This window comes from Apium graveolens, chromosome 8, assembly GCF_009905375.1.
Source record: "Apium graveolens cultivar Ventura chromosome 8, ASM990537v1, whole genome shotgun sequence".
Taxonomy (NCBI): Eukaryota; Viridiplantae; Streptophyta; class Magnoliopsida; order Apiales; family Apiaceae; genus Apium; species Apium graveolens.
In genome coordinates, this window is record NC_133654.1 from 30258054 (window position 1) to 30330142 (window position 72089).

General features: G+C 36.0%; 1 protein-coding gene across 1 annotated transcript; it reads left to right on the forward strand.

Moving 5' to 3' along the window:
- Positions 1–40709: 40709 nt before the first annotated feature.
- Positions 40710–42843, forward strand: LOC141676826 (uncharacterized). Its single transcript, XM_074482549.1, has 7 exons — positions 40710–41113; positions 41202–41261; positions 41344–41409; positions 41501–41569; positions 41755–41916; positions 42046–42403; positions 42613–42843. The coding sequence occupies exons 1-7, from the start codon at positions 41063–41065 to the stop codon at positions 42627–42629; spliced, it is 783 nt and encodes a 260-aa protein (XP_074338650.1). The 5' UTR covers positions 40710–41062; the 3' UTR covers positions 42630–42843.
- The last annotated feature ends 29246 nt before the right edge of the window (positions 42844–72089 follow it).

Genomic DNA, 72089 nt, shown 5'->3' on the forward strand with positions numbered 1-72089 from the left:
AGGAATGGCTGTTACATGCCACTCCTGCTGCCAGTCGGCACAACTGAGCTCCATTGTGAAGGTTTGTGTGTTCAAAAACATGTTGTATTGAACCATTGTGTTTTTGACAGAAGAAGGAGGATAAATGTGTGAGAAGAATGTGATGGAAAGACTGATGTGAAGTGGTTGTTTATATAGGCAAAAGAATGCCAAGAGACGCAAAGATATTTAATGCTGACAGGTAGAATTAATTCTACCTCGTCTCCCTAGACTTTGAAAAAGAATAACAGTCATTGGAAAGAGGAATCATGGTCTAGACCGCACAAGACACAAGAACCAGTGGACTGTTCAAGTACAAAACCATTAATCCTAATCATAGTGACTATTAATCTTCCACTTCAACATATGCGAGTACAAACTGAGACTGTTATTAAATTTCATTCAAAGATAAGCCAAGTAAAGGATTAGACTGAGAAATCAGAACTTAGACCTATACCAGAACTTAACAGTCATCAGAACATAATTTCTTAACTCGAAAAAGGAATGCTCATCTTAGTAAATCCTCATACAAGTTCTTAGTTATGAACGTCAGAACTTAACCATCAGAACGTGTAACTAGAACTTGTCCTCAGAATTTGTGCAAAAATGACACAATGACTGTTTATCTAAAATAACATAGACCGCCACAGAAATTTTCATCATTCAGATGGAGTGATTAGTGTGTGCATTAAGCTAAAAATAGACAAAGAGTAAAGTCTGATTCACTTCAGTATATCTTAGAAATAAGGCAAAACTAAAATTTTGCTAAAGATCTGTCATTGTCCTGAAACCTACTGATGAATGAGTTCATGCTTGAGTCCACCTCAACTGTTTTGTGCTCATTTTATGCATCTTTTGAAATTCTATTTTACAGTGGCTTCTCAGGGTAAGTGAGTCACGACTGTTTATTAGAATTTATGCTATTATCAGAGTATTTTTCCAGTAATCATAGAGTGTGAAAAGTCACCAAGAAAATATTTTGCTTTTCAAATGCATATTTACTTAATACCAGCAATGCACTTGGGTCGTCCCTTTCACATTTTTACTCTAGATCTCAAAGGAGTACCTGATTTTATTCTTTAATCTTTTTGCTTTTTCTTTTGATAAGGGAGGTTTATCAGCACTTAGTACATTCAGCAGTTTAACTAGTATCAGAACTTAACAGATGAGTAGCATTATTCTAATTTGTGACTTAGTAATAAGATATACAAAGTGAACTTAACTAAGCTCAGTTATCAGAATTTGCTAGTGTCATAAGATTTCCATTGAAATAATTACTTCTTCCATGGAGTCATTTGTTTATTGAAGATTACTAGGTCAGTATCTAGCACAGTTATCCTCATAGGATTGAATAGGTACTAGAACAAACATATCACTTATCAGAGTTTAGAAACATATATCAGACAACAGTCAGTACTTAAAGACATTTATCAATTAAGCACAGAATACACAATGATATTAATTCTGTAAATACTGAGCATAAAGTCTGATAACACAGAACAAGTCTAAGCAGATTTAAAGAAAGAACCTGAAACCATTCCAAGTTCATTTACCAATCTTGTAAAAGTAGCTTCACATAATGGTTTTGTGAAGATATCTGCCAACTGTTGATCTGTGGGAACAAAATGCAATTCCACTGTACCTTCATCCACATGTTCCCTGATGAAGTGATACCTGATGCTGATGTGCTTTGTCATTGAGTGTTGAACTGGATTACCTGTCATAGCAATAGCACTTTGATTATCACAGTAAATAGGGATTTTGAAATATGTTAACCCATAATCCAGTAATTGATTCTTCATCCAAAGAATCTGTGCACAACAGCTTCCTGCAGCAATATACTCTGCTTCTGCAGTTGATGTGGAAATTGACTTTTGTTTCTTGCTGTACCAAGAAACCAATCTGCCTCCAAGAAATTGGCAGCTTCCACTTGTGCTTTTCCTGTCAATTTTGCAACCTGCAAAATCTGCATCTGAGTAACCTATTAGTTTAAAATCTAATTCTCTAGGATACCATAATCCCAGAGCAGCTATTCCTTTAAGATACTTAAAGATTCTTTTTACAGCTGTTAAGTGAGGTTCTCTTGGATCTGCTTGAAATCTTGCACAAAGACAGGTAGCATACATGATATCAGGTCTACTAGCAGTTAGATAGAGTAGAGAGCCAATCATACCTCTGTAGTCAGTAATATCTACTGATTTACCGGTATCCTTATCCAGTTTTGTTGCAGTGGCCATTGGAGTGGATGCACTTGAACAATCTTGCATTCCAAATTTCTTTAGCAAGTTTCTGGTGTACTTGGTTTGACAAATAAAAGTGCCTTCCTCATTCTGCTTGACTTGAAGGCCCAGAAAATAGCTAAGTTCCCCCATCATACTCATCTGATATCTTGACTGCATTAGTTTGGCAAACTTCTTGCAAAGTTTATTATTTGTAGATCCAAAAATGATATCATTAACATAAATCTGGACCAGAAGTAAGTCCTTTCCATGATTGAGGTAGAACAGTGTTTTGTCTATTGTCCCTCTGTTGAATCCACTTTCCAGAAGAAACTGAGCTAAAGTCTCATACCATGCTCTAGGAGCTTGCTTAAGTCCATAAAGTGCTTTATCAAGCCTGTAGACATAATCTGAATGTTTGGTATCTACAAAACCTGGAGGTTGTTCAACATATACCTCTTCCTCCAATTCTCCATTGAGAAAAGCACTTTTCACATCCATTTGAAAGACAGTAAACTTTTTGTGAGCAGCATAAGCCAAAAATATCCTTATGGCTTCTAACCTAGCAACTGGTGCAAATGTTTCATCATAATCAATTCCCTCCTGTTGAGAATATCCTTTTGCAACCAGCCTTGCCTTATTTCTTGTAATTATGCCATCACTATCAGTTTTGTTTCTGAATACCCACTTTGTACCAACAACAGATCTATTCTTTGGTCTTGGCACTAGGGTCCAGACTTTGTTTCTTTCAAATTCATTCAACTCTTCCTGCATTGCTTGCACCCAATCAACATCTTGAAGAGCTTCTTCTACTTTCTTGGGCTCAGTCTGAGAGAGAAAAGAATTATATAGACACTCATTTGAAGTACCTGTTCTAGTTCTGACACCTGCATCAGGATTTCCAATTATCAAATCAGGTGTATTTGATTTTGTCCACTTCCTTACAGATGGAATGTTTTCTCTAGAACTGGATGCTCCCCCATGATCCATGCTATCTTCATTTTCATTTTCTGATGCTCCCCCTGAAATTATGCTCTCTGAGTTGGATTCTTCAGTATTTAGATTTTCAGCACTATCAGAACTTGGCTTATCAGAACTTGACGAATCAGAACTTGAAGAGCCAGATGCATGTTCTGATGTTTCTTGAGATGTGGTAGAATCTTGAGTATGCTCCCCCTGCATAGGTGCATCTTCCTTTAACGTAGTCACCACAGTTTCAATAACATCAGAGTTTAATCCGTCAGAGTTTGTAGTATCAGGACTTAGACTGTCAGGTTTTTCAGTATCGGAATATGAGTCTTCATTTTCAAATCTCAGCTGATCATGATCAACGAAATATTTAAGACCAGTGATCTTCTTGTCATCAAAAGAGACATTGATAGATTCCATGACCACTTTTGTTCTCAAATTATAGACTCTGAAGGCTTTTGTGGAAAGTGGATATCCAACAAAGATTCCTTCATCAGCTTTTAGATCAAACTTTGATAGCTGTTCAAGATGAGTCTTGAGAACAAAACACTTGCATCCAAATACATGAAAATATTTCAGATTTGGCTTCTTTTTCTTCACCATCTCATATGGTGTTTTTCCATGCTTGTTAATGAGTGTTGCATTTTGAGTAAAACAAGCAGTCTGCACAGCTTCAGCCCAGAAATAGGTTGGAAGCTTTGCTTCTTCAAGCATTGTACGTGCAGCTTCAATGAGAGTTCTATTCTTCCTTTCAACAACTCCATTTTGCTGTGGAGTTCCAGGAGCAAAAAATTCCTGCTTTATTCCATGGCTTTTGCAGAACTCTTCCATTATCAGATTCTTGAACTCAGTGCCATTATCACTCCTTAGAATTTTCACAGAATCTTTGACCATTTTATCCAGCTGTTTGACATGATCAATCAAGATAGATGCAGTTTCACTTTTTGTGTGCAAGAAATACACCCATGTGTATCTGGTGAACTCATCCACTATGACCAATGCATACTTCTTCTTTGCAATAGACATGACATTTACTGGACCAATTAGATCAACATGTATAAGATGATAAGGCTCAAGAATTGATGATTCAGTCTTGCTCTTGAATGAAGATTTTCTTTGTTTGGCTTTCTGACATGAATCACAAAGACCATCAGGAGCAAATACTGTGTTTGGCAATCCTCTCACAAGATCTTTCTTGACCAGTTCATTTATATTGTTAAAATTTAAATGAGAGAGTTTCTTATGCCAATTCCAGCTTTCTTCAATTGATGCTCTACTTAACAGACAGATTGCAGAGCCATCAGCACTTGTTGAAAGCTTAGCTTCATAAATGTTACCACGTCTATATCCTTTCAGAACAACTTTGCTTTTAGATTTACTCACAATTTCACAGTGTTCTTCAAAGAAATCAACATGATAACCTCTGTCACAGATTTGACTTATACTCAGAAGGTTGTGTTTAAGTCCTGAGACCAGAGCTACTTCTTTAATGATGACATTCCCAAGATTGATATTGCCATATCCCAATGTTTTTCCAATGTTGCCATCTCTATAAGAAACACTTGAGCCAGCTTTCTCCACAAAGTCTGATAGCAGGGCCTTATTTCACGTCATATGACCTGAATATCCACTGTCCAGAACTAGAATATTCTTCCTGTTGCCCTGCAATCATAAGGACCACTAATTATTACTTTTAAGGACCCAGACATGCTTGGATCCTTTGGTCTTATTAAGTTTGTTAACATTTACAGCGGATTTAGCATCAGAGTTTATGTTAACATTTTTCTTATCAGAATTTACATTATCAGACTTTGAATCAAAATTTATACTAGAAGGAACAATGGAAACATTCTTCAAAGAAGGTTTTATTTGATAATAATCATAGTACAGACTATGATATTCCTTACAAGTATAAATGGAATGCCATAAACTACCACAATGAAAACAAGGATTTTGTGGTTTGTATCTAACTGACTGACTCTTAACTCCTGATTTCGAAGGTAAGGAGTTAATATTCTTATTTTTCCTGCAAAAAGAAGCCAGATGGTTAGAACTTCCACAGTTATGACATGTTTTCCTAGGTGCATCAGGAACAGGTTTATAATCATTGCTTTTATTCTCACCTTCCTTTCCATTCCTATTTTTCCTAGGTGATTTTACCTTGTTTGCATTCTTGACATCTTTCAGCTTATGCTTAAGCTGCTTCTTTGTCATTAAGCCTATGTTTACTTCAGCTGTCTTTTCCTGTTTTAGTTTGTCAGAAGTTAATTCCTCTTTAACTTCTGATTTCTCATTATCAGACTTTACAGTTACAAACTTAACAGGTTTTAACTTTGGCTTTTGCTTAACAACAGGCTTAATTTTTTCAGTTCCTTTATCATTCTTATTTTCTCCATAACCTAAGCCCTCTTTCCAATTTTCACTACTTAGCAAATTTTGAGTTGTTCTGCCAGAGTTAGTCCAAGTCCTGATTATTTCTCTTTCCTTTTCTAACTCAGTTTTTAGAGATTTATTCATTTTTAGCACTTCATCCCTAACATAAAAAGCATCATCTCTATCCTTCTGAGTTTGATGGAATATGACTAACTCTTTTTCTAAGAAATCATTTCTTTTCTTATATGCAAGATTTTCAGAAGTTAATCTTTCACATGTTAAAGTTTGATCTCTATAGCTAACAAACATGGTTTTAAGATATCTTCTCAACTCATTAATATCATCAGTATGAAAAGCATAAGTAGTCTGAGGTACCTTTGTTTCAGCAGCTTCAGAACTGCTCTCAGCACTTTCTTTATCAGCATTTGCCATTAATGCATAGTTCTCCTCACTTTCAGAGTCTGAGGTGTCTGTCCAGCTTTTCTGCTTTGTGACAAGAGCCTTGCCTTTGTCACCCTTTACCTTCTTGCAGTCAGGAGATATGTGGCCTTTCTCACCACAGTTATAGCATTTAACATTGGTGTAATCTCCTCTGTCAGATTTTCCTCCTCTCCCTTCAGATCTTCTGAAATTCTTCTTATCAGAACTTATGCTTTTCCTGGGAAACTTCTTTCCCTTCCTGAACTTCCTGTATGCAATCTTTGTGATTCCTTTCACCATAAGAGCACACAGTTTCATCATCTCCTCATCAGCATCAGTCTCAGGCAAGCTTTCAGAATCTGAGTCATCATCACTCTCAGAACTTGATGACTCAGTATCAGACTTTATGAAAAGAGCTTTACCCTTGTCTTTCTTTGAGGAAGCTGCTTTGGGGAATGTTAGATATATTTGATAATGTCATGGCTAATATGTTTTATGTTTAGATTTCAGATCTTATTTGAACAGAACAAATCAGTACTTAACTGATCAGTACTTATACTGGAAGTCGGAACTTAAGGGATATCAGTACTTATGTTATCAGGAGATAGATATCAGAACTTAAGTGCTGAAGGACGATCAGATAAGGACAGTAGCTGATTAAAGTTAAGAAGATCAAGATAAACATAAGAAGAGATATGCATGAAGAAGGAATTCTGTGAAGAATGGAATACTTGGAATAGAAGATATCTGATTGATATATTTTAGGAAGCAGAATTATATTCCATATCAATTAGCGATTATCTTGTAACTGTTTAGTATATAAACACAGACATAGGGTTTACACTATAAGCGTTATCATTATCGAGAATATTATTTATTATAACTCTAGCAGCTCTCGTGATATTTTGTTCATCACTGAGAGATAACAGTTCCAGATTGTAACAGAGTTTATTGTTTAAATAAAGTTTGTTTTCTGTTACATAAGTTCTTGAAGTTTGATTTGATTGTAATAAACACTGTATTCACCCCCTCTACAGTGAAAGTGTGACCTAACAAGTGGTATCAGAGCTATCTGTTAACACACATACAGTTAAAGATCCAAACACAATCATGTCTGACACAGAAACTCCAACTAAGCCTACCAAAACTGAGGAATCATCAAAGACATCAACTCAGAGTCGATATGAGACTATCAGAGTTCCCATATTGAGACCATCTGAATATCCCATATGGAAGGTAAGGATGACCATGTTTCTGGAAGCAACAGATCCAGAATACCTTGATAGAATCAAGGAAGGGCCTCACAAACCTACCAAGCTCGCTGTTGTAGTTGCAGGTGAAGCAGCAATGACCGTACCAAAGGAAAAGAATGATTACACTGCTGAAGATATAGCATCTATTGCTAAGGATGCAAAGGTACGTCACTTATTGCATAGTGCCATTGATAATGTAATGTCAAACAGGGTAATCAACTGCAAGACTGCTAAGGAGATATGGGATGCACTGGAGACAAGGTGTCAAGGAACTGAAACAGTTAAGAAGAACAGGAAGACAATACTCACTCAAGAGTATGAACACTTTGACTCTAGGACTAATGAGTCATTGACTGATGTATATGATAGATTTGTCAAACTCTTGAATGACTTGTCATTAGTAAATAAGGAGTATGATCTTGAAGATACAAACCTCAAATTCCTGTTAGCTCTTCCTGAATGTTGGGATTTGAAGGCAACAACAATAAGAGACAACTACAATCTTGATGAAACAACTCTTGATGAAATCTATGGAATGCTCAAGACTCATGAACTTGAGATGGAACAAAGAAGCAAGAGGAAAGGAGGAAAGTCAAGGACAGTTGCTCTCAAGGTTGAAGAGGAATCTCCCAAACCACCTTCCTCAAAGAAAGATAAGGGTAAAGCTCTTATCATAAAATCTGATACTGAGTCATCAAGTTCTGAGAGTGATGATGACTCAGATTCTGAAAGCTTGCCTGAAACTGATGCTGATGAGGAGATGATGAAGCTGTGTGCTCTTATGGTGAAAGGAATCACAAAGATTGCATACAGGAAGTTCAGGAAGGGAAAGAAGTTTTCCAGGAAAGGCATAAGTTCTGATAAGAAGAATTTCAGAAGATCTGAAGGAAGAGGAGGAAAGTCTGACAGAGGAGATTACGCTAATGTTAAATGTTATAATTGTGGTGAGAAAGGCCACATATCTCCTGATTGCAAGAAGACCAAGAATGACAAAGGCAAAGCTCTTGTCACAAAGCAGAAAAGCTGGATAGACACCTCAGACTCTGAAAGTGAGGAGAACTATGCATTGATGGAAAATGCTGATAAATCAAGTTCTGAGAGCAGTTCTGAAGCTGCTAAAACAAAGGTACCTCAGACTACTTATGCTTTTCATACTGATGATATTAATGAGTTGAGAAGATATCTTAAAACCATGTTTGTTAGTTATAGAGATCAAACTTTAACATGTGAAAGATTAACTTCTGAAAATCTTGCTTTTAGGAAAAGAAATGATTTCTTAGAAAAAGAGTTAGTCATGTTTCATCAAACTCAGCAGGATAGAGATGATGCTTTTTATGTTAGGGATGAAGTGCTAAAAATGAATGAATCTCTAAAAACTGAGTTAGAAAAGGAGAGAGAGATTATCAGAACTTGGACTAACTCTGGCAAAACAACTCAAAATTTGCTAAGCAGTGGAAACTGGAAAGAGGGCTTAGGCTATGGAGAAAATAAAAAAGGAACTGTAGAAATTAAGTCTGTTGATAAGCAAAAGCCGAAGTTAAAACCTGTTAAGTTTGTAACTGAAAAATCCGAAAATGAGAAATCAGAAGTTAAAAAGGAATTAGCTTCTGACAAACTAAAACAGGAAAAGACAGCTGAAGTTAACATAGGCTTAATGACAAAGAAGCAGCTTAAGCATAAGCTGAAAGATGTTAAGAATGCAAACAAGGTAAAATCACCTAGGAAAAACAGGAATGGAAAGGAAGGTGTGAATAAAAGCAATAACTATAAATCTGTTCCTGATGCTCCTAGGAAAGCATGTCATAACTGTGGAAGTTCTAACCATCTGGCTTCTTTTTGCAGGAAGAATAAGAATATTAACTCCTTATTTACAAAGTCAGGAGTTAAGAGTCAGTCTGTTAGATACAAACCACAAAATCCTTGTTTTCATTGTGGTAGTTTATGGCATTCCATTTATACTTGTAAGGAATATCATAGTTTGTACTATGATTATTATCAAATAAAACCTTCTTTGAAGAAAGTTTCTGTTGTTCCTTCTAGTATAAGTTCTGATAAGAAAACTGTTAACATAAAATCTGATGTTAAATCCGCTGCAAATGTTAACAAACCTAAAAAGGCCAAAGGATCCAAGCAAGTCTGGGTCCTTAAAACTAATAATTAGTGGTCTTTTTGATTGCAGGGCAACAGGAAAAATATTTTAGTTCTGGACAGTGGATGTTCAGGACATATGACTGGAAATAAGGCCCTGCTATCAGACTTTGTGGAGAAAGCTGGCCCAAGTGTTTCTTATGGAGATGGCAACATTGGAAAAACTTTGGGATATGGCAATATCAATCTTGGGAATGTCATTATTAAAGATGTAGCTCTGGTCTCAGGACTTAAACATAACTTACTGAGTATAAGTCAAATCTGTGACAGAGGTTATCATGTTGATTTCTTTGCAGAACATTGTGAAATAGTTAGTAAATCTAAAGGAAAAATTGTTCTGAAGGGATTCAGGCGTGGTAACATTTATGAAGCTAAGCTTTCAACAAGTTCTGATGGTTCTGCAATCTGTTTAGTGAGTAGAGCCTCAACTGAAGAAAGCTGGAATTGGCACAAGAAACTCTCTCATTTAAACTTCAACAAGATAAATGAACTGATCAAGAAAGATCTTGTGAGAGGACTGCCAAAATCAGTGTTTGTTCCTGATGGTCTTTGTGACTCATGTCAGAAGGCTAAACAAAGAAAATCTTCGTTCAAGAGCAAGACTGAATCATCAATTCTTGAGCCTTATTATCTACTTCATGTTGATCTATTTGGTCCAGTGAATGTCATGTCTATTGCAAAGAAGAAATATGCGTTGGTCATAGTAGATGAGTTCACCAGATACACATGGGTGTATTTCTTGCACACAAAAAGTGAAACTGCATCTATCCTGATTGATCATGTCAAACATCTGGATAAATTGATCAAAGATTCTGTGAAAATTTTGAGGAGTGATAATGGCACTGAAATCAAGAATTTGATAATGGAAGAGTTCTGCAAAAATCATGGAATAAAGCAGGAATTTTCTGCTCCTGGAACTCCACAGCAAAATGGAGTTGTTGAAAGGAAGAATAGAACTCTAATTGAAGCTGCACGAACAATGCTTGAAGAAGCAAAGCTTCCAACCTATTTCTGGGCTGAAGCTGTGCAGACTGCTTGTTTTACTCAAAATGCAACACTCATTAACAAGCATGGAAAAGCACCATATGAGATGGTGAAGAACAAAAAGCCAAATCTCAAATACTTTCATGTATTTGGATGTAAGTGTTTTGTTCTCAAGACTCATCCTGAACAGCTATCCAAGTTTGATCTAAAAGCTGATGAGGGAATCTTTGTAGGATATCCACTTTCTACAAAAGCCTTCAGAGTCTATAATTTGAGAACAAAAGTGGTCATGGAATCTATCAATGTCTCTTTTGATGACAAGAAGATCACTGGACTTGAAGATTGCATTGATCATGATAAGCTGAGATTTGAAAATGAAGATTCATATTCTGATACCTCAAGTCCTGACAGTCTAAGTCCTGATACTGTAAATTCTGATGGATTAAACTCTGATGTTATTGAAACTGTGGTGACTACGTCAAAGGAAGATGCACCAATGCAGGGGGAGCATACTCAAGATATTATCACATCTCAAGAAGCATCAGAATATACATCTGGCTCTTCAAATTCTGATTCGTCAAGTTCTGATAAGCCAAGTACTGACAGTGCTAAAAATCTAAATACTGAAGGATCCAACTCAGAGAGCATAGTTTCAGGGGGAGCATCAGAAAATGAAACCGAAGACAGCATGAATCATGGGGGAGCATCCAGTTCTAGAGAAAATCTTCCATCTGCAAGGAAGTGGACAAAATCACATACACCTGATTTAATAATTGGAAATCCTGAGGCAGGTGTCAGAACTAGAACAGGTACTTCGAATGAATGTCTTTACAATTCTTTTCTCTCTCAGTCTGAGCCAAAGAAAGTGGAAGAAGCTCTTCAAGATGCTGATTGGGTGCAAGCAATGCAGGAAGAGTTGAATGAATTTGAAAGAAACAAAGTCTGGACCTTAGTGCCAAGACCCAAGAATAGATCGGTTGTTGGTACAAAGTGGGTATTCAGAAACAAAACTAACAGTGATGGCATAATTGTAAGGAACAAGGCAAGGCTGGTTGCAAAAGGATATTCTCAACAGGAGGGAATTGACTATGATGAAACATTTGCTCCAGTTGCTAGGTTAGAAGCCATAAGGATATTCATGGCTTATGCTGCTCACAAAAAGTTTACTGTCTTTCAAATGGATGTGAAAAGTGCTTTTCTCAATGGAGAATTGGAAGAGGAAGTATATGTTGAACAACCTCCAGGCTTTGTAGATTCCAAACATCCAGATTATGTCTACAGGCTTGATAAAGCACTTTATGGACTTAAGCAAGCTCCTAGAGCATGGTATGAGACTTTAGCTCAGTTTCTTCTGGAAAGTGGATTCAACAGAGGAACTATTGACAAAACATTGTTCTATCTCAACCATGGCAAGGAATTACTTTTGATCCAGATTTATGTTGATGATATTATTTTTGGGTCTCCAAATGACAAACTTTGCAAAAAGTTTGCCAACCTAATGCAGTCAAGATATCAGATGAGTATGATGGAAGAACTTAGTTATTTTCTGGGCCTTCAAGTCAAGCAGAGTGAAGAAGGAACTTTTATTTGTCAATCTAAGTACACCAGAAACTTGCTGAAAAAATTTGGAATGCAAGACTGTTCAAGTGCATCCACTCCCATGGCCACTGCAACAAAACTGGATAAGGATACTGGTAATTCAGTAGATATTACTGATTACAGAGGTATGATTGGCTCACTTCTCTATCTAACTGCTAGTAGACCAGATATCATGTTTGCTACCTGTCTTTGTGCAAGATTTCAAGCAGATCCAAGAGAACCTCACTTAACAACTGTAAAAAGAATCTTTAAGTATCTTAAAGGAACAGCTGATCTAGGATTATGGTATCCTAGAGAATCAGATTTTAAATTAATAGGTTACTCAGATGCAGATTTTGCAGGTTGCAAAATTGACAGGAAAAGCACAAGTGGTAGCTGCCAATTTCTTGGAGGCAGGTTGGTTTCTTGGTATAGCAAGAAACAAAAGTCAATTTCCACATCAACTGCAGAAGCAGAGTATATTGCTGCAGGAAGCTGCTGTGCACAGATTCTCTGGATGAAGAATCAGTTACTAGATTATGGGTTAACGTATTTCAAAATCCCTATTTACTGTGATAATTAAAGTGCTATTGCTATGACAGGTAATCCAGTTCAACACTCTATGACAAAGCACATCAGCATCAGGTACCATTTCATCAGGGAACATGTGGATGAAGGTACAGTGAAATTGCATTTTGTTCCCACAGATCAACAAGTAGCAGATATCTTCACAAAACCACTGTGTGAAGCTACCTTTTCAAAATTGGTAAATGAACTTGGAATGATTTCAGGTTCTTTCTCTAAATCTGCTTAAACTTGTTCTATGTTATCAGACTTTATGATCAGTATTTACAGAATTAATCTCTTTGTATATTCTGTGCATTAATTGATAAATGTCTTTAAGTACTGACTGTTGTCTGATATATGTTTCTAAACTCTGATAAGTGATATGTCTGTTTCAGTAACTATTCAATCCTATGAGGATAACTGTGCTAGATACTGACCTACTAGTCTTCAATAAACAAATGATCCCATGAAAGAAGTAATTATTTCTGTGGAAATCTTATGACACAAGCAAATTCTGATAACTGAGCTTAGTTAAGTTTACTTTGTATATCTTATTACTAAGTCACAAATTAGAATAATGCTACTCATCTGTTTAAGTTCTGATTCTAGTAAAACTGCTGAATGTACTAAGTGCTGATAAACCTCACTTATCAAAAGAAGAAGAACAATAATCAAAGAATAATATCAGGTACTCCTTTGAGATCTAGAGTAAAAATGTGAAAGGGACGACCCAAGTGCATTGCTGGTATTAAGTAAATATGCATTAGAAAAGCAAAATATTTTCTTGGTGACTTTTCACACTCTATGATTACTGGAGAAATACTCTGATAATAGCATAAATTCTGATAAACAGTCGTGACTCACTTACACTGAGAAGCCTCTGTAAAATAGAATTTCAAAAGATGCATAAAATTAGCACAAAAACAGTAGAGGTGAACTCATGCATGAACTCATTTATCAGTAGGTTTCAGGATAATGACAGCTCTTTAGCAAAATTTTAATTATGACTTATTTCTAAGATGTACTGAAGTAGATCAGACTTTACTCTTTGTCTGTTATTTAGCTTAATGCACACACACATCACTCCATATGAATGATGAAATTTCTGTGGTGGTCTATGTTATTTTAGATCAACAGTCATTGTGTCACTTTTGCACAAATTCTGAGGACAAGTTCTAGTTACACGTTCTGATGATTAAGTTCTGACGTTCATAACTAAGAACTTGTATGAGTATTTACTAAGATAGATATTCCTTGTTCGAGTTAAGACATTATGTTCTGATGACTGTTAAGTTCTGGTATAGGTCTAAGTTCTGATTTTTCAGTCTAACCCTTTACTTGACTTATCTGTGAGTAAAATTTGGTAACAGTCTCAGATTAATTTCGAAATGTTGAAGTGGAAGATTAATAGTCTATGGTTAAAACATAATGGCACTCGTCCTTGAACAGTTCACTCTTGTTACATGTGTACATTCCTTTTCCAATGACTGTTATTCTTTTTCAAAGTCTAGGGAGACGAGGTAGAATTAATTCTACCTGTCTGCATTCAATATCTTTGTGTCTCTTGGCATTCTCATGCCTATATATGCAACCACTTTACATTAGTCTTCTCATCACACTTGTATCACAAATTCAGTCTTGTTTTTCATTTACTATCACAAATGGCTGAATTTGGCTGGTTCTACAATTACGGTGATGAGACTGTGCATGTCTTTTTGAATGGAATTTCAACTCCCTACCCTATCACCAACATCCCTCACAATCTCTGGATTCAATTTCCAGAGGTTATCAAACGTGATCTGGTGGCCGTTCGAAGAGACCTTCACCTTCGTCGTATCCGTCAGCAAGAGCGAATCATTCGACTCGCTATCTTGTTTGTCGAAGATAGGAAGAGGAGGATGACTTAATCTCATCTTCTTCCTGTTCTTCTTCATCCTCAGCTTTGTCAGGCTTCTTAGCTAAGACTAAAGCTGTTGACGTTAGGATTAGAAGCTTAGGGAAAATCTTGTATTGATGTAATTTCTATTTCATATATGTATTGACTTGATATATTAATGAAAACTGTTTTTACTTCAAGATTTTGTCTCTGAGTTATTTTATCTGTGTTGTTAAATCCTGCTTGATATTCTGATGACCATTTAAATTTTGTCTTTATTTAAGTTCTGATTCTTTGTCAGCACTTATTCATCGAAATTATCTCGGTCATTTTTAACATGATTCATTTTCAGAATATTAATGTTGCAGTGAAAAACAATTCAATCAGTGCTAACGGTTTCAATTCAGAATATTATTTTCTGAGATGAATCAGATTCTGAGGATCAGATTCCCTCTTCAGAACCTATGATAGATGAAGCTGAGAAGGCAACTTCTCAGAAGGATTCTGCAATTGGGGGTTCTAGGCTTCTCAAGAGGCTTAGACGTATGACGGTTCCTGCAACTCCCAAGGAATCCAAATCAACAAGGAAGTACAAGAAACAGAGGGCACAGAGGCCAGTTTCAGATGATGAGGAGGAAGCAGCTAAGGAAGGGGATCAGGAATCTCTGATCTCACAAGACAAGGAATTTACTTCAGTCACTTCTTCTCCATCAACTCCATCTCAGGAACCTGTATCTGACAAGGCTAATTCACCTTCTATATCTCTTGTTGATCCAGGCACAAGTGCTGAAATTGATATTCAGAACTTGGTTGTGCCTGAAATACTTTTCTTAGAAGCTCCAACAGCAAATAATCCTTCCACAACACCTGTTACTGATGCTGTTCAAACTCCTGAGTTATCACTAACACCTTCTCTGCATCAAGATGATGATCAGATTTTAGGTGAGCATCAGGATATGGCTGTTGATCAGAACTTAGTATCAGATCAGCAATTAGAGGATGTTGAAGCCTCCATTGCTACTCATACAGTTGTCTTATCAGAAGATACTGATTCTTTAAGTTCTGATGCTGCAAATGTTGGAGATACTGGTGAAGCTGCTACAACTGTAGATGCTGATGAAGCAGGTCCTTCAGGACATACTCCTCCACTGACTCTTCCTAAGTCTGAACTGCTAAAGGAGTTTGTTATCAGGGATGCACCAGTACCTTGGAGTGAAACTCCTGCAGGTCAGGAGTGGACTAAGGAATGGAACTCAGTTTCATGTGTTCCAAATGCTTTACATCTTGCTGAGCACTTGACTAAGCTGATGAAATGTTACATTCTGATGATTTTAAAATCCAGCTTAGAGTCACTGCATTGAGTACTAAACATCTACAAGGTCTTCATTCCAACACTCATGCAGAGCTACACAAGATTCAGGAGAACTTTATTAAACAGGATCAAGTTTGGAAACTTGATAAGAAAAAGTTCTTCCAACCTACCATTGACAGGGTTGCTTATATTGAGAAAACTCAAGAGAAGCAACAAGCTCAGATTGATCAAATTCTGACAAATCAAGCTTCTCAGCAATCGCAACTTACTGAAATCCAGACCTCAGTGGAACTACTTATCTCTCTTTTATTACCTGCTGATGCCAAAAAGGGGGAGAAGGTAATTAAGTCCAAATGCAAAACCAACAAGTCATTGCAAGGAAAGGATGATGGAAAAGATGACCAAGGAAACTCTGGAATGGGTGGTGGTCATAGTCAAGGTAGAAGGTTTACATCAAGACAAGCTAGTCACAGAACAAGTTCTGATACTGGGAAAAGAATAAGTTCTGCTGCTGGTAAAAGGATAAGTTCTGATGAACTTCTAGATCTTGATGAGGAAATGTCAAGACAGTTATTTCTTCAAGAAAATCCAGGGATGGACTTGGAAAGTTTAAAGGAAGAAGAAGCCAGACTTAAATCAGAGAAAGTCACATCTAAATCTGAAGCTTCTGGTAAAAAGTTACTTCCAAAACCTAAAGGCATTGTGATCAAAGAAAGGATACATACTGAAGAAACTTTGGCTAGATCACAACCACAGATAGATCCAAGATCCAAGGGTAAAGAAAAGGTTGGTGAACCTATCAAGCCTTATGTACCTCCTGATGAAGAAGAAATTACTGATGGAAAAGATAATCTTGCTCTGACTTCAAGAAAAGTTCTTAAAACAACCTCTGACATGGCTCAAGTTGTTCAGAGTCAAGAAATTGTAAGTTCTGATATTCAGAAGAAGCAAGTAACCTCTGACAGTGCTCAAGTTAACTTGATATCAGAAAATAAATCTAAAACACTCCTACCAGGATTCACTAAAGCAAAACAGACTCAATCTTTGAAGATTACTTCAAGTGGTTTTGAAGCAAGAGTAGTTACTGGAAAGGAAGCTAGAGATAAAACTGGATTGGGAAGTGCTGATGAAAGAAGAGTACACAACACTACCGATGATCCAACTTCCTTGAGTGAACCAGGTATTGGAGCAACTCCTGAGAGATTGAATCAACTAGAATCTGTACAGATGGTTTACCATACCTTCTTGAAAGAATACATCATGTTGTATTTCATGACAGATGGTAGGGTTTATCATATAAGACAAAATGCCATTCCATTGAAGTATTTTGAAGAATTGGAGCATGTATTATTCTTACTTCAAGTGGATGACAGAATAACAGAGACTGCTGCAAACTACTTAAAGGAACAGATTCAGAGACAGAAAAGACTTTATTCTGTTAAGTCTGACAGCAGATATGTTCCAAAGTACAGAAATCACAATGGTGATATTGTTGATATGAAGCCTAATACTGCACAGATCAGAACATATCTTGGTATTAAGGGGCTTGAATTCAATCTAGAGTCTAACAAAGCTTATGTCATAAGACTAGATCGGGAGTTGAGAAAAGCAAAGATTAATGATCTCAGAGCTGCAATATTTCAAACTGGTGAAGATACTGCAGAGCTTAAAGATGTCAAACGGAGAATGATTGATGAACTCAGATATGCTGAGAAATGTTTATTGAAGAATTATCTCAGAACAACTCCTGACATCAGAGAGATCAGAAAATGATGAAGCCAAGTCGAAGATCTACAACTGCTTAAATTCTGATATTTATACAGATTGAAGTTGTTATCAGAAGTTGAATTGGTAAAAACTTTAAGGACTGTAAGTTGTAGTTATCTTGTCTATTTCTCATGCATTTGTACTTAATGTTTTTGACATCATCAAATATCTGTTAAACTTGTATATTTTGTTAATTTACAAGTTGGGGGAGATTGTTAGATATATTTGATAATGTCATGGCTAATATGTTTTATGTTTAGATTTCAGATCTTATTTGAACAGAACAAATCAGTACTTAACTGATCAGTACTTATACTGGAAGTCAGAACTTAAGGGATATCAGTACTTATGTTATCAGGAGATAGATATCAGAACTTAAGTGCTGAAGGACGATCAGATAAGGACAGTAGCTGATTAAAGTTAAGAAGATCAAGATAAACATAAGAAGAGATATGCATGAAGAAGGAATTCCGTGAAGAATGGAATACTTGGAATAGAAGATATCTGATTGATATATTTTAGGAAGCAGAATTATATTCCATATCAATTAGCGATTATCTTGTAACTGTGTAGTATATAAACACAGACATAGGGTTTACACTATAAGCGTTATCATTATCGAGAATATTATTTATTATAACTCTAGCAGCTCTCGTGATATTTTGTTCATCACTGAGAGATAACAGTTCCAGATTGTAACAGAGTTTATTGTTTAAATAAAGTTTGTTTTCTGTTACATAAGTTCTTGAAGTTTGATTTGATTGTAATAAACATTGTATTCACCCCCTCTACAGTGAAAGTGTGACCTAACAGGGAATTCTTCTTCAGCCTTAAGAGCAACTGTCCTTGACTTTCCTCCTTTCCTCTTGCTTCTTTGTTCCATCTTCAGCTCGTGTGTCTTGAGCATTCCATAGATTTCGTCAAGAGTTGTTTCATCAAGATTGTAGTTGTCTCTTATTGTCGTTGCCTTCAAATCCCAGCATTCAGGAAGAGCTAACAGGAACTTAAGGTTTGAGTCTTCAAGATCATACTCTTTATCAACCAATGACAAATCATTCAAAAGTTTGACAAATCTATCATATAAACCATTCAATGACTCATTAGTCTTTGAGTCAAAGTGTTCATACTCTTGAGTGAGTATTGTCTTCCTGTTCTTCTTAATTGTGTCAGTTCCCTGACATCTTGTTTCCAGAGCATCCCATATCTCCTTAGCAGTCTTGCAGTTGATTACCCTGTTTGACATTACATTGTCAATGGCACTATGCAGTAAGTGTCGTACCTTAGCATCCTTAGCAATTGATGCTATGTCCTCAGCAGTATAATCACTCTTCTCCTTTGGTACGGTCGTTGCTGCTTCACCTGCAACTGCAACAGCGAGATTGGTTGGTTTGTGAGGACCTTCCTTGATTCTATCCAGGTATTCTGGATCTGTTGCTTCCAGGAACATGGTCATCCTTACCTTCCATATGGGATATTCAGATGGTCTCAGTATGGGGACTCTGATGGTCTCATATCGACTCTGAATTTGTGTCTTTGGTGGTTCCTCAGTTGTGGTAGGCTTAGTTGGAGTTTCTGTGTCCGACATGATTGTGTTTGGATCTTTAACTGTATGTAAGTTAACAGATAGGCTCTGATATCAATTGTTAGGTCACACACACACTGTAGAGGGGGTGAATACAGTGTATAGTACACTCAAATCGAACTTAAAGAACTTGAGTAACAGAAAACAAACTTTATTAAAACAATAAACTCTGTTACAATATGAAACTGTTACCTCTCAGTGATGAATAAATATCACGAGAGCTGCTAGGGTTATATATAATAATAACTTCGATAATGATAACACTTATAGTGTAAACCCTATGCATGTGTTTATATACTACACAGTTACAAGATAATCGCTAATTGATATGGAATATAATTCTGCTTCCTAAAATATATCAATCAGATATCTTCCATTCCAAGTATTCCATTCTTCACGGAATTCCTTCTTCATGCATATCTCTTCTTATGTTTTATCTCTATCTTCTTTCCTTTAATCAGCTACTGTCCTTATCTGATCGTCCTTCAGCACTTAAGTTCTGATATCTATCTTCTGATGATTATCTCCTGATAATATAAGTACTGATATCCTTAAGTCCTGACTTCCAGTATAAGTACTGATCAACAGTTAAGTACTGATCTATCCTATTCACACAAGATCTGAAAGCTAAACATAAGACATATTAGCCATGACATTATCAAATATATCTAACAATAAATATATATATTATTATATTAATAATATTATAACCACCTGCCACATTGTTACATTGCGGGAGTATTGCAGCTTTGACTCAATACGGACTGCACAATGCTTCATTGCGGACACTACTTTGCTTCATTGCTGGAATTTTTTTTGTTTTATTTTGAAATAATTGTAAAATAATATATAATAAATATATAAATAATTTTAATTGATGTTTAAATTCCTAATTTATTTATTTTTGGTTGTTATATTTTTATTTTGTATTTTATGTATTTCTATTAATAAATTCTTTATTTTAACAAACTATTACTTAAAATTCGCGAAATTACAAAATTGGAGTGCGGCTTCCGCAATGAGCCATTGCGGCAGACGAAACCCGGGTTTAAACCATTTCTTCCTGAAATCCCTAATTTCATAATAATAAAAACCTAATTCAGCTAACTCAGGCAATTTCAAGCGATTGGTAGTGATTTCAGGCGATTGCAACATAAAAAAACCTGATTCAGATATGATACACACGTATATACACACACACACGTATACATACACGTATACACACACACACAAATACACACAGTTATATACACATAACTACCGTAATGAAACAATGTGTATGGTTACTACACACACGACATACGCACACAATGATTACATTGTAATTTGGTTCGTTTCTTGTTTGATTTTATTTGGAAATTCGAATTTCTGTGAAATTTGTGTAATTATCGATTTGATTGCTTCGATCTAGGGTTGCATGATTCGAACTTCTGCAATTATCGATTTTATTGCTTCTGTTAGCTGTTAAATTAGGTTTTGTATCTCTATCTCATAGTTTTGTAATGTCAATATTAGTGGTTTGATGATGCTTGAGCGTTGATACTTTGCTTATTACACTTTGATCGAAGTATGACATTTTACGATCGCATCTCTCATTTTTACGATCTCTCGTTTTTACGATCAGTTTATAGATTTACTTTAGAAGCATTCAGTTTGAGGTGTGTGTGTAAACATGACATAATGTTTTAATTCTCAAACTGAGTAGATATAGAGCTCGCGGTGTGAGTCTCGATTTAGATTCGAACGCAATTTTTATTTTTCTATATTGCGAGTTCGAGTTTTGATTTTGTCTTCGAAATTTGTTCATCATTTATCGGAATCAATCGTTTGCTTAATTGTCATTTTAATTGCTTCGAATCGGTGTCACTTTAATTAGGTTTAATACGAATTAATTAGGATTTAATTCGAAAATAGGGTTTTAATTTAAAATTATGATGATTTGATCGAAATTATGATGATTTTGTTGATTATAATGTGATTGGGGTTTGAATTTTTTATTGTGCACTTTGCAGTTACTATGGAGAATGAGTGTGGGCCTATTGTTAGATCACTCCTAACGATGCAGGATGATCATATTAGTACTATCATATGGGCGAGAGGTGTGCGGGATAGGCTGGATGTACGGCAGTACACAGCTAATTATCATCAGTGGATACTTTCCGATCCCCGGCGTGAGTTGCTGAGGCTATGGGGTTTCTCGGCTTTCACGAACAATCGTTCAGTTCCTCAGAACGATATTCATTTGGTAACGGCCTTAGTGGAAAGGTACTAGTTTGTAATCAGTTTTCTCATTTATTTTAATCGTCATTAGCAATATATGTGATGTTTGTATATGAATGCAATTGCAGGTAGAGGCCAGAGACTAACACCTTTCATTTTCCATTTGGTGAGTTGACCATCACCCTCGAGGATGTATACATGATTATGGGCCTCCCTGTTAAGGGTCGTCCAGTTACTCTTAGGGAGCTTGACGCTCTGAAGGCGTATTGGATGAGGGAATGGCAGGATGCAAGATTGGATGAGGTGGGGTGTAGAGATATGTACAAGGACGGGGTCAAGCTTTACAAATTAAGGGAACGATATGCGGAGCTACCAGAGGGGGGGCTAGAACAGGATCTTGTGGTTTACACACGAGCTTATCTTTTCTACATCATTGGGGGCATATTGTATCCTTCATCGAGTCGATATATCGTGCATCCGAGGTATTTACTTGTATTTGTTGCATTTCAGTTTTTAAATTGTAGTTTATAGCATCTTAGTCCTTCACTTGTCCCTTTTGCTTGATTTTGCATATGAAGCTGGAATAACCCAATTTTTGGAATTTTTGAAACACGGATGAATAGTAACTTTTGCTGATGATGCTGATTAAGGAAAATTATCAGACCACGCTATATAGGAGTACTGTTATGGAAATTCTAAGATCGTATTAGTATTCCATAAAGTAAATAAGTGTATGTAAAGATCGTCAGAATCCAAATCCGAACACTTTGATTTTTCCCGAAAATTTACCAGATACAGAAAGAATTAAGTATAAGGTAATATAATAAAAAGGATTTAAATTCGAGGATTATACGAGAGGGTCATAAAAGGAATATAGTGTATTGAGAAAGGTTAAGGAAACATAAGTAATAAGATCCCGGGTATGATCCCTCAAACGATAAACGAAAACGAAAGTTAAGCGAACCGCATAACAGATCAGCGGTCATTAGCCAAGTAATTAGTAGCTAATCAAAGAGGTAGTGGATGATGATGTCATCACATGACACAAGCTTGCTTGCATAAGCATGAAAAAGGAGTTTTGTTTGTTGGGTGATTTTGGGCCATACAAAATTAACCATGGTAAAAAGGTTAAAACAAATTTCAAGACAAAAAGAAGAATCAACCAAGCAAATAACATAAATCAAAAAGAGAAGAGTTGACTTTGCAAGAAGAAGCTCTCGGCCAAAATAAACACAGAAACTTCAAACTGCCATATCTCCTTCAATACTCACTCAAATGTTGTGTTCTATAGCTAGTTGGAAAGGTATTGAGATGGCCTACAACTCTTGTTCACAAGTCTCGTCCAAATAAGTAAGGTAAGACCCTCATTTTTACAGTTCTTTAAATCGGACTTTTAGAAACTTCAAAGCCTAAATTTGTGTTCTTGATTTCTTTGGAAAGATCAAGCTTGTAGGAGGCTTCCTAATGCTTCCTAGCAACTTAACACCTCCCAAGGAAGGTATAAACATCAAACCCTAGCCTTTACTTTATTTGTTAGTAAGTTTAATTGTTGGTTTTGTGAAATGAGAAGCATAGATTGTGATTATTAGTAGTTTGGTTTGATTTGGAAGTGTTTTGGTAATTAAAGCTTGATTATAGTTCATAGGTCTTGATTGTGGTTGTTTGAGTTGAAAAACTTGGAGGTTATGGACTGATGTGATATGTTTTAGGTGAAGTTTTGTTGTATTGATGGTTATGAGTTGGTTGGTGGTTGATTGGAGTAGTTTAAACTTTGGTAATCGCGTAAACATAGTCGTCGTAATGTCCGATTTACTTTAGACTGTTTTTGTTCATAACATCAGGACCCGAGAACCCACTGCTAGGTTTTGACTATTGCCATGATTAGATAGTTCATGTTACGAGCTTCGTTTTGATATGTGGTACGCTTGAATCCGATGTACGGTTTAGGAGAAACGACCGTTTTAAGTAACGGCGTTTCGCGAACGAACCATTTCCCCTCGCCTTACTTTGAAACCTTGGTAAAGGACCTTAAATGACTAATTGGGATATGAAACAATTATGTTAAGTGGATTAGGCAGTTGGTAGGGTACTCGCGAAAGAATCGCCTTAAAACCCTTAATGGTTAATTTATAAAAAATGGTGGAGCCGAGGGTACTCGAACGACTTATGTGATTTGTTAAGCGTAGAAATGACCATAAGCAAATGTTAGGGTTCAATTGGTTAAAGTCTAGTTTCTTAAGCGACCGTGGTTTAATTCCGGCTTATGTTGTTGTTCATAGGTTACCGGACCCGCTCTAAGCTTAAGTCTGCCCCGGAGCACTCAGGCAAGTTTTCTACCCGTTATACTGTTATTATGATGTAAATATATATATATGCATTATCTTGTGATAAGTGCATGATTGTTATTAGCAAATCTTGTGATATATTGGAGCATGTGATATGGTATATATGCATGTCTATTTCGTAATCTTGATATCTAATTGTTGATTCAATTGCTTATAAGTTGCATAATACCTATGCTAGAGATAAGCAGTAGTTGCGTATACCCTTAGGATAGGGGACCCAAAGGTGAACATTTTCTAAAACCGGGAGTCGATGTTCCCGAGTATATTATATATATATATATTGATATAGTTTCAAAACTATTAATCGAATAAGGTTTATTCAATAGCTTTATTTTATTTAATGAATATTATTCTGAAGATTCATTTGAGGACTTATGACTCCGCTTATTTATTTAATGAATATTAGTTGAATATTCATTCGAGGACTTATGATTCGGTTTATTTTATTTAATGAATATTAGTTGAATATTCATTCGAGGGCTTATGACTCCGTTTATTTTATTAATGAATATTATTTTGAATATTCATTCGAGGGCTTATGACTCCGTTTATTTTATTAATGAATATTATTTTTAATATTCATTCGAGGGCTTATGACTCCGATTATTTACTAATTAATATTCTTTATTTTATTAAATAATAATATGTCGATAATCAAACTCACTTTTGATTATTCAAATAAAGATATTACTTTCGTATAAGTATATCATTGGTTATTTAATATTCATTTCAAGTATAAGTTTTACAACTTCTACTTCAATTATTTTTATAAAGATTTTTCTTTATGGGAATATTATTTAAATAATAATATTCAGATATTTTCTAATATATCAGGACTGATTTATTTCATTAAATCAGCATCACTCCAAACATTCTTAGAAATGTTTTCGAGTCTTCAAAATGATTTTAAAGGTTAGAGCGGATCCCAAAACTCATTTTTATATTTAAGATCTTCCTTTAAAAGGGGATTTAAATACTCGCTCAAAACCTGAGGGATCCGGCTATGTGGTGTATTTTATATTCGCAACGAGGTTGCTGCTTTGATAAATGAATTGATTACTTACCCAACGTTCGGGAAGTAAGACCATCTATTGAGTCGGCATAAGCAACATGGGCTCAGTGGGCGTCCATGAAAGTGTAAGTGGCTCAGTGGGAGTCCATCGATGCGTAAGTGGCTGAGTGGCAGTCCAGCATAAGGTCCTATTGCGGCCAGGGTGATGACCAGTGGGGAATTCGTCCATCTACTAGTAGAAAAGGTTACTTATTGGTATCTTTGCCTGATTAGCAAGATATCAGGTTTATGCCAAGGTTTTCTCCTTTCCAAAATTCATTGGATATTGCAACTCTGTTTATAATTTTCATAACAGAGGTTTTCAAGGAGTGTATGAAATATATATATATAGGTGTGTATATATATATCAGGACTTAATGAAGTATCTCGTAACTTCATTATTTATAATGATATTTCAAAGATTGAATCTATTCAAGTCTTATCTTGTAGTCTCATCAGTGTGATGACCTTTTGAAACTGATTATAACTTGAACGGTGGTAGTTCAAGTAGTATTTGGAAAAGATATAAGTATATTGGAGTATCTTGTAACTTCATCTTTTAAACTTATATCTAGTAAATGATTATCTTATGCATGCCAAAGATTTTCAGAAAAACGTTGAGACAAGGTTAGATATATGAGATCACCTTGCAACGATATTTTTATACAGTTATAAACTGGAACTCTGTGTATATTATACATGTCAGAGGATTTCAAAGATTGTGAAAAGTATATATGTATATATATACTGAATATTTTGCGACTTAGTCGCGTTAAGATATTAACTTGGTTCATTTCTTCTTAACCAAGAGTTTCATGAGTACTATGAGAATGCTCATATATTGTTAATTATTATACATATTATTTCGGTGGGCTTGTTGCTCACCCTTGCTTTCTTCTTTCATCAAACAACATCAGATAGACAAGATGAACAGGATCAAGCTCCCAATTCGTGAGCGGATAGGAAACGTTCCGCAGTTTCCTGTAGGCGTTGATGCCGTTGTAGCTGAGGTAGGAACTACCAGTAGGCTAGGCTTTCAACTTTTTTTGTGCCAGACTTATGTATATTTATGAATTGTAATAATGGCAAAGAATATGTATATTATTCAGAAACCCTTTTAAGGTGTTAAGGTTTATAATTGTGGAATAAAATGACTTGTGTTATTTTTGGTATTCATCTCTGAGACTATAACTTATGGTGTGTGTGTGTGTGTATATTGTGGGGTCACAGTACTCAGTAGTTGGTTGACTGTTAAGATTAAGTATTGATAAGGGAAATGGAACTCGTGACAACTCGAATCCCCGACCCCGGATTTTGGGGTGTTACAGAAGCCCTGTATTCTCATTTATTTCCAATTTGACACTATAATTCTTGTAATTGATGCATTTTAGTTCTTAAATTGTAGTTTATAGCACCTTAGTTGTAATTTGACGTTAACTGTGGCGCCCTCCAAACCCGGGTCAGAAGTTTGGGGTCCACACACACACCTTAATTATAACCTGCTTATAACAATAATAAAGATAATAATAATTATATGCAGTGACCCTACTTATCCACCACCACGGACAGCGACAGGTTAAAGTATGCACACAAGCCAACACACTAATATATTACAAACCGTTCAAATCCCAACTATTTCAACTCACACTGAGTATCAAACATTATTACAAACTTTTACAAACATAAATTATCCCAAAAGAAGTCTACTAGTTCAGCTTTCTCAACCTGAACCCCTAGCTCTCGCGCTGGACTGGGGATCCTCTTTACCAACTGATTCCTTTTTAACTGGAAAGAATATAAACAACATCGCACAAATGAGCTAACTAGCTCAGCAAGTCACAATAACAAAACTGAGAATAATGATCATCAGGTGAATATATTTATGATATCAAGTGAACAATGGATTATGATTTAGAATTGGATAATATACTTTTAATTTAAAAACCAAGGTTAGGCTGCTGATCAGTCACGCACTAACCCCGAGCAAGGCACACATCATTGCTCTAACTACTGGATCCAAGGCACACATTCGCCTAACTTGACCATTATATGGTCTGACCACGAATCTGGTCCACAATTTTATAAAAAAACAATCCAATTCTAACATAATAACAGAATATGCAATAATAAACAATAACCAGAATCATTAACAACAATGACTGTTTAACAATGAAAGGGTTTCAATCTTTGTAAGGATCAATAAAGTAGTTTACAAGCTTGAATGCTGGGAACTGAAAGAATTGGATAACAAAAGAATCAATATTTCAGGGTTTCAAAGATTTGAGCTCTCAAAGCATAGGATACAATGGTTGAATGTATAAGTAATTCAGTTCAGTGTTTGGGATTTTGTTTGCATGTATTTATGGAATAGTATCGTATACTTGAGGTTCAAGTTTGGGTTTATAATAATCAATGGCTTAGAAAGAATATGGTTCATAGCTCAAGAACAATAACTGAAATCAGGGTTTAGGTTTCTGTGCTTCAAAGCACTTGCAATGTCAACAAGACTATCAAGAATTTCAATATCTCGAGAAAGTTCAAAACACTTGCCTGGAATTAGCTTACTACTCTGTACTCGCTTCCAATCACAATCGTCTTACTCCTCAACTATCTGTTTCCCTTTTCTACGCCTTGCCTCTTCTGCTCACATATCATAAGCATCTATCAATCATCAACTCACAAGATTCTATTCAACGCACTCTTTTATCTACCCTTCGTTTTACCCAAATCCGATTAACGGATTAAAATCTACGCAATAACGAAGTATACACCGCATATATAGACCGATAGTCAAACCACATGTCACATATAACACATAATACATCACGTAATCAATGACATATCATTTATAAAGAAGTCTTAGGTCATAAATGTGCTTTCGGGTATTTAAAATAATTTTTAAAACATTTTTCGGAATTAAAACGGGTCGTTGGATCAAATTTCAAGTTAATAAACAGGGTTCGGCTGGCCAATTCTGGCTCCGAAACAATTTTAGAATAATTATCGAGCCTTGAAAATAATTTAGAATAATATTTTAAAGCTCTAAACTATTTTTCAGAATTTTTAAATCATTTTTAATAATTAAATCTAATTAAATAATTAATTAAAAATCAATTAATAATTAATTAAATCAATTAATCAATTAATTTTTGAATTAATTGACTAATTAATCAATTAAAAATTAACTAAAATTAATTAAATAATTAATTCAGATTTATTTGTGAATTAAAAATAATTTTCGGAATTAAAATAATAATTTTTAGAATTTTCAGAAATTAAAAACGAATTTTTATAATAAAAATAAATGGGAAATATGATTTTTAAACATTTTTAAAACAGGAATCCTATTTTTGCAAAGTCTGAAAACTACAGGGACCAAACTGCATCGTCCCCAAAACTTCAGGGACCAAACTGCAATTTTTACAGTCCAGTCGCCGGAAAACACAGGGGTGGCCGGAGAACACGATTCCGACCTCCTCACCTTGCCACAAGCTCCAGATCACTTCTACACAACACCAGGAACACAACCATGCAATCAAAACAACCTAACAATCCCTGATTTGGCCGGAATTTGGCCGTGAAATTTTCCAGTTTCCGGCGAACATCGGAAAACTTCAAAACACAACTCCCTTCTCTACAGACTTCGTTGGTTCATGAAACTTATACGACTGGATTGCTAATTCCACAGAGAACACAATCCACTATATCACAACATCAATCTATCACAGAATAAGAAACCCCCAAATTTCAATTAAGAACATTCATACTGGTTATAAACCCTAATTTTAAAATTCGAAAATCAAACTCAAATTTGAACATGTTATTGAACTCCAAATCAGACGTATGACATATGAAAATCATCAGGAAAACAAGCTCTACAACATGCAATCATCAAATCATACAAACAATCATCCGAACAAAAATTCATATTTTTAATAAAATAAATTCGAAAATAATTAAATTTTTAGAAATTCAACCTTTGATTCTGCAGGTGTATGGGTTACAGATTCTGATAGAGCTTCTCAAGACCTTCAAATCCAGTACTCGAGCTTTTCAAACAAAGATCACTAACACCTTCAAAAGTTGGTTTGATTCTCAGAAAGGTTTATGAATATATGATTTTTCTCTGTAAAATTATATATTTATCTGTCTGCAAATGATTTTGATACGAAATAAAATACGGTAAAAGGCTATTTATAATTACGGAAAATTAGTATCCCGTTGGATCATTCCGGATATAAAATGGTACGTTTATTTATAAAAACTGATCCAAACGGTATCGGTTTTCGGGATAGTTATCCCAATCAGTACAATTTGTACTGCGGTCTTGGTCTCAGCACCCAGTTACACGTACTACGAAGTGATAATTGGGATAGTTTAATAAAAAGCTCCCGTTTATCGAAAATACGGGTTTTATTAATTTACCAAAACGAATATTGTATCGAAAATGTTGTGCCGGGACCCGCGCAGGACAAACCGTACGCCGGATCGAAAAAGTCGAAACATGGAAAATGCTCGGAATATTACAATTAGGTTAGGAAGGAGTTCTCGGTAGAGTTTCGGGTTCCAAAAACGTAACAACGGTTGACGTCGGTTGGTTCCCGTTTTTATAAAATAGATTTTAATTACCCGGAAAAAGATTTTAAAAATTTCATATGATTCTTATAAATCTATAAATCAACACAAAAATAATTAGGAAGATATAACAATTATCTATATTTTATTTGGGACATATAAAAATAAAATACTCAATTAATATTATTTTTGAATATTCAAGTACATATATCACTTAACAATTAACTCACAGAATAGATACTGAACACACATATTAATTATTTAATAGTAAAAATAATTACACGTTATATCCCGGATATTACATCCTTCCCCCCTTAAAAGGATTCTGTCCTCAGAATCTCCTAAGAAAACAAATGAGGGTACTTTTCTCTCATATCACTTTCTAACTCCCAGGTTGACTCTTCAACCTTTGGGTTTCTCCACAATACTCTTACTAAATTTATCACTTTATTTCTCAATATTTTCTCTCTTTCCTCTAAAATCTCTATTGGATTCTCTACATATGATAAGTCTGCCTGAAGCTCTATTGGCTCATATTTTATTACATGCCCGGAGTCTGGATTATATTTCTTGAGCATCGATACATGAAAAACATTGTGAATGTGCTCCATGTGCGGAGGTAACGCCAATTCGTAAGCGACTTTGCCAACGCTCTTTAGGATCTCAAAAGGTCCGACATATCTTGGGCTTAGCTTCCCTTTCTTCCCAAACCTCGTTAGTCCTTTCCACGGTGATACTTTCAATAATACCAAGCTCCCTTCTTCAAATTCCATGTCTTTCCTTGACTGGTCTGCATATTTCCTCTGACGATTTTGTGCGGCTATTAATCTTTTCTGGATAAGTTCAACAACTTCCTTTGTCTGCTGCACCAATTCAGGTCCGAGTATTTTGCGTTCTCCTACTTCGTCCCAATATAATGGAGATCTACATTTGCGTCCATAAAGGGCTTCATAAGGTGGCATCCCAATGCTGGCGTGATAACTGTTGTTATAAGCAAATTCTACCAGGGGTAAATGCTCGTCCCAACTTCCTTTGAAATCAATAGCACAAACACGTAGCATGTCCTCGATTGTCTGGATTGTTCTTTCACTTTGGCCGTCCGTCTGCGGGTGATAGGTCGTACTCATCTTCAATTTTGTTCCCAAACATTCTTGAAAACTCTTCCAAAATCTTGAATTAAACCTTGGATCTCGATCAGATACGATAGACACTGGAACTCCATGACGAACTACAATTTCTTTTAGGTACATATGGACTAGCTTGTCGAGCGAAAATCTTTCATTTATAGGCAGAAAATGAGCTGACTTGGTAAGTCTATCCACTATAACCCAAATGGCATCATGATTAGCCCTTGTCCTTGGTAATCCAACTATGAAATCCATGGTAATATGTTCCCACTTCCATTCTGGAATCTCTAATGGCTGTAGCAATCCGCTTGGTCTCTGATGCTCCGCTTTAACTCTCTGACAGGTATAACATTTGCTAACCCATTCCGCAATTTCCCTCTTCATATTTGGCCACCAATAATTCTTCTTCAGATCTCTGTACATTTTGGTACTCCCTGGATGGATGGAATATCTTGAACTATGTGCCTCTTGTAAAATTTCATTCTTTAACTCCGTCACTGGTGGAATCCAAACTCTTGAAGAAAACCTAAGAATACCTTGATCATCTTGTTGCGTGCATAATTCCTCACCTACCAAACTATTTATATCTTGATCCATTACCTCTTTCTGGCATTTCTTTATTTTCTCCAATAACTCCGGGTGGAAAATCATACTGTATACTTTTGCTTCTTCAGGCTTGCAAATTTTAACCTCCAATTCTAATTTCTGAAATTCTTTATATATTTCTTCAGGTACAGATAACACATTTAACCTTTCCTTCCGACTTAACGCATCTGCTACAACGTTCGCCTTACCGGGATGATAATTAATCGAGCAATCATAATCCTTGATCAACTCTAACCATCTCCTTTGCCTCATATTAAGTTCCTTCTGGGTAAATATATATTTCAAACTTTTGTGATCCGTGAAAATCTCACACTTTTCTCCATATAAATAATGTCTCCAAATTTTCAAAGCAAAAACTATAGCTGCTAGCTCCAAGTCATGAGTAGGGTATTTATGTTCGTGTGGTTTTAATTGTCTTGACGCATAAGCAATCACCTTGTCATGCTGCATAAGAACACATCCTAGTCCCTTATGAGAAGCATCGCTATAAATTACGAAATTCCCTTGATCGTCCGGAAGTGATAAAACAGGTGCCGTGATTAATCTCTGCTTCAATTCTTGAAAACTTCCTTCGCACTTGTCGTTCCATATAAACTTTTCATTCTTTCGTGTAAGCTTTGTTAATGATGTGGCAATCCTTGAGAAATTCTGAACAAATCGACGATAATATCCTGCTAATCCTAGGAAACTTCTTACCTCAGTGGGTGTTCTCGGTCTCTCCCAATTCTTTTCCGGGTCCACTTTGATCCCTTCATTACTGACTATGTGTCCTAAGAACTGAACTTCCTGTAACCAAAACTCACACTTCGACAGTTTAGCATATAACTTCTTCTTCCTTAAAATCTCCAAAGCCGTTCTCACATGTTCCGCATGATCTTCTTTCGTCTTGGAATAGATTAAAATATCGTCTATAAACACAATAACAAACTTATCCAAATACTCTTTGAAAATTCTATTCATCAAATCCATAAATGCTGCTGGGGCATTGGTCAATCCAAAAGACATCACTAGAAATTCATAATGTCCATACCTTGTTCTGAAAGCTGTCTTTGGTGATCTTTAGTTGATGATATCCCGATCTTAAATCAATTTTGGAGAAATACTTGGCTCCCTTCAATTGGTCAAATAAATCATCGATTCTGGGTAACGGATACTTGTTCTTGATTGTCAGCTTATTGAGCTCCCTATAGTCAATGCACAGTCTCATGCTTCCATCTTTCTTCTTGACAAATAATACCGGGGCTCCCCACGGGGATACGCTAGGTCTAATTACTCCTTTCTCTAACAATTCTTGCAATTGCCTTGCTAGCTCCTTCATCTCAACAGGCGCCATTCTGTATGGGGCTTTGGACACCGGTTCTGTTCCAGGTTCTAAGTCGATCGCAAATTCAATTTCTTTATCTGGAGGAAGTCCTGGTAATTCGTCGGGAAATACGTCTGGAAATTCATTCACTACTGGAATATCTTCAAGTTTTGCTGGCTCCTGACTCCTGTCGATTACATATGCTACGAAATGCTCACATCCTTGCCGTAATAATTTCTTGGCTTGAATCATTGTTAAGAACTTCTTTACTTGTTTCTGACCTTTGAACGTTACTATTCTTTCGTCTGGCGTTTTCACCATTACTTTCTTATTCCGACAATCTATCTGAGCATCATGCTTAGATAACCAATCCATCCCTAATATTACATCAAATTCTCCTAACTTAAATGGTATCAAATCTACACAAAACTTACTACCAGAAATCTCAACCTCACAATTTCCACAAACTTGGTTCACAGTTACACGTTCTTGATTTGCTAATTCCACAGTCATTATTTCATTTAAGCATTCCACTGGACAATTTAATTTACTAACAAAGTCTTGTGAAACAAATGATCGAGTTGCTCCCGAATCTATTAACACTTTGGCACATAAAGAATTCACATTAAGCGTACCTGCCACGACATCCGTATCCTGGATCGCATCTTTCACCGACATGTCAAAAACTCTAGCCCTTGGAGTCTCATTCACTGTTGGGGTAGATCCCATAATCCTCAATGCATTACTGGCTGGGGCTGGTGTCTTGCAATCCCTGGCCATATGTCCTGGCTTCCCACATTTAAAGCATGTAAATCCAATGACTGGAACCTTCACTGCTGGATTCCGGATAGGCTGATCCTTATTTGCTGGCTGATTTCGGCACTCCCTTGAATAGTGCCCTTTCTGATTGCATTTAAAACATACCACATTCAACTTGTTACAAACTCCTCCATGCTTCTTTCCACAAACTTGACAATCTGGAAAAGTTAATCTCAACTGATTCGGCTGATTTACATTAGCTGGACGATTGCCTTGTCCTCCGTCTCCTGCATTTTGTCTTCTGAAATTAAAATTTCTCCCTGGCTGAAACTTGCCCTTCTTAAAATTTGGAAACTTCCCTGTTTGTGACTGACCCTCACTTCCCTCAACTTTCCTTTTCTTGCTTTCCTTATCTTTCTGGAACATCTCACTCTCTGTCTCTGCGATCATAGCCTTCTGTACTACTCCTGCATAAGTTTCTAATTCAAAAATAGCTACCTTTCCCCTGATCCATGGTTTCAAGCCTTGCTGGAATCTCTTAGCTTTCTTTCTATCAGTATCAACATACGACGGCACATACCTTGACAATTCCTCAAATTTCCCCTCATAATCTGTTACCGACATATTCCCTTGTTTTAACTCTAAAAACTTCAGCTCCATTTGATCCTGAACAAACTGAGGAAAATACTTTTCTAGAAACAATTCCTTGAACCTTTCCCAAGTAATAACATCCGTACCTTCCAATGTCTTCACCATCTCCCACCAATAGGTGGCTTCATTCTTCAGATAGTAACTTGCAAACTCAACCTTCTGTTCCTCCTTCACTTTCACTAAGGCAAATGCCTTCTCTATTTCCTTTAACCAAACATTTGCTTCAATTGGCTCTAAGGAACCCTTGAATTCTGGTGGGTTTATTGCCTGAAAAGTTTTGAAGGTTACCTGGGGATTGGTCTGTCTTTGTTGTTGTTGTGCTAGGTGAACTGTTTGTTGAGCCAAGATTTGAAGAATCTGGGCTACTGCTGGGTCCATAGGTCCTGGGTTCACATTCGGGTTTGTATCATCTTGATTGTTGTTGTTGGTTTCTTCATTTCGGGTGTTGGTGCGGGTATTTCTTTTAGGAGGCATTTTCTGTAAAGAATCAATCAATTTATTTAGCTTTTGAATCAAATATTTGCATAAAAGAAAAGTTTTGTAAAACAGGAATATCTCTTTTTGAAAACAGTTGTAACTAAGTAAATTGCATACTTCTTTACAGAATATAAACAGTTATGGAAAACGGGGTACATGGTATCACAGGGTATGACTGGTGCAATAAAATAAATGACAGTGCTGGAAAGGAAAAAGGTACTGATATATATAGATCAAAAGTTTTAGGGTAGTACAAGCGTAAAGACGCTTCGAAAGTAAAAGCAAAAAGGGTACAACAACCTACTCACTAGTCAGCATAGCTAGTCTATAAATACAACTCAAAAGTCTACTGATACACACTACACACTACTGTACATACTACATAACCATAACAACACTTCTCAGCATCTCCATCTCTGAATCTCTGACTCATGGCAAATCTGGACCTCCTATCTCCTCAAGCTCCTCTAGAACCCACTTAGCCCACTCGACTAGGAAATCAGGGGTGATGTCCGCATGTGTAGCCTCAGCAATCCTCACAGCAGCTGTTCTACGAAACGCCTGGAGCCTCTCTCTAAGTCGCCTCTCACCACTCCCCATCTCTCTGGTACGCATGATATGCAATAACTCCTGGATCTGACCCTGTAGAAATCGCTGCTCCATAAGGCAAGCCTCAAACTGATGATATGGGACAGGATAGGAAGAGAACTGGAAAGGTACTCCCGTGACTGAATGACTAGTAAAGCCTGAATCCGCAGGTGGGGGTCCTCTGATAGGTGGCCTCATGCCTGGAGGTGGAATAGCCTGCAGTGGTACGGGCTGCAACACCGGTGGAGGTAGAATAGCCAATGTTGGTGGAACAACAGGACGTGGATCCGAAAACGGCACTCCAACTGAAGGCTCTGAATGATCAGCTGATACAGGAATAAAAGAGTCGGCCATCTCTGCTATCTGAAATCATATCATAATATAAGAATCTCGTTCCATAACGCAAACTATACTAATACCTGATATACCGAAGCACTCAACCTCTCAACGTTCTCTCATCATATGCCTTACTTCTAATCTTAACCCTCTACCCATTCCCGTTAACCTAGGCTTGTGTCAGTGACTTATAACCTGTAGCTCTGATACCAACCTGTGGCGCCCTCCAAACCCGGGTCAGAAGTTTGGGGTCCACACACACACCTTAATTATAACCTGCTTATAATAATAATAAAGATAATAATAATTATATGCAGTGACCCTACTTATCCACCACCACGGACCGCGACAGGTTAAAGTATGCACACAAGCCAACACACTAATATATTACAAACCGTTCAAATCCCAACTATTTCAACTCACACTGAGTATCAAACATTATTACAAACTTTTACAAACATAAATTATCCCAAAAGAAGTCTACTAGTTCAGCTTTCTCAACCTGAACCCCTAGCTCTCGCGCTGGACTGGGGATCCTCTTTACCAACTAGTTCCTTTTTAACTGGAAAGAATATAAACAACATCGCACAAATGAGCTAACTAGCTCAGCAAGTCACAATAACAAAACTGAGAATAATGATCATCAGGTGAATATATTTATGATATCAAGTGAACAATGGATTATGATTTAGAATTGGATAATATACTTTTAATTTAAAAACCAAGGTTAGGCTGCTGATCAGTCACGCACTAACCCCGAGCAAGGCACACAGCATTGCTCTAACTACTGGATCCAAGGCACACATTCGCCTAACTTGACCATTATATGGTCTGACCACGAATCTGGTCCACAATTTTATAAAAAAACAATCCAATTCTAACATAATAACAGAATATGCAATAATAAACAATAACCAGAATCATTAACAACAATGACTGTTTAACAATGAAAGGGTTTCAATCTTTGTAAGGATCAATAAAGTAGTTTACAAGCTTGAATGCTGGGAACTGAAAGAATTGGATAACAAAAGAATCAATATTTCAGGGTTTCAAAGATTTGAGCTCTCAAAGCATAGGATACAATGGTTGAATGTATAAGTAATTCAGTTCAGTGTTTGGGATTTTGTTTGCATGTATTTATGGAATAGTATCGTATACTTGAGGTTCAAGTTTGGGTTTATAATAATCAATGGCTTAGAAAGAATATGGTTCATAGCTCAAGAACAATAACTGAAATCAGGGTTTAGGTTTCTGTGCTTCAAAGCACTTGCAATGTCAACAAGACTATCAAGAATTTCAATATCTCGAGAAAGTTCAGAACACTTGCCTGGAATTAGCTTACTACTCTGTACTCGCTTCCAATCACAATCGTCTTACTCCTCAACTATCTGTTTCCCTTTTCTACGCCTTACCTCTTCTGCTCACATATCATAAGCATCTATCAATCATCAACTCACAAGATTCTATTCAACACACTCTTTTATCTACCCTTCGTTTTACCCAAATCCGATTAACGGATTAAAATCTACGCAATAACGAAGTATACACCGCATATATAGACCGATAGTCAAACCACATGTCACATATAACACATAATACATCACGTAATCAATGACATATCATTTATAAAGAAGTCTTAGGTCATAAATGTGCTTTCGGGTATTTAAAATAATTTTTAAAACATTTTTCAGAATTAAAACGGGTCGTTGGATCAAATTTCAAGTTAATAAACAGGGTTCGGCTGGCCAATTCTGGCTCCGAAACAATTTTAAAATAATTATCGAGCCTTGAAAATAATTTAGAATAATATTTTAAAGCTCTAAACTATTTTTCAGAATTTTTAAATCATTTTTAATAATTAAATCTAATTAAATAATTAATTAAAAATCAATTAATAATTAATTAAATCAATTAATCAATTAATTTTCGAATTAATTGACTAATTAATCAATTAAAAATTAACTGAAATTAATTAAATAATTAATTCAGATTTATTTGTGAATTAAAAATAATTTTCGGAATTAAAATAATAATTTTTAGAATTTTCAGAAATTAAAAACGAATTTTTATAATAAAAATAAATGGGAAATATGATTTTTAAACATTTTTAAAACAGGAATCCTATTTTTGCAAAGTCTGAAAACTACAGGGACCAAACTGCATCGTCCCCAAAACTTCAGGGACCAAACTGCAATTTTTACAGTCCAGTCGCCGGAAAACACAGGGGTGGCCGGAGAACACGATTCCGACCTCCTCACCTTGCCACAAGCTCCAGATCACTTCTACACAACACCAGGAACACAACCATGCAATCAAAACAACCTAACAATCCCTGATTTGGCCGGAATTTGGCCGTGAAATTTTCCAGTTTCCGGCGAACATCGGAAAACTTCAAAACACAACTCCCTTCTCTACAGACTTCGTTGGTTCATGAAACTTATACGATTGGATTGCTAATTCCACAGAGAACACAATCCACTATATCACAACATCAATCTATCACAGAATAAGAAACCCCCAAATTTCAATTAAGAACATTCATACTGGTTATAAACCCTAATTTTAAAATTCGAAAATCCAACTCAAATTTGAACATGTTATTGAACTCCAAATCAGACGTATGATATATGAAAATCATCAGGAAAACAAGCTCTACAACATGCAATCATCAAATCATACAAACAATCATCCGAACAAAAATTCATATTTTTAATAAAATAAATTCGAAAATAATTAAATTTTTAGAAATTCAACCTTTGATTCTGCAGGTGTATGGGTTACAGATTCTGATAGAGCTTCTCAAGACCTTCAAATCCAGTACTCGAGCTTTTCAAACAAAGATCACTAACACCTTCAAAAGTTGGTTTGATTCTCAGAAAGGTTTATGAATATATGATTTTTCTCTGTAAAATTATATATTTATCTGTCTGCAAATGATTTTGATACGAAATAAAATACGGTAAAAGGCTATTTATAATTACAGAAAATTAGTATCCCGTTGGATCATTCCGGATATAAAATGGTACGTTTATTTATAAAAACTGATCCAAACGGTATCGGTTTTCGGGATAGTTATCCCAATCAGTACAATTTGTACTGCGGTCTTGGTCTCAGCACCCAGTTACACGTACTACGAAGTGATAATTGGGATAGTTTAATAAAAAGCTCCCGTTTATCGGAAATACGGGTTTTATTAATTTACCGAAACGAATATTGTATCGAAAATATTGTGCCGGGACCCGCGCAGGACAAACCGTACGCCGGATCGAAAAAGTCGAAACATGGAAAATGCTCGGAATATTACAATTAGGTTAGGAAGGAGTTCTCGGTAGAGTTTCGGGTTCCAAAAACGTAACAACGGTTGACGTCGGTTGGTTCCCGTTTTTATAAAATAGATTTTAATTACCCGGAAAAAGATTTTAAAAATTTCATATGATTCTTATAAATCTATAAATCAACACAAAAATAATTAGGAAGATATAACAATTATCTATATTTTATTTGGGACATATAAAAATAAAATACTCAATTAATATTATTTTTGAATATTCAAGTACATATATCACTTAACAATTAACTCACAGAATAGATACTGAACACACATATTAATTATTTAATAGTAAAAATAATTACACGTTATATCCCGGATATTACATTAATGCCATATTATTTTTGCATATCATGCCCATATCATGCCCTGTATTCTAACTTACTCTGTATTTCCTGTGTCGCAGGTACTTACAGCTCATCCTGGATTTACCTCGGATTAAATCGTATGCATGGGGAGCTGCTGTATTGAGCTATTTGTTTAGAGGTTTGACCAAGGCCGCCATTATGAGTACAATAGCACTTAATGGATGCACGATGCTATTGATGTTGTGGGCACACGAGAGGTTGTTACCTGGTGCTCCTAAGATTGCACCCAGGGTGGAGCTTGTTTGGCCGAGGGCTTTGGCATGGGCTGAGCCGAACCCTGATCGGAGGGAGAACCCTCACCACCATACATGTACTGTTCTTTTTTGCATATTTACTATTTGAACTCTCCTTCGACCAAACATTTGCATGCTTTTGAACTATCCAGTTTCATATGTTTCCTTATTGTTTTGCTTATAGGGGGGATTTTGACCGATTTGAGATGAGTTGGCTGACATGGGAGCCTTATCGATTATTCTTTGATGCGGTTGACTATTCTGAGGAGCACTATAATGTCGATCTGATGGATGCTTTGTATATGAGTCTCGGTCGTATTCCACTTATTTGCTTCGAGATTGTCGAGTATGTCATGTTGGACAGAGTCTTGAGACAGTTTGGTATGCTGCAGCATATTCCAAATGATCCTATTGACATGTCTGCTCTGCGGAGGGACATGTTATCTCGTTGGCGGAGGGACCAACATATGACTACTCTAAGACAATATCGGGATGAGTGGTATGCTTTTCTTGATGGCAAGATAGAGCCCGTTGGAGAGGGGAAGTATGTGAGCAATAACTAGTATATGTACTGGTATAGGACCCATAGTAAGCAGAGGATTGCTCATTTTGTGGGTGGGGATCCCCGCAAGATAGTGCCGCATGACTGGTATTCTCAGCAGGACATGGTTGATGCGGTATGTTTTAGAGTTTAGTTTAATATTTGAATTATGTATCCATTTATTTCATTGTTGTATTTTTATAGGGTGTTTAGGTAGATGATTACTAGTTGTTAATGATTTGTGCAGCTTGACTATGGGACGAGGACAGTGCATGCTATTCACAGCTAGGGTTGTTCACAAACTGAGCTGTTCGCGAACAAGTTCGAGCTCGGCTCGGTAATAGCTCGGTTCGGCTCGGTTCGTTAAGAATTCGAGCTCGAGTTCGAACACGAAAATCTGTTCGGTAAGAAAACGAGCTCGAGCCGAGCTTTTTGTATGTTCGGCTCGGCCTCAGCTCGAGCTCGGCTCGAACTCGTTCCGCTCGAATTCGGCTCGATAAAACTCGAAAAAAATACAAAAAATTCAGAATATTTTTACAATATACAACCATTTATGTTAGATAGATACATAGATATACAACCAGAGAGACATATCATATTAGAATCTTTGAATAATCACTTGAACTTTGGTTACTTTGCATCATAATCCAGAAAACCCATATCTACACTTACAACTCAAAATGACAAGTACGATTATGCGTACCCCAAACAGAATCAACAAACTATAATACTTTTAATCGATTTTAAACCACAAAACTTCGAATATAAAACCAGAGTCCCAGAGAGATGCATACCATACAATTCCATCGACTTCAATTAAATTGTTGGAATTAAAAACACACCCCATCAAGTTAATAGAGAACAACAACTGTGTTTAATGCCAAGTTATGTTTGTGTGTATTCAAAACATGGTGTCTGCTTGTATTTGTCCGTGTATTTTTTATTGAAAATCTAGTGTTTCGATAGGAGAAAGTAGAGAAACTGATGATGATGATGAGAGAGGCTGGGATACAGAAATAAGGATTGGGGGAGATAAGTTAGTTTAGGTTTAGTTTTTTTTAATAATTTGGGTTGGGCTTAAATCTGGGCCGGGTTTCAATAGTTGGTGTGGGTCAAAAAATGGAATTATTTTTATTTGTTAACGGGCTGCTCATTTACGGCTCGAGTTCGACTCGGCTCGTATATGTTCGTGAATAAAATCGTGTTCGGCTCGTTAATTAACGAACTCGAGCTCGAACACGTTTTTTTGTTCGATAAGAAAGCTCGGCTCGGCTCGGTTCATCAGAAAAAAAATAAGAACTTGGCTCGTTTACATCAAAACTCGGCTCGACTCGGTTCGTGAACAACCCTATTCACAGCCATGATCCCCCAGACTGGTTCTATGAATGCATTCCTAAGTTTCTGATTCGTTATGATCGAGTCAACACTGAGTGGAGGGGTCCTGCATTCAGTAGACCCAGTTTTGATAGACCCTCACGTGCACGTGATATGCATATTGATCCAAGTGCTCCTCCTTCACCTGAGAAACGTACACGTGAGGTGCGTTTCATTTATGTCATTCCAAAATCCAGTCTACTATATTGAATGTGAATTTGTGTATGATCGTTATCTTATCATGTTATTGCAGGAGTTTGCTTCTGATTCTCATGATTCACCTACACAGGCAGCCAGTAAACGTCCTCGTCAGGTACTTACTCGAGTAAGTTATTCGAGTAGTCTACTACACCGAATTATATGTAGTTTGATCGAGTTATTGACATCTAATGTAGGATGAGACTGTAGTCCCTAACGCTGCGGCTATCCCTATACATGTCTCTCATCCTGTTCAGATTGAGGTACTTATTCATATTCGAGCATGTTATTTGCGTAGTCTAACTCTTTAGTTTTAGAGATGTATATAATGTTTGATACTCAATGCATTTGTAGGTTGCTACTACTGCTCTTCCTGCTTCACAGTCGACCCCCCTATCCGCTCCCCCTGTTGTTCAGTCTGAGGTACTACTCTTTAGTTTTAGAACTTTCCTTTTTCTTACTATTGTGTGTCTTATACATATTCGAGTAGTCTACTCTTTAGTTAGCATAGTTGAGTAGTTAGCATAGTTGAGTAGTTAGCATATTCGAGTAGTCTACTCTTTAGTTTTAGAAATATATGTAATGTTTGATACTCAATACATTTGTAGGTTGATGCTACTACTGCTACCCCTGTTACTCCTACTACCGAGCGCACTTTTGGGAATTCTCTTGTTACTCCTGCTACTGAGTTGACTCCACTTGCAGGTGGCATGGTGAAATTCGGTAGTCGTAGTGGTGTTATTCTTGATAGTTTGAGGATGATTCTTGATGTACGTATATTGAATCATTCCATTTTTTATGTTTGATTCTTGTAGTACGTATTTGATGCATTTCTATATGCTTAATGTTTTTTTTCATGAATATGTGTTTGATTTGATGCTTTTGAAATGTATTTACAGATGGACACTGATGAAGACAAGTTGAAGGATAAACTGAGGCGGGGTGGTCCTGGGCGGCGTGCTTATATGACGAGGCCATTAAAAAACAGGAAGGTTTTTTGGCTATACAAGCACTGGTGGGGTAACAAAAATGATTTTATTTGGAGAGATCACAGAGGCACTGCTGAGCTTACTTGGGATTTTGTCCAGACCTTAAAGCCGAAATGTGATGTAGACAACAATGTCGTGGATGCCTATATAGAGTTGTTGAAGGTTAGGGAGTCCATCTCGGGTCTGGAGCCCACGGCTAAGAAGTTCTTCTTTAACTTCATCTTTTTCGTGCAACTGCTGTTAAAAGATTATTGCAAGAACTTGGAAGGTAAAACAAAAAGTACTTTTTAGTTCATGCGTTAGTAAGTTAATGATAATTGATAACTAAAAAGTAAGTTAACTCTTTATTGATAAAGTAAGTTAGTAAGTTAATGATAATTCATAACTTTAAAAAGTAAGAAATGATAATCGATGATAATTGATATCTCTTTGATTTTGTAGTTCATTTGATCTTTTATAATTGTTTCATTGTTGCAGGCCCATCCCGATGCTGAACTCTCAGATGTGCAGTTGGCCGGTCTGCATAGTTTATATGATTCATATGCAGTCCAACGCATTGGGCCACGATTATTGGATTGTGACTTTGCTTTCTACCCTTGCTGCAATGATGCTCACTGGTTTTTGTTCATTCTGAACATTAAACAACAGAATCTCCTTTTAGTTGATCCTCTAGCTAAATGGGGGGATAGTCTTAAGAGTATTTACTCTCGCTATATATATGCCATGGTATTCTATGTTCTTCGTAATTACTTTTCTAGTCAATTTACATACACTTGTCATTGTTGGTTACTAATTATATGAAACCTTTGTAGGAGTGCATAGTGCCAGCTATGTTGCATTACTTGGATCCTTCCAGATTTGATGGATATAAGATGCAGGTTCATTTCGTACAGGAACGGCCGAGGCAGGCCAATACCCATGATTGTGGCGTGTACGTGTGCAAGTACATGGATGCTATACTTAATGACATATCGTTGAGAGATGCTGTTTGGGAGCCTGAATTGGGTATTTGGACATTCCGGTATCGCATAGCTTGGGAGCTTTCAAAAGGGCTCGATAGACGGATAAGTGACTATGGGATCCTGCAGAGGAATATGGGACTATAGTTTATGTTGGATTGTATATATTTTGGATTTGTTTCGATGTTTTCTTTTTTATTGATTATGATTGTGTTTACTGGATAGATGTTGCGTTTAGATTTGATGTTGATTGGTTGAGTTTGATTTAGATGATGATTGTGGTTGCTTTGATTGGTTGTTGGTTGGTTGATTTAGATTTAGTTGAAACAGGTTGGTAAGTTATAAAAATAAACGGAACCATGCCGTTTTTTTTCTTAAACTATGTAAATCACCCACAATGTCGATGTTAGCAGTATAAAGGTCTGTGACTAGTTTTCTGCAGACGACACCTTTCGATCAATAAACAATTTTAACAATACTACATTCATACATTTCAGTTACCATACTCGGTTTTTTATTTTTTTTCATTAAAACTAATATTTTAATTATTTTTCTGATTATATATATAATTTATTTTTAAACTTTTAACTCATTATACAATTGATAATAAATGGAAAAATTATTTATAAAAAATATTTAATTCATCATAACTTCATTAAACAGTACAAATGTGTTATTATACATAATTTTGACATATTTAAAATTTAAATTAAAAATTTTGATTAGAATTCACTCAAAAAAGGTTTAGAAAATAAAGTATGATTGACGACACCTTTCGATCAATAAACAATTTTAACAATACTACACACAAGAGGCCAATAATCACTCCTAAAATAGGAGGGTTAAATCCCATCTAGATCATTCATATTTCTCATACGATTCATAATATATCCAATTTCCACTTTTATCATTACCCGGTCAAGGACAACTTTTAATGGAATCAATGTATATTAATTCTCGTATAGAAATATAATGACTTCAGGTTTAAGGACCATTACATCATTATCAGTGTGAGAATTCTTATGACACAACAGACATGTAGAATCTCACATTGGGTCTGTCCAGCATCATGTACATATACATCTTCCTGTATTTTTGACTTTAGTATCATCATACCTATGATCAATAAGATGTGATCATCAGTCAACAAACACACCAGTCTTAATGCATTATTATTGTCCCTTAATGATATTACTCGACTAGAGACCTTTGAGAATATTGATACTATTCTCATAATCTCATTTCTAAGTCACGTACTTAGAGATATAGAATTGCATATCATATTTTAAGGACATTTATTAATCTAACATTTATATCGCAATAAATTAATAATTAATAAATTATAAAGGGAATAATCGATAGAACATAAACATTAATAATCCTAATGTCTTAAAATTAAAACATCGTATTGTTATCTCTAGGGAACAAACACTAACACAAATAACGTGAAAGGATGTAAATTCAACATATTATATCCTGACCTTATTGACACAAAAGCTACTACATATACTACATAAAAAGATGGAGACAGTGTAGAAACCTGCATTATAGGATTTCAGGCAGGGCCACCTTATGAACGTATTTCTTTCATGTTGCTTAACAAGGAATGTGAGTGTTCTGCAAAAAAGGCTTGAAATGCACCTTTAAAAAGGGAATTCTACTAAATATCAACTTAAACAACATCCCTGCCGTCAGATACTTGGATAAGTTGAACTTCTTCATATTCTTTTAATTTGATTAAAGTGCACTTTATGTATGTATATTATGCGTGTAAGATCACTTAGAACGCTGAAATTTAAAAATTCTCACTTTGTGTACTTGCATTTTAAACATTTTTGTAATTTGTGTACTTCCGTCAATTGTCTAACTCCGTTATTTTTTGGAAGGGTATCTCAATCTTTTTACATTCATCTTCTTCCTCAAACTCATTTGCTCTATGGATATCAATTATAACTATTAGAGTTAGGGTTATAAACTCTATTCATAAGATCAATTGATGATTTTGAGCTGATCTGAGAAAAAAACACCTCATATTTGTAGTCTAATTGAAACCCTTGCATCTAACTGTTCCAAAAATTGGTAAATCTTTATAACCGATTCTAAGATTCATGTCTAAAATAAGGTTTTTTGTTTCTAGATGTTTTTCATTGATTTTGATGTTATAAGTAGCCATATCTACTCATTTGAAATTGATCCATACATAAATTTATATTTGTGCCCAATTAAAACACAATTGGAAAATGAACTTTGACCAAAATATTCTTGAATTTTTTAGGTTGTTTGGATAGTGTTGATGATCGTTCATTGATTGTCTGAAATCAAATTTATTGATTGTAAGATGGGGAGATATTATTGTGGACTGAAAAATGAACGAATTTGGGTCGTTTTAAGCTCCGAAGCTTCTCCGAAACTTAACTGGAGTGGTTGAAAGTCAATGGCTAGTTCTGAGTTCTGCATATAATTAAGAAATGATTGATTTGCCCTCTGCAAAAGTAACGACGTTACCGGTATTTGATGGAAATTGATAGTTTCTAAAATTAGTATTTCAAGTATTCCGACATATATAGTACATGCAAGCAAAACATAGTTTACTGTTTTTTTTTGTTCTGCACTTTTTTTTGTAATTTCTGCTTTAATTTTTTCACAAAATATTATTGGATTTATGAATTTGAAAAGGTGTAATTTTAATTTAAAAAGATTGAAAAGTGAAATATGGTAAAATTATAGTATTATTCAAAATACTTGAAGCATCCCACACAATTGTTTGATTAAAAAGGAGTTTTTTACCGTGTGTCCAGGGGCAGCGCGTAAACTTAAATATTTGAGTCATTTTACAACTATTATAAAGAAGGCACCAATTAAAATGATTTAAAATTATAATTTTTAGGGTTTTTTGTGTGCTTTCGGGCAGGGCCGACTATTAACCCGTGCAGTCAGCCCAAGTGCAGATGGCCCAAAAATTTCACGGGCCTCCTATTAATTTAAGCGCAAGAATACATGTCAATATACATGGGATAGAACCCAACTAGACTTTGAAGGGGAAAAAAAGGAAAGAAATGTAAATACAAAGTCATAGAACAGAGTTCGGTAAAATAGAGTATCTAAGTCACTGTGAAATTACGATTAATCTATTAAAATTTGGTTAAAAAAGTCTGAAATTATTTATGCAAAGTAATTATTTTCTATAAAAGGGCCCACATTTAATTTAAATTTTTCAATAAATAGCCCAAAATACAAATTTAGCTCGGGGCCTCCTTTCTTATTGAGACGGGCCTACTCCTGAACACATGTTAAAAAATTCGTTAACAAAAATACAATATGTTGAAAGTTTGATCCGGTAATGCAACACTGAGGCGGTTATGAAATAGCTTAAGCTAAGATTAAGGTCAGGAAATAATAAACCGAATACAATTAGGAAATGTATTACATTGCCTATAAATTATAAAACATTCATGAACTAGGACAACATAAACAAAGTGTTTCAGACAGATTTTAAGCATAAGAAACAGAACACGTAATTGTAGATCTTAGAGACAAATTGAGGGAGAAATCTAACTAGTGTTCTGTTATTATGGAAAATAAACATAGTTATTGGTCTCCTGATGATTCAGGAAGTTGCAACGAGAACGAAATCGAGAAGCAACAGAGGAAAAAGACCCAATCTCAAGAGCTATTGTATGATGAGGAGAGTGGGGATAACTTTGAGATGAAGACCATTGGGCTTATGGAGGAAGGTGATGCATTATCCAGAAACAACGAAGAAGCAATCCTGAGTAGAAAGTAACTTCTTTCATTATTTTAATTATGATATTTTGCAATTTTTTCTTTTATTTTATACCTCTAGGAAAGAGGAGGTTTTGTCTATGTAAGGTAAATATTGTTTTGGGAGTTGGATTGTAAAATCTGAATGAAATAAAAATTTGATTCTGATTAATATTCTTATGTTTTTTGCTTTTTCAAACTCTTTGACTCTGTCTTTATTTACATCAAATGAAGCCGATACTTTTCATTCTTCTTCTTGTTAAGGAGGCTATGAGTGGATTACTCATTTAGTTATAGTGGTAGAAGGTGTTTGTAAAATTATATAGAACTGATGGTGTATCTACCATATTTTCTGGTGCATATCCAGAAGACATAATACAGTTAGAAACGGATGCATCTCCTTTGAGAAGGTCTGCGCTTTAGGACCTGGAACTCAAGCAAAATTAAGTCCAGGAAATTCTCCAGATAAGTCATTGTAACTCCGATCCAAGACCCTTAAGTTTTTAAACACCCGCGACACACCTCCACTAAGAAGAGATCCTGTAAACTGGTTACCACTAAGATTTAAGTGCTCAATAGCAGCAGAAATACTAAGTTCATCACGACTATGAATATGGGCCTCCTCAATAATATTTTTCCAAATCATTAACAAGGAATCTGCAAAGTAAGGGTGCAAGTGTTAAAGACACAGGTAAAAAGAGCTGGAGCGGAGACAAGCCATCTGTGGAAAGATTTAGAGTGTTTGGTTGTATTGGGCATGTTCATGTTCCTGATGCACGAAGAACAAAATTAGATAATAAAAGTACACGATGTGTATTGCTTGGTATAAGTGATGAATCCAAGGGCTATAGGCTATATGACCCTAATGCAAAAAGGATTGTTTTTCTCCTCAAATACAACGTCCCTACTAGTCACAATCCTTTTTGCATTAGGGTCATATAGCCTATAGCCCTTGGATTCATCACTTATACCAAGCAATACACGTCGTGTACTTTTATTGTCTAATTTTGTTCTTCGTGCATCAGGAACATGAACATGCCCAATACAACCAAACACTCTAAATCTTTCCACAGATGGCTTATCTCCGCTCCATGCTTCTTCTGGTGTCATCTCTTTAACTGCTAAAGTCGGGGATCGGTTCAGTACATACACAGCCCATTGTACAGCTTCAGCCCAGAACCTCTTTGGCATATTTTTTTCAGATAACATAGACCTTACCAAGTTCATCACTGTTCTATTCTTACGTTCCGCCACTCCATTTTGCTGGGGAGTGTAAGCAGTAGTTAATTGCCGCTTGATGCCATTTAATTTGCAAAAATCATTAAACTCTGCAGAATTAAATTCACCTCCTCTATCCGTGCGTAAACATAGAATAGAAAGTTTACTTTGTTTCTCAACCAGTATCTTGAAACACTTGAAATAATGAAACGCTTCACTCTTTTTCGACAAGAAATAAACCCATGTTTTTCTAGAAAAATCGTCTATTAAACACAAGACATACCGCTTTTGACTATCAGAAGCTGGAGTTATAGGACCGCAAATATCAGCATGAATCAGTTGTAATCTTTGAGTTGCCCTCCATTGAGTTTTCTTCGGAATTGGTTGGCGATGTTGTTTTCCGTTCATGCAGTCATTGCACACAATCGTAGACACTGGCAACTGAGGCAGACCCGTAACCATCCTCTTGAACTGGAGTGTTCTTAGACCTTTATGGCTAAGATGCGCATATCTGCAATGCCACAACTGTGACAAATTTGTTGTAGTGACCTGAAAGCAAGCTTCTTTCTTTACTTGGGACTGAGAAGACAACACAAACATTCTATTTGTTGTCATGTTCGTTTCAAGAATCAAACCCCTAGATGGATGATAGATGCGACACATTCCTGATTGAATCAATATAGCCAAGCCTCTTTCTTGTAATTGCCCCAAACTTAAGAGATTATTTTTCAGTTCAGGAACAAAATAGACATCTTGAACCACATGATCGACTCCATTAACCCGCAAATTTATATTACCCCTTCTTAAAACATTCATCCACGTGTCATTTCCAAGCTTCACCACTTGTCGAAAATCCTCATCCAAGTCCTTGAATGCTGACTTATTTCCGCTCATATGATTTGAACACCCAGAATCCAAGAAACAATTTTATTGATCTTTAAAACCATCTATGTCAATATAAGACATCAGTAACAGGTCTTCTTTGTCATCAAACCTGGTTAGATTGACCTCATTGTCCCAGGATGGACATTCTGACTGAAAATGACCAAGTTTGTGACAATTAAAGCATTCAATTATAGCACGGTTAAAACTTTGTCTCCCTCTTCCTCTTCCCCTATAACTGCTCCTTCCACGTCCTCTATAATTGTTCCTGCCTCTTTCAATTTCAACGGTAGCTTTCAAAACTTGTTCATCACCGTTGGAACTCCTTCGAAACTTCTGTTCGTGCACGACTAGTGAGCTTAGCAATTCATCCATAGATAGAACATCAATGTCCTTTGATTCTTCTATGGAACATACAATATAATTAAACTTTTCACTGAGCGTGCACAGTACTTTTTCCACAATCTTAACATCCTTCATGTCTTCACCCAAATTCCTCATGTTGTTTGCCACCAACATCACTCTAGAGATATATTCTGTCACTGGCCCACCATTTTTCATCTCTAATACCTCGAACTCCCTTCGCAGTGCTTGTAATTGTGCACGTTTGACTCTCTCATTCCCTTGATACTTCCTTTTCATTGAGTCCCACAATTGCTTGGAAGTGTCCTTCTGCAAAATGGTTTTCAAAATAGACTTGTCAATTGCCTGAAAGAGGTAATTTTTTACTTTTAAATCCTTCAATTTCAACTCATCTAGCGTCGCCTTCTGCGTAGCCGTCATCTTATCATCAGTGTCAGGTGCTACACAACCAGTCTCAATCAGATTCCACCATTCTTTAGATCTGAGCAGGTTCTCCATCAACATGCTCCAATGATCATAGTCTCCATCGAACTTAGGAATGCTTAACAGGTTCTGCCCTTCATTTGTCATTACTACAAATACACTCTCTTCTCTCAAAAGTGTTTCCCTCAATCTGTATCACTCTCTTTATATGATTAGGGTATTGCAATACCTAATCTTCCACGCTCTGATACCAAATATTAAAGACACAGGTAAAAAGAGCTAAAGACTTCGCATATATTAAAGAAAAATAGCAGCCTCTCTATATAGGCAGAGTACAGAACAAAAATACTGAGATAATATCAAAACCTAACAATACTAATCCAGCCTAACAAATCTCCTAGAAACAAGGGATAACAAGCTGATTTATTCAAACTAAAATATTTCTAACAGCAAGTGCACCTTTAAAAGAGGAACTTACATAGATTTAAACGACATCTCTGCTTTTTGTGATATTTGGATGAGTGTAACACAACTTCTTTTCATCATTTCAGTTATGTTGTTCTGTATTTTGTCTTTTAATTTGATACCTTTAGGAAGAGGTTTACAATCTTTCTAATGTTTTTATTACTTTGTATTGGATTTAAAATCTGTCTGAATGAATAGTTGATACGAATTAGTGTTCCGCATTTTTTTTCAGAGCTCTTTCTTTACAAATAGAGAATGAAGCCTAGACTTCTTCTTGGTATTTAGGTGTTTTTATTTGTAGATATCAGTACTTTTTAAGTATGAAGGAAGTCCTTCAAGTAGAATCTTCCCTTTTCTATGCTAATTTAAATTTTACTGCACCACTTCGGAAGACATCAAAATACATGTTCAGAGCAAGCTACTAGGTACAATTATAACTTTTCAATGGTAGTCCCATCATATTGGTTTGAATGATGACTCCAGTTTTTTCATAAAATTTCCATCTACTGGAGATCTCAGATGTAGAAATTCTTATACTAGGCCTACGTATGTGGATATGAATATGAGTTCTCATCTTCCACTTTAGATGATGTATTCGGTGAAAGAAGAAAAAAGGAAGCTGAGAGAGTGAATGGAAGAGATTGAAGAGTATGAGGGAAGAAAAGGTGATTGAGAAAGCGGAACATGAGGAAAGAATGGAGGCTTTGGCTAGAGAGAATATTGGGGGTGGCTGGGAATCGAACCTTAGTCCTCCCGTCAACCTAAGCTCCATGTTGAGTAACCAACTCATCTAAAACATTAAGGTGTTAGAGAAAGACCCCAATAGGATCATATATTTAACAAAAAGAAAGAAGAGGAATTTTGTTTCGAGCAAGTTAAAGCTAGGGCGGATATTAGACTACGTGAAGGTCGTTTCAAGCCTATTGATGTTTTTTTATGTATTTGGACGAACCGTCTTTAGTTTTCGAGTCTTTGGCGGTTAAAGATATGGAAGATCTTGTCGAGGATATAATAATTTGTTTGGATTCAGACAGAGCAACACCAACTCGGATACGTTATTGGGAGGCACTTGTAGTGGTTTGTGATTGGGAACTAGCTGAGGCTCGGAATAAAGAAGTTGCGGATCGAGCTAGAGTGCGTGGAGAACAACCTCCTACAGTGTTACGATGTGAAGAGAGGGGCTTGCACTCGAGTATTGTAGAGAATCTCTTAGAAGGAAGGAGCTATAGTGAACTTCAAGTATTTCAGACTGAAATGAGACACAGCTGCGTGATGGCACAAGAGGTAGTGGAGTCGATGGAACACCTCAGAGACCTGCATTATTCGATTTCATGCTGGGCCTCCCTGTGAGTATTCTGCGGAAGCATCCAAGTGCACATTTGAAAGGGGAACTCTTAAACTTAAATATCAACTTCAAAATCCATTCCTCTCGTCGATGATACCCTGTAAATTGTTGGGGAGACATTTACATTTGATTTAGTTTCTCAATTTAAAGTTACACAAGCAAGTTACATTAGTAGAATTTGTTAAAATATATATATATAGGGGAATGATCAAATACAAATAAAATTAAAATAGAAACTTAGAACTAATCTAAGTCATTAGATCTGCCTAATCTATTGGTCCCCCTAAATCACACCACCCAACTACCCTGCACCCTCTCACACCCAATTTCAGCTTTTCCCCTTCGTTTTTAATTTGATATTTCCCGTCAAACCGTAATTTTTTTTTAAAATCCGATTTCACTGCATTTTTCTACATCTCTCAACGATCGATTTGCATACCATATGTGTTATATTTCTAACTAATTTTAAAAAGAAAATTATTTGGTTTCTAGTTTCCATTCTAAATTGATTTCTATTGGAGTAGCCCCCTATATATATATATAGTCAAGTGCTCAAATACAAACCAACCCTTAAATAAAAACTAAAAACCATTTTAATTTAGTAATATTTTCTTTAGAATTTAGTGATTTGTGTTGTAAAAATGGGTGAAAATTTCGAGAAATTGGTGAGAATCGGCGGATCTATTCTGCTACCTGAATTTGGCGGTGATGGCGGTGGTGGAGATAGTTGAGCTGGGTGGAGATAAAAGTGGTGGACATGGAAGGAGTTAATCGAGCAACAATTACAGCAGATTCAGCAGAAAGCTCGATCTGTTGTTCAATAGTTGTTGATAAATAGATAAAATCGAGCTTTTAAAACTGGCAATAAAGCAGGGGAGATGGTGGATGTGAGGATGACGGAGATGACGGAGGTGGTGGAAGCGGAGAAGGTAGAGGGGGCGTGGAGGTGGGATGAAATCGTTGGTAGTAGAGACGGTGGAGGCGGGCATGGAGGGGTGGCGTACATGGAGGGCAGGGTGGCGGGTGAAGTTTCCGGAAGTGGGGTGGAGGCAGAGTCTGGGTTGGAGAAGAAGAAAGTGAGGTTGTTGGAGAATTTAGTGATATTCTCTTTAGAATTTAGTGATGGTTTTTAGTTTGTTGAATAAGTAGGTTCGTAATAGAGTAAGACTCTCTCTCTCTCTATATATATATTATATTGATTTTCTATATAAATCCAGACATGTATTATAAATTCTATGTTGATTGTAATAAAGATTTTTACCTTCGCATTATATCTCTAAATTTAACATGGTATCAAGAGTTAGGTTACAAGTGATTTGAGTATCAAATTTGGAAATGATCGTGGAAGTTTAGTTGAGTCGTTAAATAGATAGAGTTATGTTACAACAACAAAATTTGCTTGAAAATTCGCTAGAAAATTTTATGCCCAGATCATATTACTTATTTTTACAATTCTCAGAATTTCAACCGTTGGATCATCCTGAAATTCTAACCATATCTTCCTTGAATCAGTATCTAAATTTTGAATGGTGGAGATCGTATTTGGAGTTCCAGAAATTGATTTTTTGATGGTTCTAACAGTTTACTGTTTACTTCTAGTTCTTTCTTCCCATTGTTGTTGATCTTTTAAATTGGGTTATTTGATTGATTGGCTTTTGTAGTACTCGATTATTGGGATGTAATAATTGTACTAATTGGTTTATCTGTTTGAAATTTGATATTAGTTTTGGATTTGCAATCGTAATTGAAATTGGTTTTAGGTCTGCTTTTGGATTTGATTTTGGATTGAAATTGGTTATTTTGAGTTTGAATTTGATTTCGGGTTTGGTTTCTTAATAGGATTTGATACAGTTTGGAAATTAAATTTGGTTATAGTTTGATTTGGTGTTGAATTTGGATTCGACTTTGTTTCTGAGTTGGTCTGAGTTTAGTTTCAGCAATATCTCGACATGTATGTCTCATCGTTAACGGGTCTTTTGTCAATTGGGACTTTAAGTATATTTTCTTCTTCATGGATTCTGGATTCGAATTCATCTCATCACATGTCTCCTCATTGGTCGTCTATCATTTCATTTTCCGATGATTCATCTTTATCAATCATGACTGCTGATGGAACTCCTATGTTGTTACGAGGTGTTGGTTCTGTAGTTACTCCAACGGTGTCTCTCTTTGATGTTTATTATATTCCGGATCTCAAGTTAAATCTTTTGTTATTGATCCGAGATCTCAAAAGGTAATTGGGAAAGGTCGTAAGCAGGGAGGACCTTATGTTTTGGATGAACTCAATGTATTTGTTGTGGAAAATCCTAGTGTTGATTTATTTTCTTTTCATTTGAGTGATTTGTCTTCTGACTTCTACCTATGACATGCTCGTTTAGGTCATGTTTCGTAACCTCTTTTACAGTTTTTAGTTTCAACGGGAGCATTGGGACAAGTAAAAACTTAAGATATTTCTGATTGAAGTGGCTGTAAATTAGTGAAATTTATTGCTTTATCTTTTCATAAGAGTGTTACATATTCTCTTGCGCCGTTTAATATTGTACATTCTTATGTGTGGGGACCTGCTCCTATGCCCACAAAAGGAGAATCTAGATATTATGTTTCGTTGATTGATGATTTTACTGGTTATACGTGGATTTATATTTTGAAGCGTAGATATGATTTTTTGGATATTTATAAGTATTTTAGAGCTCATATAAAAACTCAACATAAAACTGTGATTAAATATTTTCGTTGTGATTTGGGAGGTTAATACAGCCCTAACGTTTTTTATCGCTTGCTTGCTTCTGATGGGACTATACGTCAAAGCTCATGTACAGTCACTCCTCAACATAACAATGTTGCTAAAAGAAAATATCGTCATTGTTAGGTCCCAATGTGTTTGTAGAAGGGGGGGTTGAATACAAACTATACTGTTTAATCGAATTTAGTGCGGAATAAAAAATTGAAACAAAATTTAAGTTAAATAAAATATTATTAAACTTGAAAGGTATTACAACAACGGTATCGATTACAAGGGATTAATCTCAAATTAATTATCACAAATCTAGAATAAATTCGACATGAACTTTTTCTATTTTTGTAATAAAAAGATCAAATGCTAAAAGTAATTTGAGATTAAGTTCTAGGGATTTTGATCCGCTAGATAGTTACACAAGAACAAGAGAATGATTTCTAGTGGTTTGGATTTAACTTAAATAACTAGAAATTGATGGTCTTGAAATTTGCAGTTGAAGGATGAAATATTTTTCTGCTATGCTTTTCTTTTGTTCTTTAGTTGTTGATGAAGTTGAGAGTCTGTTGAAATGTCTGCTGCTTCGATTCTTTTATATTTCAATCAACAGAATCCACTTGAACTGGCAAGACAATCGGCAAGACAATTGAATGAACTAGCAAGACTATCGGCAAGACAATTGATTGAACTGGCAAGACTATCGGCAAGACAATTGATTGAACTAGCATGACAATCTGTTGAACTAGTAGAACTTTCGGTATGACAATCTATTTCAGCTGGTATGACTTTCGGTATGACAATCTGATTGTCATACCAGTTCAATTGATTGTCATGCTGAATTAATATTGAATATAAATTCAAAATCAATTCTGAAAATTCCTAATATTAATTCAGAATTAATTAATCAATTAATTCAATTAATAAATAAATTAATCTTTGTAGATATAATTTATTTTCTTAATTAAACTATATGACTTAATTAATTAATAGAGAATTAATACTACTCTTCAACAGCAACCATTCTTCTAAAAATCTTCTGAAAATCACTGTCAATTATGAATCAATTCCACCACTTCAATGTTGACACTCAATGTACTGTCTGGTTCATGAGTGACTAACTTTCGTGACATTTCTTCATGTCTTGACTTTGATCACTTGATTTTCTTCAGATTAACTCCCTGTAATTATCTGATACCCTGACAAGATCTCTGTCACTTGATTAAATCCACAATCTTGATTTATATCACTGTGGTTTGATCAATATCTTGAACTTCTTCCAGTGAAGTAATTCCTTAAGTCTGTAGATGAACCTTGTTTCTGAACCCTATGACAGATGTTACTTTGAGAGATCTCTTTGACGGTATATCCACTATTTACTTGTTACATTCTTATTTGAGTTGAGTTAAATCCTCGAATAAACAAATAGGCTATGACATATGCCTTTCAGTCATCTTGTTGAAACAACTCGCTCATTTTTGTTGTCGGCTGATGTTCCACGTATATTTTGGGGTGAATCACTTCTTATTGTTGTTTATGTGATAAACCGAATTTCAACTGCTCAAAATTCTAGTTTGTCTCCTTTTGAGAAATTATATGTCGAAGTGCCTGATTATGCTTCTTTTCGTGTCTGTCGTTGTACCTGCTTTGTTCTCAAACCACAAGTTGAGCTTAGTAAATGGTCTGCTAAGTCTGTTTGATGTGTGTTTTTGGGCTATGGTGTTATCCAGAAAGGATATCGTTGTTTTGACTCGGTTAGTTAAAAATTATATGTTTCTCGACATGCTTACTTTTTGAAGCACATTCTGGTGTTTCTCTGATCCTGCTAGTTCGCATCGTATGACACAAGAAAAGTTTATTCGTATTGATCCTTTTGACATGAACATTGAGGATGCTTCAATCACAAATTTTAATTAGTGATTTAAAATTAAGATAGTAATTAAATTACAATATGAAACATAAATATCTGTATAAGACTATTTTTTAGTATCAATGGTTGCTAAAAACATTCATTGAAAAAATGACAAAAATACCTCTTTTTCACTGTTAGGTCACACTATCACTGTAGAGGGGGTGAATACAGTGTTTATTACAATCAAATCGAACTTCAAGAACTTATGTAACAGAAAACAAACTTTATTGAAACAATAAACTCTGTTACAATCTGGAACTGTTATCTCTCAGTGATGAACAAAATATCACGAGAGCTGCTAGGGTTAAGTAAATAATATTCTCGATTATGATAACACTTCTAGTGTAAACCCTATATCTGTGTTTATATATTACACAGTTACAAGATAATCGCTAATTGATATGGAATATAATTCTACTTCCTAATATATATCAATCAGATATCTTTTCTTCCAAGTATTCCATTCTTTATGGAATTCCTTCTTCATGCATATCTCTTCTTATGTTTATCTTGATCTTCTTAACTTTAATCAGCTGCTGTCCTTATCTGATCGTCCTTCAGCACTTAAGTTCTGATATCTATCTCCTGATGTTTATCTCCTGATAACATAAGTACTGATATCCCTTAAGTCCTGACGTCCAGTATAAGTACTGATCAGTTAAGTACTGATTTGTCCTGTTCAAATAAGATCTGAAATCTAAACATAAAACATATTAGCCATGACATTATCAAATATATCTAACAATCTCCCCCAACTTGTAAATTAGCAAAATATACAAGTTTAACAGATATTTGATGATGTCAAAAACATTAAGTACAAATGCATGAGAATTAGACAAGATAACTACAACTTACAGTCCTTAAAGCTTTTACCAATTCAACTTCTGATAACAACTTTAGTCTGTATACACATCAGAATTTAAGCAGTTGTAGATCTTCGACTTGGCTTCATCATTTTCTGATCTCTCTGATGTCAGGAGTTGTTCTGAGATAATTCTTCAACAAACATTTCTCAGCATATCTGAGTTCATCAATCATTCTCCGTTTGACATCTTTAAGCTCTGCAGTATCTTCACCAGTTTGAAATATTACAGCTCTGAGATCATTAATCTTTGCATTTCTCAACTCCTGATCTAGTCTTATGACATAGGCTTTGTCAGACTCTAGATTAAACTCAAGCCCCTTAATACCAAGATATGTTCTGATCTGTGCAGTATTAGGCTTCATATCAACAATATCACCATTGTGATTTCTGTACTTTGGAACATATATGCTGTCAGACTTAACAGAATAAAGTCTTTTCTGCCTCTGAATCTGTTCTTTCAAATAGTTTGCAGCAGTCTCTGTCAATCTGTCATCCACTTGAAGTAAGAATAATACATGTTCCAATTCTTCAAAATACTTCAATGGAATGGCATTTTGTCTTATATGATATACCCTACCATCTGTCATGAAATACAACAAGATGTGTTCCTTCAAGTAGGTATGGTAAACCATTTGTACAGATTCCAGTTGATTCAATCTTTCAGGAGTTGCTCCAATACCTGGTTCACTCAAGGAAGTTGGATCATTGGTAGTGTTGTGTACTCTTCTTTCATCAGCACTTCCCAATCCAGTTTTATCTCTTGCTTCCTTTCCAGTAACTACTCTAGCTTCAAAATGACTTGCAGTAGTCTTCAAAGGTTGAGTTTGTTTTGCTTTAGTGAATCCTGGTAGGAGTGTTTTTGATCTTCCTTCTGATATCAAGTTAACTTGAGCTGTGTCAGAGGTTACTTGCTTCTTTTGAATATCAGAACTTTTAATTTCTTGACTCTGAACAACTTGAGCCATGTCAGAGGTTGTTTTAAGAACTTTTCTTGAAGTCAGAACAAGATTATCTTTGTCATCAGTAATTTCTTCATCTTCAGGAGGTACATAAACTTTAACAGGTTCACCAACCTTTTCTTTACCCTTGGATCTTGGATCTATCTTTGGTTGTGATTTAGCAAATGTTGCTTCAGTTTGTGCCTTTTCTTTAATCACAATACCTTTCAGTTTTGGAAGTGACTTTTTACCAGAAGCTTCAGATTTAGATGTGGCTTTCTTTGATTTAAGTCTAGCTTCTTCTTCCTTTAAACTTTCCAAGTCCATTCCTGGATTTTCTTGAAGAAATAACTGTCTTGACATTTCTTCATCAAGATCTAGAAGTTCATCAGAATTTATTCTTTTACTAGTATCAGAACTTAATTTCTTCCCAGTATCAGAACTTATCCTGTGACTTGCAATTTCAGCATTTCTTGATGAGAATCTTTTACCTTGACTATGACCTCCACCCATTCCAGAGTTTCCTTGGTCATCTTTTTCATCATCCTTTCCTTGCAGTGTCTTGTCATCCTTGCATTTGGACTTAATTACTTTCTCCCCCTTTTTGGCATCAGCAGGAAGTAGAAGAGAGATAAGCAATTCCACTGAAGATTGGATTTCAGTCAATTGTGATTGCTGAGAAGCTTGATTTTGCAGAATTTGATCAATCTGTGCTTGTTGACGATCTTGAGTCTTCTCAATATAAGCAATCCTGTCAATAGAAGGTTGAAAGAACTTTTTCTTATCAAGTTTCCAAACTTGTTCCTGCTTGATTAAGTTCTCCTGAATCTGGTGTATTTCTGCATGAGTGGTTGAATGAAGACCTTGTAGATGTTTAGTACTCAATGCAGTGACACGAAGCTGGGTTTTGAAATCATCAGAATTTAACATTTCATCAGCTTTAGTCAAGTGCTCAGTAAGATATAACGCAGATGGAATACATGAAACTGAGTTCCATTCCTTAGTCCACTCCTGACCTGCAGGAGTTTCACTCCAAGGCACTGGTGGTTCCTCTGTAACAAACTTCTTTACTTGTTCAGACTTAGAAAGAGGAATATGTCCTGAAGGACCTGCTGCATCAGTATCTGCAGTTGGAACAGCATCACCAGTATCTCTAGCATGTGCAGCATCAGAACTTATAGAATCAGTATCATCTGATATAATAGCAGTGTGAGTAGCAATGGAGACTTCAGCATCCTCTAATTGCTGATCTGATGCTAAGTTCTGATCAACAGCCATATCCTGATGCTCACCTAAAGTCTGATCATCAGTGTCTAGATGCAGAGAAGGTGACTTAGATAATTCCGGAGTTTGAATAGCATCAGTAACAGGTGTTGGCAAAAGATTTGTTGTTGTTGGAGCTTCTAAGAAAATTACTCCAGGCACAACTAAGTGTTGATCAGCATTATCAGCACTTGTGCCTTGATTACCAAGAGACACAGAAGGGGAATTAGCCTTGTCAGATACTGTTTCCTGAGATGGAGTGGATGGAGAAGAAGTAACTGGAGCACATTCTTTTTCTTGTGAGATCAGAGATTCCTGATCCCCTTCCTTAGCTGCTTCCTCCTCATCATCTGAAACTGGCCTTTGTGCCCTCTGTTTCTTGTATTTCTTGTTTGATTTGGATTCTTTTGGAGTTTCAGGAACAGTCATTCGTCTAAGCCTTTTGAGAAGCTTAGAACCCCTAATATCAGAATCCTTCTGAGAAGTTGCTTTCTCAGCTTCATTTACCACAGGTTCTGAAGAAAGAATCTGTTCCTCAGAATCTTATTCATCTCTCAAAGTAATCCTCCTCTTCTTCTGAGGTGTTTGAGAAACAGTCTTTGTTTTCTTTGACTTAGAAGATGTAGGCTTCACATAGGACTTGAGATATGTTCTGAGAGATGGTTGAGAGGTTTGAGGTGGCTGAGTAGAGGTGGTAGGTGCTGATGAACCAGGTTCTGATGTTTGAACATCAGGATAAAGTGCAGTGTACTTCACAGGATCATAGGTGATTAAGGCTTGTTTGACAGATAAAGGTATTAAGAGGGGTCTTAACACAGCCTTTTTATTATCAGAAGATAATAAATCAGTAAAAGCTCTCTTAGCTATTCTGAAAGATGGAATTAGATCACCAAAATTTTGGGGCTGATTACAACAAAAACTATAAATAAGCTGACAAAATCTTGCAAAATATACAGTATTGCGATCTTCTGTCATCCTATCCCCAATAAAACCTAAGACTGCTCGTGCATAATCAAAATCAGTGTGATTTAGAAGTGCATACCCGATTTGTTGGCTGAATATGGGAATTGCATAAAAATTTGAACATTTGTTGGCGAAAGCTTTGGTAATGCAATCAAAGAAGAAACTCCATTCCCTCCTTATGAAAGATCTCTTCAACTGTCCAAGCTTGGTCAATGTTCCTTCATATCCCAGACGAACCATCATGTGGTGAAGAACTGAGTCATCAACAGTAGAATAAACACAGTCCTCAGGTAGCTGTAATGCCTGTCTAACTGTAGACAAAGTCACAACATACTCATCTTCCCCTGATGAAAATATTATACTTGGGGACCCTTGAGCACCACCATTGTCATATACTCCACTCCTCCAAAACTCCAGTACTTGAACTCCAGAAATGGATGTAGGCTCAGTTAGAGCAAACCCAATATCAGAACTAGTGAGAAAGTCCTGAATGAAATGAAGTTCAGAGGGTGCCTCTGTAGTGTTTAGTATCGCAGAGAAGTTATTAGGAACAAACTTTGCTCCATTAAAGAGAATGTCCTTGGGTGCCATTATGTTTGGAAAGAAATCGGTAACCTGTAATGTGTTTGAGAAAATGCCTCTTAAAAGAAAATCGTCAGTAGATGAGAGAGTTGAAAAGTAAAGAGAGAGATAAAATATAAAGTTAAATAAAAGATTTGACAATCTTTGCTCTCTTTTACTTAGACACAAAAAGTAACCGTTGATGACACATGGCAGACATGCATTTAAAAGTAGTGGTAAATACCTTGACACCTGTTATACATAGAGAAGGCAAAAAGTAATGGGCACGGTAAATAAGGAATAATTACCACCCACTTGCAGTTTTTCAAGGAAAAACCGTTCCACTTACCTAGATTCCATTAATCAAGGTGAATCAGTTTAATTTAAAATTGAAACCGTTCCCACTAATTCAAATATTTTACTCTGCAATATCAATATTCTGAGAAAAAAAACTGTGTGTGAGAATGAGTAATATCAATCAGTTAAGTAAGTACTGATAAAACATTATCAGAAGTTAAAGTCAGACACAATTTAGACGATCATCAGAATATTTATCAGGATTTATCAATGCGTATCAAAATTTCTCAGAGACAAGATCATAAGACAAAAACAAATTCCATTAATATATCAAAATAATACATTGATGAAATTGAAATTACATCAGAACGTTTACAATCTTGTCCTAAGCTTCTAAATCTAACATCAACAGCCTTAGTCCTAGCTAAGAAGCCTGACAAAGCTGAGGATGAAGAAGAACAGGAAGAAGACGAGATTAAGTCATCTTCCTCTTCCTATCTTCGACAAACAAGATAGTGAGTCGAATGATTCGCTCTTGCTGACGGATAGCTTCCCGCCTTTCCTCCTCCAATCGATCAAGATGAAGCTGGTAGTCCATCTCGAAGAACAGAAGTCGGTTCAGCACCGCCTGTGGGACAGAGCCCCATATCTCTTCAGGAATGGCAGTTACATGCCACTCCTGCTGCCAGTCGGCACAGCTTAGCTCCATATGAAAATTTTGGTAATTCAAAAACATGTTGAAACGGACCATGATGTTTTTGAAAAAGAATATAAAGTTAAGATTGTGAGAAAAATGGATGGAAAGGGTAATGTGAAGTGGCTGTTTATATAGGCAAGAGAATGCCAGAAGACGCGAAGATATTTAATGCTGACAGATATAGTTAAGTCTACCTCGTCTCCCTAGACTTGAAAAAGAATAACAGTCATTGGAAAAGGAATGTGCACATGTAACAAGAGTGAACTGTTCAAGGACGAGTGCCATTAGTCCTAACCATAGACTATTAATCTTCCACTTCAACATATCCTAAAGTAATCTGAGACTGGTACCAAATTTTACTCACAGATAAGTCAAGTAAAGGGTTAGACTGAAAAATCAGAACTTAGACCTATACCAGAACTTAACAGTCATCAAAACATAATGTCTTAACTCGAACAAGGAATATCTATCTTAGTAAGTTTTCATACAAGTTCTGAGTTATAGTCTTCAGAACTTAATCATCAGAACATATAACTAGAACGTGTCCTCAGAATTTGTGCAAGGTGATACAGTGACTGTTTGTCTAAAAGAACATAGACCACCACAAAAATTTCATCATTCATATGGAGTGATTTGTGTGTGCATTAAGCTAAATAACTAATAAAGAGTAAAGTCTGATTTACTTCAGTACATCTTAGAAATAAGTCATAATTAAAATTTTGCTAAAGAGCTGTCATTATCCTGAAACCTACTGATAAATGAGTTCATGCATGAGTCCACCTCAACTGTTTTTGTGCTAATTTTATGCATCTTTTTAAATTCTATTTTACAGTGGCTTCTCAGTGTAAGTGAGTTACGACTGCTTATCAGAATTTATGCTATTTTCAGAGTATTTCTCCAGTAATCATAGAGTGTGAAAAGTCACCAAGAAAATATTTTGCTTTTCTAATGCATATTTACTTAATAACAGCTATGCACTTGGGTCGTCCCATTCACATTTTTACTCTAGATCTCAAAGGAGTACCTGATATTATTCTTTGATCCTTTTTCTTCTTCTTTTGATAAGTGAGGTTTATCAGCACTTAGTACATTTAGCAGTTTTACTAGAATCAGAATTTAAACAGATGAGTAGCATTATTCTAATTTGGGACTTAGTAATAAGATGAATAAAGTAAACTAAACTAAGCTCAAGTATCAGAATTTGCTTGTGTCATTAGATTTCCACAGAAATAATTACTTCTTTCATGGGATCATTTGTTTATTGAAGACTAGTAGGTCAGTATCTAGCACAATTATCCTCATAGGATTGAATGATTACTTAAACAGATATATCACTTATTAGAGTTAAGAGATATATATCAGACAACAGTCAGTACTTAAAAACATTTATCAATTAAGCACAGAATACACAAAGAGATTAATTCTGTAAATACTGATCATAAAGTCTGATAACATAGAACAAGTTTAAGCAGATTTAGAGAAAGAACCTGAAATCATTCCAAGTTCATTTACCAATCTTGTAAAGGTAGCTTCACACAGTGGTTTTGTGAAGATATCTGCTACTTGTTGATCTGTGGGAACAAAATGCAATTCCACTGTACCTTCATCCACATGTTCCCTGATGAAATGGTACCTGATGCTGATGTGCTTTGTCATAGAGTGTTGAACTGGATTACCTGTCATAGCAATAGCACTTTGATTATCACAGTAAATAGGGATTTTGAAATATGTTAACCCATAATCCAGTAACTGATTCTTCATCCAAAGAATCTGTGCACAGCAGCTTCCTGCAGCAATATACTCTGCTTCTGCAGTTGATGTGGAAATTGACTTTTGTTTCTTGCTATACCAAGAAACCAATCTGCCTCCAAGAAATTGGCAGCTTCCACTTGTGCTTTTCCTGTCAATTTTGCAACCTGCAAAATCTGCATCTGAGTAACCTATTAATTTAAAATCTGATTCTCTAGGATACCATAATCCTAGATCAGCTGTTCCTTTAAGATACTTAAAGATTCTTTTTATAGCTGTTAAGTGAGGTTCTCTTGGATCTGCTTGAAATCTTGCACAAAGACAGGTAGCAAACATGATATCTGGTCTACTAGCAGTTAGATAGAGAAGTGAGCCAATCATACCTCTGTAATCAGTAACATCTACTGAATTACCAGTATCCTTATCCAGTTTTGTTGCAGTGGCCATGGGAGTGGATGCACTTGAACAGTCTTGCATTCTAAATTTCTTCAGCAAGTTTTTGGTGTACTTAGATTGACAAATAAAAGTGCCTTCTTCACTCTGCTTGACTTGAAGGCCCAGAAAATAACTAAGTTCTCCCATCATACTCATCTGATATCTTGACTGCATTAGTTTGGCAAACTTGTTGCAAAGTTTGTCATTTGGAGACCCAAAAATGATATCATCAACATAAATCTGGACCAAAAGTAAGTCCTTGCCATGGTTGAGATAGAACAGTGTTTTGTCAATAGTTCCTCTGTTGAATCCACTTTCCAGAAGAAACTGAGCTAAAGTCTCATACCATGCTCAAGGAGCTTGCTTAAGTCCATAAAGTGCTTTATCAAGCCTGTAGACATAATCTGAATGTTTGAAATCTACAAAGCCTGGAGGTTGTTCAACATATACTTCCTCCTCCAATTCTCCATTGAGAAAAGCACTTTTTACATCCATTTGAAAGACAGTAAACTTTTTGTGAGCAGCATAAGCCATGAATATCCTTATGGCTTCTAACCTAGCAACTGGTGCAAATGTTTCATCATAGTCAATTCCTTCCTGTTGAGAATATCCTTTTGCAACCAGCCTTGCCTTGTTCCTTGTAATTATGCCATCACTATCAGTTTTATTTCTGAATACCCATTTTGTACCAACAACAGATCTATTCTTAGGTATTGGCACTAAGGTCCAGACTTTGTTTCTTTCAAATTCATTCAACTCTTCCTGCATTGCTTGCACCCAATCAGCATCTTGAAGAGCTTCTTCCACTTTCTTTGGCTCAGACTGAGAGAGAAAAGAATTGTAAAGACATTCATTAGAAGTACTTGTTCTAGTTCTGACACCTGCATCAGGATTTCCAATTATCAAATCAGGTGTATGTGATTTTGTCCACTTCCTTGCAGATGGAAGGTTTTCTCTAGAACTGGATGCTCCCCCATGATTCATGCTGTCTTCGTTTTCATTTTCTGATGCTCCCCCTGAAACTATGCTCTCTGAGTTGGATCCTTCAGCATTTAGATTTTCAGCACTGTCAGTACTTGGCTTATCAGAACTTGACGAATCAGAACTTGAAGAGCCAGTTGTGTGTTCTGATGCTTCTTGAGATGTGATAATATCTTGAGTATGCTCCCCCTGCATTGGTGCATCTTCCTTTGACGTAGTCACCACAGTTTCAATAACATCAGAGTTTAATCCATCAGAGTTTACAGTATCAGGACTTAGACTGTCAGGACTTAAGGTATCAGAATATGAATCTTCATTTTCAAATCTCAGCTGATCATGATCAATGCAATCTTCAAGTCCAGTGATCTTCTTGTCATCAAAAGAGACATTGATAGATTCCATGACCACTTTTGTTCTCAAATTATAGACTCTGAAGGCTTTTGTGGAAAGTGGATATCCAACAAAGATTCCCTCATCAGCTTTTAGATCAAACTTGGATAGCTGTTCAGGATGAGTCTTGAGAACAAAACACTTACATCCAAATACATGAAAGTATTTCAGATTTGGCTTCTTGTTCTTCACCATCTCATATGGTATTTTTCCCTGCTTGTTAATGAGTGTTGCATTTTGAGTAAAACAAGTAGTCTGCACAGCTTCAGCCCAGAAATAGGTTGAAAGCTTTGCTTCTTCAAGCATTGTTCGTGCAACTTCAATGAGAGTTCTATTCTTCCTTTCAACAACTCCATTTTGCTGTGGAGTCCCAGGAGCAGAAAATTCCTGCTTTATTCCATGATTTTTGCAGAACTCTTCCATTATCAGATTCTTGAATTCAGTGCCATTATCACTCCTCAAAATTTTCACAGAATCTTTGATCAATTTATCCAGATGTTTGACATGATCAATCAGGATAGATGCAGTTTCACTTTTTGTGTGCAAGAAATACACCCATGTGTATCTGGTGAACTCATCTACTATGACCAACGCATATTTCTTCTTTGCAATAGACATGACATTCACTGGACCAAATAGATCAACATGAAGTAGATAATAAGGCTCAAGAATTGATGATTCAATCTTGCTCTTGAAAGAAGATTTTCTTTGTTTGGCCTTCTGACATGAGTCACAAAGACCATCAGGAGCAAACACTGATTTTGGCAGTCCTCTCACAAGATCTTTCTTGATCAGTTCATTTATCTTGTTGAAGTTTAAATGAGAGAGTTTTTTGTGCCAATTCCAGCTTTCTTCAATTGAGGCTCTACTCATCAAACAGATTGCAGAACCATCAGAACTTGTTGAAAGCTTAGCTTCATAAATGTTACCACGCCTGAATCCCTTCAGAACAACTTTTCCTTTAGATTTACTAACTATTTCACAATGTTCTGCAAAGAAATCAACATGATAACCTCTGTCACAGATTTGACTTATACTCAGTAAGTTGTGTTTAAGTCCTGAGACCAGAGCTACATCTTTAATGATGACATTCCCAAGATTGATATTGCCATATCCCAAGGTTTTTCCAATGTTGCCATCTCCATAAGAAACACTTGGGTCAGCTTTCTCCACAAAGTCTGATAGCAGGGCCTTATTTCCAGTCATATGTCCTGAACATCCACTGTCCAGAACTAAAATATTTTTCCTGTTGCCCTGCAATCAAAAAGACCACTAATTATTAGTTTTAAGGACCCAGACTTGCTTGGATCCTTTGGCCTTTTTAGGTTTGTTAACATTTGCAGCGGATTTAACATCAGATTTTATGTTAACAGTTTTCTTATCAGAACTTATACTTCCAGACTTTGAATCAGAACTTACACTAGAAGGAACAACAGAAACTTTCTTTAAAGAGGTTTTATTTGATAATAATCATAGTACAAACTATGATATTCCTTACAAGTATAAATGGAATGCCATAAACTACCACAATGAAAACAAGGATTTTGTGGTTTGTATCTAACAGACTGACTCTTAACTCCTGATTTTGAAGATAAGGAGTGAATATTCTTATTCTTCCTGCAAAAAGAAGCCAGATGGTTAGAACTTCCACAGTTATGACATGCTTTCCTAGGAGCATCAGGAACAGATTTATAGTTATTGCTTTTATTCACACCTTCCTTTCCATTCCTGTTTTTCCTAGGTGATTTTACCTTGTTTGCATTCTTAACATCTTTCAGCTTATGCTTAAGCTGCTTCTTTGTCATTAAGCCTAGATCAACTTCAGCTGTCTTTTCCTGTTTTAGTTTGTCAGAAGCTAATTCCTTTTTAACTTCTGATTTCTCATTTTCAGATTTTTCAGTTACAAACTTAACAGGTTTTAACTTCGGCTTTTGCTTATCAACAGGCTTAATTTCTACAGTTCCTTTTTCATTTTTATTTTCTCCATAACCTAAGCCCTCTTTCCAGTTTCCACTGCTCAGCAAATTTTGAGTTGTTCTGCCAGAGTTAGTCCAAGTCCTAATAATCTCTCTCTCCTTTTCTAACTCAGTTTTTAGAGATTCATTCATTTTTAGCACTTCATCCCTAACATAAAAAGCATCATCTCTATCCTTCTGAGTTTGATGGAACATGACTAACTCTTTTTCTAAGAAATCATTTCTTTTCCTAAAAGCAAGATTTTCAGAAGTTAATCTTTCACATGTTAAAGTTTGATCTCTATAACTAACAAACATGGTTTTAAGATATCTTCTCAACTCATTAATATCATCAGTATGAAAAGCATAAGTAGTCTGAGGTACCTTTGTTTCAGCAGCTTCAGAACTGCTCTCAGAACTTGATTTATCAGCATTTGCCATCAATGCATAGTTCTCCTCACTTTCAGAGTCTGAGGTGTCTGTCCAGCTTTTCTGCTTTGTGATAAGAGCTTTGCCTTTGTCACTCTTGGTCTTCTTGCAATCAGGAGATATGTGGCCTTTCTCACCACAATTATAACATTTAACATTGGTGTAATCTCCTCTGTCAGACTTTCCTCCTCTTCCTTCAGATCTTCTGAAATTCTTCTTATCAGAACTTATGCCTTTCCTGGAAAACTTCTTTCCCTTCCTGAACTTCCTGTATGCAATCTTTGTGATTCCTTTCACCATAAGAGCACACAGCTTCATCATCTCCTCATCAGCATCAGTCTCAGGCAAGCTTTCAGAATCTGAGTCATCATCACTCTCAGAACTTGATGACTCAGTATCAGACTTTATGAAAAGAGCTTTACCCTTGTCTTTCTTTGAGGAAGGTGCTTTGGGGGATTCCTCTTCAGCCTTGAGAGCAACTGTCCTTGACTTTCCTCCTTTCCTCTTGCTTCTTTGTTCCATCTCAAGTTCATGAGTCTTGAGCATTCCATAGATTTCATCAAGAGTTGTTTCATCAAGATTGTAGTTGTCTCTTATTGTTGTTGCCTTCAAATCCCAGCATTCAGGAAGAGCTAACAGGAATTTTAGGTTGGTATCTTCAAGATCATACTCTTTATCAACCAATGACAAATCATTCAAAAGTTTGACAAATCTATCATATAAATCATTCAATGACTCATTAGATTTTGAGTCAAAATGTTCATACTCTTGAGTGAGTATTGTCTTCCTGTTCTTCTTGACTGTTTCAGTTCCTTGACACCTTGTCTCCAGTGCATCCCATATCTCCTTGGCAGTCTTGCAGTTGATTACCCTGTTTGACATTACATTATCAATGGCACTATGCAGTAAGTGTCGTACCTTGGCATCCTTAGCAATAGATGCTATATCTTCAGCAGTGTAATCACTCTTTTCCTTTGGTACAGTCATTGCTGCTTCACCTGCAACTACAACAGCGAGCTTGGTAGGTTTGTGAGGCCCTTCCTTGATTCTATCAAGATATTCTGGAACTGTTGCTTCCAGAAACATGGTCATCCTTACCTTCCATATGGGATATTCAGATGGTCTCAATATGGGAACTCTGATAGTCTCATATCGACTCTGAATTGATGTCTTTGATGATTCCTCAGTTTTGGTAAGCTTAGTTGGAGTTTCTGTGTCAGACATGATTGTGTTTGGATCTTTAACTGTATGTGTGTTTACAGAAAGCTCTGATACCACTTGTTAGGTCACACTATCACTGTAGAGGGGGTGAATACAGTGTTTATTACAATCAAATCGAACTTCAAGAACTTATGTAACAGAAAACAAACTTTATTGAAACAATAAACTCTGTTACAATCTGGAACTGTTATCTCTCAGTGATGAACAAAATATCACGAGAGCTGCTAGGGTTAAGTAAATAATATTCTCGATTATGATAACACTTCTAGTGTAAACCCTATGTCTGTGTTTATATATTACACAGTTACAAGATAATCGCTAATTGATATGGAATATAATTCTGCTTCCTAATATATATCAATCAGATATCTTTTCTTCCAAGTATTCCATTCTTTATGGAATTCCTTCTTCATGCATATCTCTTCTTATGTTTATCTTGATCTTCTTAACTTTAATCAGCTGCTGTCCTTATCTGATCGTCCTTCAGCACTTAAGTTCTGATATTTATCTCCTGATGTTTATCTCCTGATAACATAAGTACTGATATCCCTTAAGTCCTGACGTCCAGTATAAGTACTGATCAGTTAAGTACTGATTTGTCCTGTTCAAATAAGATCTGAAATCTAAACATAAAACATATTAGCCATGACATTATCAAATATATCTAACATTCACTGTAATAAGAAATTCGAACCAGGCCATGATTGTAGAAAAAAGAATTTATTTCTCTTGATAGGAGATGAAAATTCTATTGGTGAAGCTGATGAAGAATTAGCCTTAGTGTGGGAAGAGGAAGGGCTTGTGAATGACTCAACACCTCTTGAGAATGAACCTAAGGTCTCACTCAATGCTATGACAGGTTCTAAAGGGGCTTGCACCTTGAAAGTTCAAGGATATTTGAAGGGGAAGTTAGTTCATATCCTAATTGATAGTGGCTCCACTCATAACTTGCTATCACAACACCTTGCCAAACAAATGCAGCTCAGATTAAAACTGTGTACACCAATTACAATCACAGTGGCTAATGGAGAGAAGTTGAGCTACACCACCACAACTGGGGAAATTATATGGCAAATAGCCGAGAAGGAGTTTGTTGGGGATTTCAATGTCATACCTTTAGGTGGATATGACCTTATTTTGGGTGTTCAATAAATGTCAACAGTGAGTCCGATTACCTTTGACTATGGTACTAACAGAATTGAGTTCAACTGGAGGGGTGGCAAGGTTACTCTCCACCAGCAATGCAAACCTGCAAACGTGCAAATTGTTAATCCGGAACAAATCTCAAGGCCTACCTTGGAGGAGGCATACTTTTTGGTCCAGTTAACAACAATTGAAAACTCAACTGATAACAACAAATTACAACAATTACCACTTGCTGCTAAATCCTTGCTGTCAGAATTTGACGATGTCTTTGCCACTCCCAGAGGTTTACCACCAGTAAGGTCCCATGATCATTGCATACCACTAAAAGATGATGCCAAACCAGTCTTCTCAAATCCTTATAGATGCTCAATAGCTCATAGGGAGGAGATTGAAAAAATCTGTAAAGACATGCTACAACATGGGGTGATTAGGTCAAGCTCATCACCATTTACATCACCTGTCCTACCAGTCAGGAAAAAAGGACAATTCATGGCGATTAGTCATTGATTATAGAGCACTCAATGTAACAACCATCAAGAATAAGTTCCCTATACTTGTGAATGAAGAGTTACTAACTACTTTAAAGGGCATCAAAATTTTCACTAAATTGGATTTGAGGAGTGGTTACCACTATATTAGGGTCAGTCAAGAAGATGTGTTCAAAACGGCTTTTAAAACTCATAATGGGCATTATGAGTTCTTAGTTATGCCATTTCGGCTAACTAATGCACCTGCAAGCTTCCAGGAAATGATGAATGAAATTTTGCAAATCAAATATGCAAATCTTTGTTAGTATTTTTTGATGATATCCTTGCTTATAGTGAATCTGAATAAGAGCACCTCCAGCACTTGCAGTTGGTATTTGAGTTACTTAGGAAAAACCAGTTGTTTGTTAAACAAAGTAAGTGTGAATTCTTCAAAGACAATGTTGAGTATCTCGGACATGTAATATCCTATGATGGGGTGGCTGCAGACAAGGATAAAATAAGAGCTATGCTAGATTGACCTAGGCTCAAGAATGTCAAAGCCCTGAGAGGATTCTTGGGATTAACGGGGTATTATCGCAGATTTGTCAAGAACTATTGAATAATTAGCAAACCCCTTACCTAACTATTGAAAAAAACAGTTTCTCCTGGAATAAAGAAGCTGATTCAGCATTAGCAGCATTAAAAAGCATTATGACCCGGACTCCTGTGTTGGCTCTTCCGGACTTCTCAAAACCACTTATTGTGGAAACTGATGCATGTGCAAATGGGATTGGGGCTGTTATGATGCAGGATGGCCGCCCTATAGCTTACCTGAGTAAGGCCCTCAATCCTAAACATCTGAGACTTTCCACATATGAAAAAAAGCTTCTAGCCATCATCATGGCCATGGGAAAATGGAGATCTTATTTGTTTGGACATCATTTCATATTAAAAACTGATCAAGAGGCTCTAAAATATATTATGGACCAGAAGATATCAACAAGTTTACAAAAAAATGGTTGTCAAAGCTGTTAGGGTATGACTACTCTGTGGTTTACAAAAAGGGAAAGGAAAATCTGGCTGTTGATGCCTTCTCGAGGATGTATGAAAAAGACAACTCCTGCAATGCTATTCACTTTGTTAAACCAGCATGGAAGGAAGAGATTTGGCAGAGTCTGGCTACAGATGTCAAGGCTCAAGAGTTGATTGTTGGATTAACTGTTGACCCCAATAGTGTAGTTGGCTTTACCTTCATTGATGAGGAACTCAAAAGAAATGGGAAATATTATATAGGAGATGGCACTGAGTTAAGGAAAAATATATGTACAGCTATTCACAATCAAGCAGAGGGTGGACATTCAGGAATAATGACAAGCATTAAGAAAGCTGAAAGGTACTTTTACTGGCCCACTTTAAGGCATAACCTTACTAAATTTATCAGGGAATGTTGTAACACCCGTGAAATATTATGTAATTATTTTTATCAATAAATAATTATTATGTGAGTTTTGTGTGAATTTTGGTGAATTATTTGATG

Bases quoted from the DNA above. Each gene is read 5' to 3' on its own strand.
- LOC141676826 (XM_074482549.1), top strand. From the start codon at position 41,063: ATGCATATTGATCCAAGTGCTCCTCCTTCACCTGAGAAACGTACACGT. The intron at 41,114-41,201 runs GTGCGTTTCATT...ATGTTATTGCAG, and splicing joins CTGAGAAACGTACACGTGAG to GAGTTTGCTTCTGATTCTCA. The intron at 41,570-41,754 runs GTACTACTCTTT...ATACATTTGTAG, and splicing joins CCCCTGTTGTTCAGTCTGAG to GTTGATGCTACTACTGCTAC.